The 72,089-nt window shown below is 47.4% G+C and overlaps 1 protein-coding gene across 1 annotated transcript; it reads left to right on the top strand.

Moving 5' to 3' along the window:
• Positions 1–17,955: 17,955 nt before the first annotated feature.
• BTC (betacellulin) lies at positions 17,956–65,584 on the top strand. The gene is made up of 6 exons (XM_038759622.1): positions 17,956–18,025; positions 36,752–36,850; positions 52,445–52,562; positions 56,244–56,390; positions 59,668–59,781; positions 65,028–65,584. Exons 1-5 carry the CDS (start codon positions 17,962–17,964, stop codon positions 59,777–59,779), a joined length of 540 nt encoding a protein of 179 aa, XP_038615550.1. The 5' UTR covers positions 17,956–17,961; the 3' UTR covers positions 59,780–59,781; positions 65,028–65,584.
• Positions 65,585–72,089: the final 6,505 nt, after the last annotated feature.

Below are 72,089 nucleotides of genomic sequence, written 5' to 3'. Positions count from 1 at the left end.
CAGGTTGTCCCACGTGGGGCTCACAGTCTTCATCCCCATTTTCCAGATGAGGGAACTGAGGCCCAGAGAAGTGAAGTGACTCGCCCAAAGTCACACAGCTGACAAGTGGAGGAGCCGGGATTTGAACGAATGACCTCTGACTCCAAAGCCCGGGCTCTTTCCACTGAGCCACGCTGCTTCCCTGTACCATTATTAATAATAATGGTAATTACTAGAATAATAACATTATTATTATTATTATTATTATTATTATTATTATATGCCCACTTGCCATTCTGTCAGTGCAGCCTGCTGGTGGTCAGATAAATCACAAGCCCAGACCGATTTGCTTCTCATCAAAAAGACCCTACTCTGCAGCTGATAGACAAAGCGTTCTGTATTTGAATATTTCTGAGGTTTAGCATGAGATAATCATAAGAATGATGGCATTTGTTAAGCGCTTACTATGTGCAAAGCACTGTTCTAAGCACTGGGGGGGGACAAGGGGATCAAATTTTCCCATGTGGGGCTCGCAGTCTTCATCTCCATTTTCCAGATGAGGTAACTGAGGCACAGAGAAGTTAAGCGACTTCCCCAAAGTCACAGAGCTGACAAATGATCAAGGCGGGTGTGGGGGGAAGAGAGGCAGGTGTCGGGAATGAAAAGGCTTAATGATAATTTTGCACAAGAATAGAGATCTGTCCTCTATCTTCTCGGGAAAAACAAAACAAAACAAAAAAGCTTACATCCTTTTCCTCTCTCGAGAGGAAAGTTGTCAGGTCTTGAAGGATGAGTGGAATCAATCAATCAGTTGTATTTATTGAACACTGTTCTAATGGATAGAACATGGGACAGGGAGTAAGAAGGGCCTGGGTTCTAATCACGCACACACACAGGCATACTAGCACACATAGAAGAGCTCAATAAATACGATTGATGACATAGAAACACACTCACAGAAACACATACACATACATAGAGGAACAGTGTGGTTTAGTGGAAAGAGCCCGGGCTTGGGAGTCCGAGGTCGTGGGTTCTAATGCCGGCTCTGCCACTTGTCAGTTGTGTGACCTTGGGCAAGCCACTTAACGTCTCTGTGCCTCAGTTACTTCATCTGTAAAATGGGGATTAAGACTGTGAGCCCCACGTGGGACCACCTGATTACCTTGTATCTACCCCAAGGTATCAAGGTATCAAGGTATCAAGGCCCTGCTGAGAGCTCACCTCCTCCAGGAGGCCTTCCCAGACTGAGCCCCTTCCTTCCTCTCCCCCTCGTCCCCCTCTCCATCCCCACCATTTTACCTCCTTCCCTTCCCCACAGCACCTGTATATATGTATATATGGTTGTACAGATTTATTACTCTATTTGTTTATTTTACTTGTACATATCTATCCTATTTATTTTATTTTGTTGGTATGTTTGGTTTTGTTCTCTGTCTCCCCCTTTTAGACTGTGAGCCCACTGTTGGGTAGGGACTGTCTCTATGTGTTGCCAATTTGTACTTCCCAAGCGCTTAGTCCAGTGCTCTGCACATAGTAAGCGCTCAATAAATACGATTGATTGATTGATTGATTACCCCAGCGCTTAGAACGGTCCTAGGTACGTAGTAAGCACTGAACAAATATCGCAATAATAATAACAGTAATAGTAAGTGCTTAACAAATACCACTATTCTTATACACTGATGGCTTGGTTTGGGAGTTACCTGGTGAAAGATCCCTGTCTAATTTGGGCTAAGAAAGTCCCGTAACTGACTCTTAGATGGGTGTTTGTGTAATCTTCACTGCTCTGAGCTTTAAGAAAAGAGACAGAATTTGCCCAAGAACCTCAAGGAACTCTATAGATTGAAGAGACCGTATGTGGGCAAGTGCTGAGGGCCAGAGGAGTTCGTGGCAGAACTAGAATCCAGGAATATTTTTTAAAAAATGGAATTCGTTAAGCACTTCCTCTGTGCCAGGCAATGTACTGAGCACTAGGGTAGATCCAAGCTAAGCAGGGTGAACGCAGTCCATGCCCCACATGGGGCTCACAGTCTTAATACCCATTTTACAGATGAGGGAACTGAGGCATAGAGGATAATTGTTGCATTTAGCGCTTACTAAGTGTCAAGCACTGAACAGGACAATCAGGGGCTCACAGTCTAGGAAGAAGAACAGGTATTGAATCCCCATTTTGTAGATGAGGGAACTGAGGCACAGAGAAGTTAGGTGACTTGCTCAAAATCGCACAACACACAATCCTAGGTGGAGCTGGGATTAGAACCCAGGTCCTCTGACTCTCAGGCCTGTGCTCTTTCCACTAGGCCATACTGCTTCTCTTAAGTGCCCCGGGTGACCCAAACCATCACTTTTGGGAACAAAATAATTTTCCATTAGTTCTGCTTAACTCTGACAGAGACCCAGTTTCAAATATGAAATGATTATGAGACTTGCAGCGAATTAGTTGTGGGCCAAACTGAGTTAAAATAAATCAAAATAAGGCTACATTATTTCTGCAGGAAAAGCAATTAAGTGGCTGAACGCAAGTTTCCTTGAAGCTGATGTAATCCTCTTTCCCATATAATGTTAGTGATGTAATTTAGGAGTCTTTTTGGAAGATGTTCAATTAATAAATTGCAGGTGTGACGTAGCTTCTTAGAAAATTACACTGACCTAATCTTCGCATGGTTTTGGAAGGTCAAAACCAGCAATGTTGGATTCAGTGGATACTGCGTCCTGGTTATTGGCACCTGTATCCTCATTATCTCCTGGGATCATTGGATAGGTTGCTGCCTAGATAGCAGAATTTGGAGACTGTATTCAGTTCTGGGGTGGGTAGGGTTTTGTTCAGATTGGTGGTATTGATGGTGGAATTTGTTGTCAGCACTGTTCTGAGCCCTGGGATAGATACAAGAAAATCAGGTTAGACACAGTCCACGTGGGACTCACTGTCTTAATTCCCATTTTAAGGCGAGGTAACTGAGGCACAGAGAAATTAAGTGACTTGCCCAATGTCACACAGCGGACAGGTGGCAGGGCTGGGATTAGCACCTAGGTCCTGCTAACTCCCAGGCCTGGGCTCTAGCCACTCTATATGTTGCCAACTTGTACTTCCCAAGCGCTTAGTACAGTGCTCTGCACACAGTAAGTGCTCAATAAATACGATTGAATGAATGAATGCTGGTGGTGGAATCTCTCATCATAAATGGATAACTTTCATCCAGGGACAACTGTAAACTCCTTGTGGGCAGGGAATGTGTCTTTTTATTATATTGTACTCTCCCAAGTGCTTAGTACAGTGCTCTGCACACAGTAAGCTCTCAATAAGTACAATTGACAGACTGACTTACTGAGAAACTGTGAGAAGGAATTGATTCTAGCAGCACACACACAATGAGCTTATGGTTTAGAGGGGGAGACAGACATTAATATAAATAAGTAAATTATAAATACGTACATAAAGTGTCATGGGGCTGAGGGAGGGATGAATAAAAGGAGCAAAGAGAGTAAAAAACAGCCAAGTTGGTAGATACATTCCCTGCCTTCTCGACTGTGAGCCCGCTGTTGGGTATTATTACTCTATTTATTTATTCATTTATTTTACTTGTACATATCTATTCTATTTATTTTATTTTGTTAGTATGTTTGGTTTTGTTCTCTGTCTCCCCCTTTCAGACTGTGAGCCCACTGTTGGGTAGGGACTGTCTCTATATGTTGCCAACTTGTACTTCCCAAGTGCTTAGTACAGTGCTCTGCACACAGTAAGTGCTCAATAAATATGATTGATTGATTGATTGATAGGGACCGTCTCTATATGTTGCCAACTTGTACTTCCCAAGCGTTTAGTCCAGTGCTCTGCACACAGTAAGCTCTCAATAAATACGATAAATGAATGAATGAATGCCCATAATGAGCTTATAGTCTAGAGAGGATCCTGGGAGGATATTGGGAAAAGTCTGGGAGGATTCTGTCTTTTTTTTTTTAATGCTTTTTGATAAGCACTTACTGTGTGCCAGACCCTGTCCTAAGCACGGGGGTAGATACAACTTAATCAGGTTGGATTCCACCTGGGGCTCACAATCTTCACCCCCATTTTATAGATCAATCAATCAATCAATCAATCAATCGTATTTATTGAGCGCTTACTGTGTGCAGAGCACTGGACTAAGCGCTTGGGAAGTACAAGTCGGCAACACATAGAGACAGTCCCTACCCAACAGCGGGCTCACAGTCGAACAAAACCAAACATACTAACAAAATAAAATAAATTGAATAGATACGTACAAGCAAGATAAATAAATAAATAGATGAAGTCACCGAGTTTCGGAGACGTTACAGTGACTTGTTCAACGACAAGTGGCAGAGCTGGGATTAGAACCAGGTCCTTCTAATTGCCAGGCCTGTGCTCTATTCACTAGGCAACACTGCTTTCTTCCTAGGGGTTTCCTAGAAAGCGAACCAGCCCGGCTCAGAGGGGATTCCTGATGGAGAAGTGGGGGTCTTGGAGAGCCCCAACTCAAATCCCAGTTTGGTGTTGGGGACTAATGGCTTACGCAGTCCTCTCTCACCCCACCCGATCCGTCTTTTCTGTCCGCTTCCCCTCAAGGAGGCCGAGGGTCCCGGGGGGAACCGGCCTGGTCATGCACGAAGCCGGTGGCTCAGGAAACGGCCTGGGTGTGACTGGTTTCCAAACCATAAACGGCGCTTAGCAACTTGAGGCCTGTCGGCTTGGGATCCAACCGATGTGTCCATGGTGATCCCTCCCCTAGCCTACGTGGATATGGAGAGACTTGGAAATGCACCCATGGAAAGGGGTGAATTTTTCTTTCTCTAGCTTGGCCTCTGCGACCCTGCCCACCCTCATGGGGCCAAGACCCCCAACCCGAATTCGGGCCACGTGGGACAAGAGCGACAAAACTTCAGGCTCCCAACCTCGGGGGGCCAAACCAGGGCGGGGTGTGTTTTTGGAGCGTAGAGCTGAGGGTTCATTTTGGCCCTGGCGTTGGGATGATCTGTGACCTAAACATGTTCTCTCCCTCTCAGTGGAGCCTCATGAATAGGGGGCCTCATGCTTCCCACCCAGAGAGAGGTGTGGGGTCAACACTCGGAGGAATTATAAAATCTCCCTTGATTGCCAGCCTAACCCAGACTTCAGTCCCAGGCTGGTTCCGCAAGAGATTCTTCAGGCCTGGGAGGGCCGTGGCGCTTAGCTAATAAATAATTGCGATATTTGTTAAGCGCTGACTATGTGCTGAGCACTGTATTAAGGTGGAGTAGATACAAGATAATCACGACTCTCGTGGAGCGCACAGTCTAAGTAGGAAGGAGAACGGGGATTGAATCCCTATTTTGCAGAGGAGGGAACTGTGGCAGAGAAATGAAATGACTTGCCCAAGGTCACACAGTTGGGAGTCCTTCGACTTCCGGGCCCTTGCCCTTTCCACCAGGCCACGCTGCTTAGCTGCTGGGATAGGCTGAGAGTACATTCACTCATTTCATTCGATTCATTCAATCGTATTTATTGAGCGCTTGTGGGTAGAACACCGCACTAAGTGCTTGGGAAAGTACAATACAACAATAAACAGTGACATTCCCTGCCCACAACGAGCTTACAGTCTAGAGGGCAGTAAAGGAGGGTAACAGAAGAGTATTTGGGATTCCACCACCACCACAACACTGTAGAAAGTCAGAGAATGCTTTAGATTGTCACCTTGTTGTGGGCAGAGAACTCTCTCAAGAGTTTATTGGGCACATAGTAAGCGCTCTATATATATCACCGATTGATTGATTGATTGATCGATTGCTCTCTCTGCAGAAATAGCAAGGGGCCGTGGAACCAGTTAAGATTTCTAAACCTTCCGAGGCAACAAATTAAACTGACCTCATGGCCAAACTCCCAGCGGGACAGCTGCTGTTTTGAAGCCCTTGGTTCCATGGTCTTGCCTATGAGAGAAAAATTCTTGAAAAAGAGTTCATGCAGTAATTAGGAAAATGATGTTTTTCTCTTCTTCTCCTCGCGGACCTCCCTGCCTCCTGTCTGTCCCTACTCCAGTCCATACTTCACTCCGCTGCCTCCATCATTTTTCTAAAAAAAAGGTTCAGTCCCTGACTCCCCACTCCTCAAGCACCTCCAGAAGCTGCCCAGCCACCTCTGCATCAAACAGAAACTCCTCACCATCAGCTTTAAAGCTTTCAATCAGTCCACCCCTGCCTTACCTTATCTTGCGGATCTCCTCCTCCAGCCCAGCTGACACGTTTCATTCCACTAATGCCAACCTGCTCACTGTACCTCGTTCTCAACTATTTCGCCACCAACCCCTGGGCCACATCCTTGCTTTGGCCTGGAATTCCCTTCCCTTTCATATTCGGGGGACCACAACTCTCCTCTCCTTCAAAGCCTTTTTAAAATTACTTCTCCTTCAAGAGTTTGAGTCCTCCTCTCCCCTTCTCCCTCTCCCTTCTGCATCACCTATGACCTTAGGCCTGTACCCTTTAAGCACTTGATAATAATAATGGCATTTATTAATCACTTACTATGTGCAAAGCACTGTTCTAAGCACTGGGGAGGTTACAAGGTGATCAGCTTGTCCCACGGGGGCTCACAGTCTTAATCCCCATTACACAGATGAGGTAACTGAGGCACAGAGAAGTGAAATGACTTGCCCAAAGTCACACAGCTGACAATTGGTGGAGCCAGGATTTGAACCCATGACCTCCGACTCCAAAGCCATGCTCTTTCCACTGAGCCACGCTCCTTCTCCGTGATCTATCTATACTTGATCTATGTCCCACCTCAGCCCAACACCACTTTATGTACATATCCATAATTTATTTGTTTATGTTAATGTCTACCTCCCTCTCTTGACTGTAAGCTCCTTGTGGGCCAGTAATGTGTCTATCAACTCTGTTGTACGCTCCCAAGTGCTTAGTGCAGTGTTCTGCACACAGTAAGCACTCAAAAAATACCATTGATTGATTGATTGATTGAATGATTCTTGCTGTCCTGACCCTTTCGAAGACTCAGCTGATTTGCTCAGAGCACCGGGAAGGTAACAGACTAAGAATTCAGAGCTGGATTAGGTGGATCTTGGGGAAAAAAATCGCAAATAAGAGTTTGTTTTCCAGATAGACTTCAAGAGGCTTGGAATGGAGAGGTGGAGAAAGTGGAACCCGGGAAATTCTGGCATCTATTAAGTAATCAATCAATCAATCGATCAGTGGTGTTTATTGAGCCCTTACTGTCTGCAGAACACTGTACTAAACCCTTTGGAGGTTACAATACAGTAGAGTTGGAAGACATAATGATAATACTGTTGGTATTTGTTCAGCGCTTACTATGTGCCAAGCACTGTTCTAAGCGCTGGGGGGGATACAAGGTGATCTGGTTGTCCCATGTGGGGCTCACAGTCTTCATCCCTATTTTCCAGATGAGGGAACTGAGATGTTACGTGACTTGCCCAAGGTCACACCTGACAAGTGGCAGAGGCGGGATGGTATAGTGGATAGAGCACAGGCCTGGCAGTAAGAAGGTCACAGGTTCTAATCCCAGCTCTGCTACTTGTCTGCTGTGTGACCTTGGGCAACTCACTTCACTTCTCCCTACCTCAGTAACCTCACCTGTAAAATGGGAATTGAGACTGTGAGCCCCATGTGGGACAGGGATTGTGTCCAAACCTATAAACTTATATCTTCCCCTGCGCTTACTAGAGTGCCAGGCACACAGTAAGCGCTTAACAAATACCACAATTATTATTTTATTACCAGGAGCTTGCGGTCAAATTTGATTTCCATTGAAGTTCCCTGTAGTAGCAGATCTACTTGGTTTTGGACCAAATTTGTCATGAAACCAAGAACAACAGGGTCTTGGTCCTGGATTGGGGGGAAAGAAGTTCAAAGACAGAGCTATTTCATCACCAAGTAGGTCCACTCTTTAAAGTTCTCCCTCTTCCTTAGCCATGGGACAAGGAGGTTTGGAAGCAGCAGCTGCGGGCCTGATAACTTGAAGGGACCCGATAAATGTCAACAGTAAACAACTCCGCGGTATTAGGAAGACCCAAGGATAAATCAAGAAACAAGGTAGTAAAACCAATTATCTTCCTGCCAATTAATTTCTTCCTGGTAAGGCAAAGAACACGGCGGTTACCTAGGGCTCTGGCATCTAGCTGTAGGCTTACACCTGATATAAAAGCTCCTGTGAGGCCGCTGTTGGGTAGGGACAGTCTTTATATGTTGCCAACTTGTACTTCCCAAGCGCTTAGTACAGTGCTGTGCACACAGTAAGCGCTCAATAAATACGATTGAATGAAAGAATGAATGGTATAAGATGATGATGATGATGGTATTTTTTATGCGCTTACTATGTGTCAGGCACTGTACTAAAAGCTGGGGTGGATACGAACAAATCGAATTGGACACAATCCCTCCTGTCCCGTGTGGGGATTACAGTCTCAATCCCCATTAACCAATGCCATTAAAAAAACCAAAATCACACAGAAAATCATGAGCACATCTTCATCCTCCTGCGGATGAAGGTTCCTGATGGTATATCCTGCACCCGGGGCGACGGGACCCGGGCTGTGGTATTCATTCATTCAACTGTGTTTATTGAGCACTTACTGTGTGCAGAGCACTGTACTAAGCGCTTGGGAAGTACAAGTTGGCAACATATAGAGATGGTCCCTACCCAACAGCGGGCTCACAGTCTAGAAGGGGGAGACAGACAACAAAACAAAACATATTAACAAAATAAAATAAATAGAATAAATATGTACAAATAAAATAAATAAATAGAGAAATAAAATAAATAAATAGAGTAATAAATACATACAAACATAGATACATATATACAGGTATATATGGCCACACGGACAGCTGTTCCTGACTCCCAAACTGTGTCCTAGGAGTCATTCCCGACGGGCAGTGGGAAGGCAACCCCGGAGCAGAGCTGACGGCCATCTCTGGGCTTTTTATGGCCTCGCTAAATCACCCTTGTTTAATAAAGGCATTTTATTTGGTTTTCTTTATTTCTATGGGAGCAAGTGAGCACATGGATGAGCTAGGCAGACCAGAGGCCAAAAGACACAGTTTTATCCGGTTTTCCGGAGGGGCAGGGCCTGGGGACTGGGACTAATTAGATGGGACGGCAGTTAGTAGTGGAGAAAGTTATAGAGTAGACACTTCCAGACCAAACTCGGGAGACGTTCCATAGCAATGAGAGCTCCGGGGTGGGTCCCGCCAGCTGTAATGTAGCACACTGAGCTGGGCACCTCTGATGGGAACATTTTGGGCGTGGGGACCAGGAGTCCCTGTGGACCACCCCAAGTGCTTAGTACAGGGCCCTGCGCAAAGTAAACCCTCACCGAATACCACCGATCAATTGATCGATGTTGCAATGATCCTCGTTACTTGTCCCCCCTCCGCCCCCGCCCGCGATTTCCCTTCCGACACAGCGCCATTTTCATTCCTTCCCAGGAAAGGGCGACGTGAGGGACAGAATTATCATCTTATTTATCGTCACCGTCTCTTCTTTGAGTCCAGCGGTTGCTGGGAGGGGGATGCCGTAAGAGAGGGGTGATGTAAGACTGGGGAAAACATCATGGAGTTTTGCTTGGCGGAGATAAAGCAAGGGATGAGACTCTCGTTGGGAAGGGGGAGAAGAGTCACTAGATTGTAAGGTTCCCCTATTTAGATTGTAAACTCCTTGAGGGCAGGGATTGTGGCTTCTTCCTTAATTGTCCGTAATAAATTATCCATACTTTAGTTATTTATTTATGTTACTTCATCATCAGTCGTATTTATTGAGCGCTTACTGTGTGCAGAGCACTGTACTAAGCACTGTTACTTCTTGTGGGCATGCTTCTGTTTATTGTTGTACTGTAATAATAATAATAATAATGGCATTTATTAAGCGCTTACTATGTACAAAGCACTGTTCTAAGCATTGGGGAGGTTACAAGGTGATCAGGTTGTCCCACGGGGGGCTCACAGTCTTCATCCCCATTTTAGAGATGAGGTCACTGAGGCCCAGAGAAGTGAAGTGACTTGCCCAAAGTCACACAGCTGATAAGTGGCGGAGCCGGGATTTGAACCCATGACTTCTGACTCCAAAGCCCGGGCTCTTTCCACTGAGCCACACTGCTTCTCTACTGTACTCTGCCGGGTGCTTAGTACAGTGTTCTGCGTACAGCGAGGGCTCGATAAATATGACTGAATGACTGTCTGTCTCCCCCTCCAGACTGTAAGCAGCTGGCCTAGTGGGAAGAGCACGGGCGTGGGGGTCAGAGGAGGTGGGTTCTAATTCCGCCTCTGCCACACGTCTGCTGGGTGACGTTGGGCAAGTCACCTCACTCTGTGCCACAGTTCCCTCATCTGGAAAATGGGGATTGAGACTGTGAGCCCCATGTGGGACAGAGACTGTGTCCAACCCGATTATCTTAGAGAACCAGCATGGCTCAGTGGAAAGAGCCCCGGCTTTGGAGTCAGAGGTCATGGGTTCAAATCCCGGCTCCGCCGATTGTCAACCGTGGGACTCTGGGCAAGTCACTTAACTTCTCTGGGCCTCAGTGACCTCATCTGTAAAATGGGGATTAAGACTGTGAGCCCCCCATGGGACAATCTGATCACCTTGTAACCTCCCCAGTGGTTAGAACAGTGCTTTGCACATAGTAAGCGCTTAATAAATGCCGTTATTATTATCATTATTATCTTGTATCTACTCCAGCACTTAGAACAGTGCTTGGCACATATAAACACTTAAATGCCACAATTATTATTATTATTATTATTATGCTTGTTCGTTTATTCATTCAATCATATTTATTGAGCACTTACTGTGTGCAGAGCACTGTACTAAGCACTTGGGAAGTCCAAGTTGGCAACATATAGAGACGGTCCCTACCCGACAGTGGGCTCACAGTCTTGTAGGGGCTTGTTGTGGGCAGGGAATTTGTCTTCTAACTCTATTTTATTGTACTCTCCTAAGTGCTTAGTACAGTGCTCTGCACACAGTAAGCACTCAATAAATGTGATTGATTGATTGGTTGGTCCTCTCCCAAGAACTTAGTACAGTGCTCTACATAGAGTAGGTGCTCAATAAACACCACTGATTGGAATGATCAATGGACTGGAGAGAAAAAGGCCAGAAGTTAGAGTTGAAATAGGGTTTTCTGGTTCACCCTTGAGCGAAGCCCTGTGCTGAGTCCTCTGGCTCTGAGATTGGAAGAGAAAGTGGTTGGGAGGGCCCAGGCCGACCTGGAAAGCTGGTCTGGGGACGACACAACGCCTTCCAGTGGAACTCAAACAATAACCGTAGCATTTGTTAAGCGCTTACTATCAATCAATCGTATTTATTGAGCGCTTACTGTGTGCAGAGCACTGTACTAAGCGCTTGGGAAGTACAAGTTGGCAACATACAGAGACAGTCCCTACCCAACAGTGGGCTCACAGTCTAAGTGCCAGGCACTGTACTAAGCACTGGGGTGGATACAAGCAGATCAGGCTGGACACAGTCCCCGTCCCACATGGGGCTCACGGTCTCAACCCCCATTTTGCTGATGAGGTAACTGAGGCCCAGAGACCTGCCCGAGGTCACAAAACAGACAAGTGGCGCAGTGGGGATTACAGCTCAGGACCTTCCGATTTCCAGGCCCATGCTCTATCCACTAGGCCATGCTGGGTCCCTTTCGAGGTGGAAATCGGGGAAGGGGATTGAAGTGGCCAGATGGTCCACCATAGGTCGGGCGGCTGGTTTGAGAAGGGCTTGAACTGGACAGGAGGATGCAAGGCTAATCTGGGGCCATTTCCAGAGCTGACAAGGTAACTGCCGTCCCGGCCAACCGCAAAGTCGATAATTTCATCTCCCAAGGAAATGGGAGGCACTGACGTCCCTCTAGCTCATGCCAGGACTGAAACCCACAGTGACTCTATCCCCCATTTTTTAAACTTCCTGACAGGCCCAACCGCATTGCTTATGTTGAAAAATGGGACATGGGGACGCTATCGCAGGCATACACGTCTTCCCCTTCCCCCTTGGCAACCACCAGAGGAGGGGAAGCTTGGCCGAAGAGGGGCTGGGTGAATGTTTCCCAGAATAATAATAATAATGGCATTTATTAAGCGCTTACTATGTGCAAAACACTGTTCTAAGCGCCAGGGAGGTTACAAGGTGATCAGGTTGTCCCACGGGGGGGCTCACAGTCTTCATCCCCATTTTACAGATGAGGGAACTGAGGCCCAGAGAAGTGAAGTGACTCGCTCAAAGTCACACAGCTGACAATTGGCAGAGCCGGTATTTGAACCCTTGACCTCTGACTCCAAAGCCCGGGCTCTTTCCACTGAGCCACGCTATTAAGCGCTTACTATGTGCAAAGCACTGTTCTAAGCACTGGGGAGGTTACAAGGTGATCGGTTGTCCCATGGGGGGCTCTCAGTCTTAATCCCCATTTTACAGATGAGGGAACTGAGGCACAGAGAAGTTAAGTGACTTGCCCAAAGTCACACAGCTGACAATTGGCAGAGGTGGGATTTGAACCCATGACCTCTGACTCTAAAGTTCGTGTTCTTTTTCACTGAGCCACGCTGCTTCTCTATTCTATTCTCTATTCTCTATTCTCTCTATTCTTCTCTATTCTCTCTTCTCTAGTCTATTCTAGACTTCTCCCAGAAGTTAGGACATCCTTGCTCCATGTCCCAGAATGCAGGGGGATCCTTATTGAGCACAGACTGGGCATGCTCTGTGTTAGGTAAATAGAATTATAGATATATACACATCATCAATAAAATAAATAGAATAACAATAATAATAATAATGGCATTTATTAAGCACTTACTATGTGCAAAGCACTGTTCTAAGCACTGGGGAGGTTACAAAGTGATCAGGTTGTCCCACGGGGGTGCTCACAGTCTTCATCCCCGTTTTCCAGATGAGGGAACTGAGGCTCAGAGAAGTGAAGTGACTTGCCCAAAGTCACACAGCTGACAATTGGAGGAGCTGGGACTTGAACCCATGACCTCTGACTCCAAAGCCCGGTTTAAATGGGTTTGAGTATACACAAGTGCTGTGGGGTGGGGAAGGGGGTAGAGCAGAGGGAGAGAGTCGGGGCGATGGGGAGGGGAGGAGGAGGAGGAGAGGAAAAGGGGGCCTCAGTCTGGGAAGGCCTCCTGGAGGAGGTGAGCTCTCAGTAAGGCTTTGAAGGGGGGAAGAGAGCTAGTTTGGCAGATCATCCTGATCTGACCTGATCATCCTGTATCCTCCTGAGCACTTGATACATAGTAAGTGCTTAACAAATATAATAATAATATTAATTTGATGATAATGGTGACATCTTCGGAGTCCCGTGGCATTTCTTCAGGGTCCCTCATGTTGAGGAATGGGGTTAAATACTCTTTGTTTATAGACCTCCGCTGGAAACCCAGATGGCTTACCGCTTTCCTGACTTTGGCTGAGGTAATGACATCCTCAAAATTTCAGCGTGGCTGAGAAGCAGCGTGGCTCAGTGGAAAGAGCCCGGGCTTTGGAGTCAGAGGTCATGGGTTCAAATCCCAGCTCCGCCAATTGTCAGCTGGGTGACTTTGGGCAAGTCACTTCACTTCTCTGTGCCTCAGTCCCCTCATCTGTCAAATGGGGATGAAGCCTGTGAGCCCCACGTGGGACAGCCTGATCACCTTGTAACCTCCCCAGTGTTTAGAACAGTGCTTGGCACATAGTAAGTGCTTAACAAATACCATCATTATTGTTATTATTATGAGGAAGGCCAGGTTTTTCCCTATCAGCGAGTTCTCCATCCTTCTCAGAGCCCCAGTCACTGTGGGGGAAGAAATGTTCGGAAAGTCATCGTTGTGGTGCCTTTGTCTTGTCTTCAGGAAGCCCTCCTTGTCTGCACTTTTCACTAGGGCTGGGGTTGGAGGTTGGGCATTTCACAGATTTCCCAGGGAGAAGACAGAGTCCTTTTTTATCATATTTTTTAAGCATCTGCTATGTGCCAGGCACTGTCCTAAGTACTGGGGGAGAAACAGCATGGCGTAGTGGCTAGAGCACGGGCCTGGGATTCAGAAGGACCTGGGTTCTAATCCTGCCTCTGCCACATATCTGCTGGGTGACCTTGGACAAGTCGTTTAACTTCAGTGGACCTCAGTTACCTTTTCTGTACAATGGGGATTAAGAGTGTGAGCCCCATGTGGGACAGGGACTGTGACCAACGTGCTTGACTTGCATCTACCCCAGTGCTTAGAACAGCGCTTTGCACATAGTAGTATAATTGAATAAATAGTAAGCACTTAACAAGTACCATAATTACTATTACTTAACTTCTCTTTGCCTCAGTTTCCTCAACTGTAAAATGGGGATTAAATTCTTGTACTCCCTCCTCCTTAGACTGTGAGTTCCGTGTGGGACAGGGACTTCGTCTTAGAGAAGCAGCACGGACTTGGGAGTCAGAGGACGTGGGCTCTAACCCCGACTCGGCCACTTCTCTGCCGTGTGACCTTGGGCAAGTCACTTCACTTTTCTGGGCCTCAGTTGCCTCATCTGTAAAATGGGGATAAGGAATGTGAGCCCCACATGGGACCACCTGATTACCTGGTATCTATCCCTGTGCTTAATATAGTGCTTGGCACATAGTAAGTGCTTAACAAATACCAACATTATTATTATTATCTAATTGAATTGTACCTTCCCCCAGTGTTTAGCACAGTGCTGGGCACATAGTAAACTTGTTTTGTTTTGTTGTCTGTCTCCCCCTTCTAGACCGTGAGCCCGTTGTTGGGTAGGGACTGTCTCTATATGTTGCCGATTTGTACTTACCAAGCGCGTCGTCCAGTGCTCTGCACATAGAAAGCGCTCAATAAATATGATTGAATGAATGAACATAGGAAGCGCTTAACAAATGCCATAATTATTATTATATAGTAAGTGCTTTGCAAATACCTCAAATTATTATTATTATTGTAAGCCAGAGTTAGGAGGTGGCCCAGGGATTTTAGAACATCTGTCCACTCCAGGGAGGGCCGCCCCTTTGGGCCCGAGGGAATGGGTGGGTTACTTGGACCAGCCCAGGGAGAGTGTTGGGGGGGTGCTGTGTTGGGAGGCTCAGTGTGGAAGGAGAACTGGCCCTTCTGAGAATGGCTGGCACTGGTCTTTCTGGGCCAGAGTTGACATCAGCGTGTCCCCTCCCAGCCCCTGCCCAGGAGTGGAAAGTAAACTCATAATAATAATAATAATAATACTTATGGTATTTGTTAAGCACTTACTATGTGCCATTCATTCATTCATTCATTCAATCATATTTATTGAGCACTTACCATGTGCAGAGCACTGTACTAAGTGCTTGAGAAGTCCAAGTTGGCAACATATAGAGATGGTCCCTACCCAACAATGGGCTCACAGTCCAGAAGGCACTGTACTATGAGCTGGGGGTAGATGCAAGCAAATCAGGTTGGACATAGTCCCTGTTGGTGTCACAGCCTCAATCCCCGTTTTACAGAAGAGGTAACTGGGGCCCAGAGAATCAAACAATTAATCAATCGTATTTATTGAGCGCTTACTGTGTGCAGAGCACTGTACTAAGCGCTTGGGAAGTCCAAGTTGGCGACATATAGAGACGGTCCCTACTCAACAGTGGGCTCACAGTCTAGAAGGCACTGTACTATGCGCTGGGGGGTAGATGCAAGCAAATCAGGTTGGACATAGTCCCTGTGGGTCTCACAGCCTCAATCCCCATTTTACAGAAGAGGTAACTGAGGCCCAGAGAATCAATCAATCAATTAATCATATTTATTGAGCGCTTACTGTGTGCAGAACACTGTACTAAGCACTTGGGAAGTCCAAGTTGGCAACATATAGAGACGGTCCCTACTCAACAGTGGGCTCACAGTCTAGAAGGCACTGTACTATGCACTGGGGGGTAGAAGCAAGCAAATCAGGTTGGACATAGTCCCTGTGGGTCTCACAGCCTCAATCCCCATTTTACAGAAGAGGTAACTGAGGCCCAGAGAGGTGAAATGACCGACCCAAGGTCACACAGCAGACAAGTGGCAGAGCCCGGAGTAGAGCCCAGGACTTTCTGACTCTCAGGCCTGGGCTCTGTCCGCATGGTGAAGGGAGGGAGTGGGGCAGGGAAGGAGTGGGAGAGAGAGAGTGAGGAAGGGAGGGAGGGAAGGAGGGAAGGGGAAAGGGGGGAAAAGGGGGAGTGGAGCAGGGAAGACTGGGAGGAAGGAGGGAAGGAAGGAGGGAGAGAAGGAGTGGGGCAAGGAGGGAGAGGGGAGGGAGGGAGGGAAGGAATGGGTCAGGGAGGATAGGGGAAAGAAGGGCGTGGGGCAGGGAAGGAAACAGGGAAGGAGTAGGGCAAGGAGGAGGAGGAGGGAGTGCGACAGGGCAAATCACTTCACTTCTCTGGGCCTCAGTTCCCTCATCTGTAAAATGGGGATGAAGACCGTGAGACAACCTGATCACCTTGTAACCTCCCCAGCGCTTAGAACAGTGCTTTGCACATAGTAAGCGCTTAATAAATGCCATCATTATTATTATATTATTATTATTAAAAGGGAAGGGGGAAGGGAGGAGGGAAGGAAGGAAGGGGAGAGGGGGCAGGAAGGAAATGGGGCAGGGAAGGCAGGGCCATTGTTGGGTAGGGACCGTCTCTATATGTTGCCAACTTGTACTTCCCAAGCGCTTAGTACAGTGCTCTGCACACAGTAAGCGCTCAATAAATCCGATTGAATGAATGAATGAATGAAAAGGGCGTGGGGCAGGGAAGGAAGGAGGGAAGGAGTAGGGCAAGGGGGGAGGAGGGAGGGAGGGAGGGGGACAGGGAATGAGGGAAGGATGGGGCAAGGAGGGAGAGGGGAGGGGGAGGGAAGAAACAAGGAAGAAGTAGGGCAAGGGGAGGAGGAGGGAGGAGGAGGGAGGAGGGAGGGAGGGAATGGGGCAGGGAGGGCAGGGGAAGGAAGGAGGGAAGCAGGGAGTGGGTCAGAGGGCGGCTCTTCGGTCCCTCTGCCTGAGTTGCCACCTCCGGCCGGAGGGCGGGGAGCAGGAGGAGGAGGAAGAGGAGGAGGAGGAGGGAGGAGGGAGGAGGGCTGTGGCTTCGTCCTCCCGGTGCCCGCCCCCGGCCCGGGCACTTCTGCCCAAGCCTCTCTGTCCTTTCATTTTGTGCCCGGACTTTTTGTTCCCTCCGCCCCCCGGGACAGCAGTAGGAGGGACACCGAGAGGGATCAGGGGCAGAAGAGCAGGGGAGGAGGAGAGGGAGGAGGGAGGGGGAGGAAGGACAGGGGAGGAGGAGAGGGAGGAGGGAGGGGGAGGAAGGACAGAGGAGGGAGAAAAAGGGAGGGAGGAGGGAAGGACAAGGGCAGAGAGAGAAGAAGGGAAGAGGGAGAAGAAGGGAGGGGGGAGAGAAGGAGAAGAGGGAGGAGGGGGAGGAGGAGGGAGGGCAGAGGGAGAAGAAGGGAGGAGGAAGAAGGGGAAGGGGAGGGGAGGAGAAGAAAGAGGAGGAGGAGGAGGAGTGTGTTAGGAGAAGGAGCAAAAGGAAGAGAAGAGGAGGAGGAGGAGAAGGAGGAGGAGGAGAGAGGAGGAGGAGGAGGAGGGGAAAGGAGGAGGAGAAAAGGCAGAGGAGGAGGAGAAGAGGCAGAGGAGGAGGAGGGGGGCTAGGAGAGGAAGAGCAAAAGGAAGAGAAAAGGTGGAGGAAGAGGAGGAAGAGGAGGAGAAAGGAGGAGGAGGAAGAGAAGAGGTAGAGGAGGAGGAGGAGGAGAAAGAGGAGGAGGAGAAGAAAGGAAGAGGAGAGGGCTAAGAGGAGAAAGAACACAAGAAAGAGCAGAAGAGGCAGAGGAGGAGGAGGAGAAAGGAGGAGAAAGAGGAGGAGGAGGAGGAGGAGGAGGAGGAGGAGGAGGAGGAGAGGGCCAGGAGGAGGAAGAGCAGAAGGAAGAGAAGAAGAGGCAGAGGAGGAGGAGAGGGAGGAGGAGGAGGAGGAGGGGGAGGGCTGTGCCCGGGCCCTCCAGCCCCGCAGGTTGGAGGGCATGGACCCAGCCGTCCCGGCCCCCAGCCCCGGCCCGCTGCCGATGCTCCTGGCCCTTGCCCTGGGTGAGTGATGCCCGCCGTGGGAGGGAGGGAGGAGGGGGAGGGAGGAGGGTGAGAGGGAGGGTGAGGAGGGAGGGTGAGGGTGAGGAGGGAGGGTGAGGAGGGAGGGTGCCCGGCCCGGCCCGAGGGCCCGCAGCCCGGGGCAGGGGGCCAGGCGGGTCGGGCCGGGGGCAGCAGGCCGGGGGAGCCGGGAGTCCGGCCGCCGGGCCGCCGGGGGGTACGTCCTGGGGGCCCCCGGGAGGCCAGGGGGACACTGCCTGTACCAGGGGGACACCGCTCACAGGGTGGGGGGGTTGGTTGGGGGGGGGAAGCAGTTTGGCCAGAGGTTACAGTCCGGACCCGGGAGTCAGAAGCTCATGGCTTCGAATCCCAGCTCTGCCACTTGTCTGCTGGGTAACTCACTTCCCATCCCAGGGCCTCAGCTACTTCACCTGTAAAATGGGAATTGAGACCGTGAGCCCCACGTGGGACAGGGATTGTGTCCAATCCGCTTTGCTTGTATCCACCGCAGCGCTTAGTAATCATAATAATGTTGGCATTTGTTAAGCGCTTACTATGTGCAAAGCACTGTTCTGAGCGCTGGGGGGGGGGTACAAAGTGATCAGGTTGTCCCACGTGGGGCTCACAGTCTTAATCCCCATTTTACAGATGAGGGAACTGAGGCTCAGAGAAGTTAAGTGACTTACCCAAGGTGACACAGCAGACATGTGGCGGAGCCGGGATTCGAACCCATGACCTCTAACTCCAAAGCCCGTGATCTTTCCACTGAGCCACGCCGCTTCTCTACAGTGCCTGGCACCTAGTGAGCGCTTAACAAATGCCATGATGATTAATTCGGAGGCATAAGGGTGGCACACTTTTAGACTGTGAGCCCACTGTTGGGTAGGGACTGTCTCTTTATGTTGCCAACTTGTACTTCCCAAGCGCTTAGTACAGTGCTCTGCACACAGTAAGCGCTCAATAAATACGATTGATGATGATGATGGAGGTATACTGGCAGCACACCAGAGGAACACCTGCTGGGGCAGGCTGCCGAAAAGGGGGGGTGGAGGGGGGGTAGGGGTCGGCTCTTTGTGGGGCTGCAGGGTCAGAGGTCAGGGACCACCCTGCCAGGGGGGAGCAAGGTCAGAGACCCCCAGGGCGGGGACCACAGCTTCAGGTGAGCAACGGCAGGGACCCTCCCCCTGGGAGAGCTGGCACAGCGAGCGCAGGGACCATCTCATTCATTCAATCATATTTCATTCAGTCGTATTTATTGAGCGCTTACTGTGTGCAGAGCACTGTACTAAGCGCTTGGGAAGTCCAAGTTGGCAACATAGACGGTCCCTACCCAACAGCGGGCTCACAGGCTAGAAGGGGGAGACAGACGACAAAACAAAACACGGAGACAGGGGTCAAAGTCGTCGGAACAAATAGAATTAAAGCTGTATGCACATCATTAACAAAATAAATAGAATGGTAAATATGTGCAAGTAAAATAAATAGAGTAATAGATCTGTACAAATATATATACAAGTGCTGTGGGGAGGGGAAGGAGGTAGGGCGGGGGGGATGGGGAGGAGGAGAGGAAAAAGGGGGCTCAGTGTGGGAAGGCCTCTTGGAGGAGGTGAGCTCTCAGTAGGGCTTTGAAGGGAGGAAGACAGCTAGCTTGGCAGATTCATTCATTCATTCAATCGTGTTTATTGAGCACTTACTGTGTGCAGAGCGCTGGACTAAGCGCTTGGGAAGTCCAAGTTGGCAACATAGAGAGACGGTCCCTACCCAACAACGGGCTCACAGTCTAGAAGGGGGAGACAGACGACAAAACCAAACACGTAGACAGGTGTCAAAGTCGTCAGAACAAATAGAATTAAAGCTATATGCACATCATTAACAAAATAAATAGAATGGTAAATATGTACAAGTAAAATACAGTAATAAATCCGTACAAATATATATACAAGTGCTTTGGGGAGGGGAAGGAGGTAGGGTGGGGGGGGACGGGGAGGAGGAGAGGAAAAAGGGAGCTAAGTGTGGGAAGGCCTCTTGGAGGAGGTGAGCTCTCAGTAAGGCTTTAAAGGGAGGAAGAGAGCTAGCTTGGTGGATAATAATAATAATAATAATAATAATAGCATTTATTAAGTGCTTACTATGTGCAAAGCACTGTTCTAAGCGCTAGGGAGGTTACAACGTGATGATGATGATGAGGAGGGTATTTGTTAAGCGCTTACTATGTGCAAAGTACTGTTCTAAGAGCTGGGGAGGTTACAAGTTGATCAGGTTGTCCCACGGGGGGCTCGCAGTCTTCATCCCCATTTTACAGATGAGTTCACTGGATCAATCAATTGATCGTATTTATTGAGCACTTATTGTGTGCAGAGCCCTGTACTAAGCGCTTGGGAAGTCCAAGTTGGCAACATATAGAGACGGTCCCTACCCAACAGTGGGCTCGCAGTCTAGAAGAGGGCATCTCGTCAGGTCAGCGAGGTCAGAGACCTCCCTGCTGGGTGAGCGGGCACAGAGACCACCCTGCTGGGGGAGGGAGGTCAGGGACCATTTCTTCGGATAAGTGGGGACAAGGAACTGCCCCTCTGGGTGAGCAGGCACAGGGACCACCCCTCCAGGTGAGGGAAGTCAGGGATCATCCCTTCCGATAAGCGGGGACAGGGCCCATCTCTCTGGATGGACAAGGGCAAGGACCACCCCACCGGAAAAGAAGGTGCAGGGTAGCCGGGTCTTCGGAAAGGGAGGCCATTCCCAGTAGGAGGATCACCTCTTGTTTCTGGGGCTGGGGGGCAGCGGCGATGGGATTGTGGGCTTGGTGAGGCCTTGAAGGTCTGGCTGCTTTGTGGATACTTTGGGGTGGGCGTGGGGTATGGGGGGGGGGGTGTCCAGTTTTTATGACAATGGGGGAGGATTCATAATAATAATAATGATGGCATTTGTTCAGCGCTTACTATGTGCAAAGCACTGTTCTAAGCGCTGGGGGGGGATACAAGGTGATCAGGTTGTCCCACGAGGGGCTCACAGTCTTCATCCCCATTTTCCAGATGAGGGAACGGAGGCCCAGAGAAGTGAAGTGACTTGCCCAAAGTCACACAGCAGACATGTGGCAGAGCCGGGATTAGAACCCGTGACCTCTGACTCCAAAGCCCGGGTTATTTCCACTGAGCCGCGCTGCTTCTTTTAAGTTGTGGCTGTCACTTGATGGGTGACAGGGGTTTTGCTGACCGAAAAATAATAATAATTACGGTATTTGTTAAGCGCTTACTATGTGCCAAGCGCAAAAGAGAAATAACTCTGGCAAGGGCATGCGAGTTAGTGTGGGAGAGCATTTGTGAGTGCGTGTGTGTGTGTGTATTCATTCATTCATTCATTCAATCGTATTTATTGAGTGCTTACTGTGTGCAGAGCACTGGACTAAGCGCTTGGGAAGTACAAGTTGGCAACATATAGAGATGGTCCCTACCCAACAGTGGGCTCACAGTCTAGAAGGGGGAGACAGACAACAAGACAAAACATATTAACAAAATAAAATAAATAGAATAAATATGTACAAATAAAACCTGCGGGAGATGGCCCCAATCCCTCCTCCATCCTCATCCTTTTGGGAATTTGGGAAAGGAGGCAATTTTGGGAAACTGACAGCTAGTGACCCTCTGGCCCTGCAGACTCGCCTGTGGTTCCTGGGAATGATCCGGCAGAGTTCAGAGTCTAGCGCTAAACACGGACAGAACGGCTCCTAACTCCCTTCTCGATACCCAGGACCCTCCCGGGATACGATGCCATCTGATGCCACCCCCAGCCGGGCAAGGGTTTGCACTAGAAATGCCCCCCAGATAGAGGTGCTCGGTGCCGGCATGTGAGTGGTTTAGCAGGTGCAGCAGTTTCCTTCTCACTTTCCTTACAGGGATCAATCAGTCAATCCATGGTATTTATTGAATTCTTCCTGCATTCTCTGTACTAAGCACTTGGAGTAAGTTCTTTGAGTGCGGGGATTGTATCTGCTACCTCTATTGTGCTCTCCCAAACATTTAGTACGGTGCTCCAGACCCAATAAGTGCTCAGTAAATGATGATGATGGAATTTGTTAAATAATAATAATAACAATCTTCACGGTCTTCATCCCCGTTTTGCAGATGAGTAACTGAGGCTCAGATACGTTAAGTGACTTGCCCCGAGTCACACAGGTGATAAGTGGCTGAGGTAGGATTAGAACCCATGACCTTTGACTCCCAAGTCCGGGCTCTTTTCGCTAAGCCATGCTGCTTCATTTAGAAACAAGAAAACTGAAGCGGGCAGAAGGGCCTTCCCAAAGGTCGTCAGGAATAATAATAATAATAATAATAATAATAACAATAATAATAATAATAATAATAATAATAATGATGGCATTTGTTAAGCGCTTACTATGTACAAAGCACTGTTCTAAGCACTGGGGAGGTTACAAGGTGATCAGGTTGTCCCACGGAGGGCTCACAGTCTTAATCCCCATTTTACAGATGAGGGAACTGAGGCACAGAGAAGTTAAGTGACTTGCCCAAAGTCACACAGCTGACAGTTGGTGGAGCTGGGATTTGAACCCATGACCTCTGACTCCAAAGCCCGGGCTCTTTCCACTGAGCCACACTGCTTCTCTAATATGTTTTGTCTTGTTGTCTGTCTCCCCCTTCTAGACTGTGAGCCCACTGTTGGGTAGGGACCGTCTCTATATGTTGCCAACTTGTACTTCCCAAGCGCTTAGCACAGTGCTCTGCACACAGTATTCAGTCAATAAATACGACTGAATGAATGAATGAATGAATGGCTCTTTCCACTGAGCCACACTGCTTCTCTAAATGCTTCTCTAAATGTTAAATGCTTTCTCTATGTCAAGTACTATACTAAGTTCTAGGACACGTGTCAATAATAATGATAATAATGATGATGGTATTTGTTAAGCGCTTACTATGTGCCAAGCACTGTTCTAAGCGCTGGGGTAGGAACAGGAGAATTAGACACATTCCCCTGCCCACAAGGAGTTTACAGTCTAGAAGGGGAGACAATCAATCAATCAATCAAGTTGGCAACATATAGAGACAGTCCCTACCCAACAGTGGGCTCACAGTCTAGAAGGGGGAGACAGACATTAATAGAAATGAGTACATTAGGGCCATAAGAGATAAATTACGGATTTGTAATCCAGGTAGTCCGCGCACGTTCCCCAACGGGGTGTCTCCCTGAGCGGGACTTTAGGCCCAGGGGATAAGTCCTGAATTTCTCTCCCGGCCTTCCCATGGGTCGCCTCCTCCCTCCCACCCCACCAGAGAGAGGCCCGGCCTCGGCAGCAGGCCAGTGGCTGTGGCTCTGGCATTTATCAGCTTCAGTGTTTCCATGAGTCCATGCGATTCTTTCCCCCTCCCCGCCCCGCCACGCTTCAATTCTATTTTCTGAGGCTTTGTTTAGGCCAGGGAATTTGGCTGGAGCGGTGGGCTCCCTGATGGCTGAGCTTCAGTTTGCAGTCCCGTGACTAATAATAATTAATAATAATAATATATATTTGTGGTATAGACACTCTACTATGCGCTGTGGTGGATAGAAGTAATTTGGGTTGGACACTGTCCCTGTCCCACGTGGGGCTCACAGTCTTGATCCCCATTTTACAGTTGAAGGAAGTGAGGCCCAGAGAAGCGAGGTGACTTGCCCGCGGTGGACAAGCGGTGGAACCGGGATTAGAACCCAGGTTCTTCCGATTCCTGGGCCCGTGCTCTAGCCAGTAAGCAACCCTGCTTTGCTAAATAATAATAATAATAATAATAATGGCATTTATTAAGCGCTTACTATGTGCAAAGCACTGTTCTAAGCGCCGGGGAAGTTACAAGGCGATCAGGTTGGCCCCCCGGGGGCTCACAGTCTTAATCCCCATTTTACAGATGAGGTAACTGAGGCACAGAGAAGTGAAGTGACTTGCCCAAAGTCACACAGCTGACAATTGGCAGAGCCTGGATTTGAACCCATGACCTCTGACTCCAAAGCCCGGGCTCTTTCCACTGAGCCACGCTGCTTCTCTAAATCTCACCCAGTCTTTGGCATAAACATGTAGTTAAGGCAATAATAATACATATTTATTACTCTATTTATTTTACTTGTACATATTTACAAGAGAAGCAGCGTGGCTCAATAGAAGGAGCCCGGGCTTTGGAGTCAGAGGTCATGGGTTCAAATCCCGGCTCCACCACTTGTCAGCTGTGTGACTTTGGGCAAGTCACTTAATTTCTCTGGGCCTCAGTTCCCTCATCTGTAAAATGGGGATGAAGATTTTGAGCCCCCCGTGGGACAATCTGATCACCTTGTATCTCCCCCAGCGCTTAGAACAGTGCTTGCACATAGTAAGCGCTTAATAAATGCCATTATTATTATTATTACTATTCTATTTATTTTATTTTGTTAATATGTTTTGTTTTGTTGTCTGTCTCCCCCTTCTAGACTGTGAGCCCCCTGTTGGGTAGGGACCGTCTCTCTATGTTGCCAACTTGGACTTCCCAAGTGCTTAGTCCAGTGCTCTGCACACAGTAAGCACTCAATAAATACAATTGAAGGAATGAATGAATAATAATAATCATTAATGTGAGGTGCCTATTGGTGAGAGTTGATCAGCGTGTGGGAGGGTGGTCTCTGTGAGGAGAGAAGATCTGAGGTAAAGATGGCCCCCGTGGAGCTGTTTCTTTCACATCACTTCTCTGGGCCTCAGTTACCTCATCTGTAAAATGGGGATTAAGACTGTGAGCCCCCGTTGGACAACCTGATCACCTTGTAGCCTCCCCAGCACTTAGTACAGTGCTTTGCACATAGTAAGCGCTTAATAAATGCCATCATTATTATTATTATTCTTATTTTACCTACCGTGGTACCCACTGCCCTTTCCGCTGTGCCCCCCAGTACTGCCCCCGTTCTTCCTGTTTCACCGGGAAGAGGGGTGGGGTCAAAGACAGAGCCCGCTGGACTTTGCCTTGAATTCTTGTTCCGTAAATTAATGAAGGAAGGAAATCCCCCATTTTTGTGCAGTCTGCTGCTCTGTGCCCCTTGCCCTCTTGACCCTCCAGGAACCAAAATCAGCCTCTCACTGGGTCCAGCCCCCAAACCCCCTCCACCCCAAAACCCAAAATGGTCTCTCACCCTCCTGGCCCACTGAGGAAGCTCATTTTTGCCCTTGGTCCTCTGCAGAAAAAGCCACCTCTGATGCCTGGGCCCACTGGGCTAGGGTATCTGGGCCTTCGTTGAACTTGACCTTGGGCAAGCCACTTTACTTCTCTGTGCCTCAGTTCCCTCCTCTGTAAAATGTGGATTGAGACTGTAAGACCCATATGGGACAGGGACTGTGTCCAACCTGATTTGCTTGTATCCACCTCAGGGCCCAGAGCCCGGCATCTAGTAAGTGCTTAGTAGATACCATTATATATATATATTATTATTATTACTATTCTATTTATTTTATTTTGTTAATATGTTTTGTTTTGTTGTCTGCCTCCCCCTTCTAGACTGTGAGCCCCCTGTTGGGTAGGGACCGTCTCTATATGTTGCCAACTTGGACTTCCCAAGTGCTTAGTCCAGTGCTCTGCACACAGTAAGCGCTCAATAAATACAATTGAATGAATGAATGAATAATAATAATCATTAATGTGAGGTGCCTATTGCCTATATGTATATATGATGGCATTTATTAAGCGCTTACTATGTGCAAAGCACTATTCTAAGTGCTGAGGAAGTTACAGGGTGGTCAGGTTGTCCCACGAGGGGCTCACAGTCTTAATCCCCATTTTACAGATGAGGCAACTGAGACACAGAGAAGTGAAGTGACTTGCCCAAAGTCACACAGCTGACATTTCTTCTTCTTCTTATTATTATTATTATTATTATTATTATTATTATTATTATTATTATTATGAGGCATGGAGAAGCAGAGCGGTTTAGAGCACTGGCTTGAGAGTCAGAAGGACCTTGGTTCTGATCCTGGCTCTGCCATTTGTCTGCTGTATGACCTTGGGCAAGTCACTTCATTTCTCTGGGCCTCAGTTACCTCATTTATAAAATGAGGATTAAGAGGGGGAGCCCCAGGTGGGACAGGGACTGTGTCCAACCTGATTGACTTGAATCTAGCCCAGCGCTTAGAACAGTGCATGGCACATAGTAAGCACTTAACAGATACCCAGATTGTTATCATTATTAGTAAGCCTTGGGGCCTTGACGAGACCTAGAAACTGTTCTGGAGCATCGAAGCAATGATTATGGCTTCCCAAACAGCCGCTCTGCAGGAGCTGAAAAGGGGGCCACGTGGTGGAAAGGTATTCGAGATGAAGCATTTTAGAGACCCAGTGAAGCCCACCTCAATGATGCCAATGTGAAGAGCAGAAGAAAGGTCAGCCAGGTGGGCAGCGGTTGGAACTGGAGAGACGAATCTGTTGGAGCAGAACGTCCTGGGAGAGTGTGATGTCAAGGAGAAGAAATGAGAACGGCGCTGGGTTCTGTGGGTAACAGAACAGTGCAGCAGAGGCTGTTATTCTATTTATTTTATTTTGTTTTGTCGTCTGTTTCCCCCTTCTAGACTGTGAGCCCGCTGTTGGGTAGGGACCGTCTCTGTTGGTTGCCAATTTGGACTTCCCAAGCGCTTAGTGCAGTGCTCTGCACACAGTAAGCGTTCAATTTATTCTATTTATTTGGTTTTTTTGTCTGTCTCCCCCTTCTAGACTGTGAGCCCGCTGTTGGGTAGGGACCGTCTCTGTTGGTTGCCAATTTGGACTTCCCAAGCGCTTAGTGCAGTGCTCTGCACACAGTAAGCGTTCAATTTATTCTATTTATTTGGTTTTTTTGTCTGTCTCCCCCTTCTAGACTGTGAGCCCGCTGTTGGGTAGGGACCGATTCTGTATGTTGCCAACTTGGACTTCCCAAGTGCTTAGTACAGTGCTCTGCACACAGTAAGCGCTCAATAAATACGATTGAATGAATGAATGAAAGAATAATCTTTCCACACATGGTATTGGGAAGGGATGGTCAAAATTGTGAGCCCCATGAGGGACAACCTGATTACCCCGTATCTACCCCAGCGCTTAGAACAGTGATTGGCACATGGTAAGTGCGTAGCAAATACCATCATTATTATTATTGTTATTTTTATTATGGTCGGCCACCTGCTGGTTTTTCCAGCCCCATCTTGTCTCGTTAGCAACACCATCTTTGAATTCCAACTACAGTCCTCTGCACACTGTAAGCACTCAGTCAATACAACTGATCGATCGATAGACTGAAGGGCAGCCAGGTCACTCTTTTCAGGCCTAGTTTTTGGTGGAGTTCACTTCAGGAGGCTGCCACGAAACAGGGATGTAGCAAGACGGAGTCCTGCACACAGTAAGCGCTCAATAAATACGATGGAGCGAATGAGTGACCGTCCCCTTAGGCCTTGTGGCCGAGCTTGGAGGCTGAAGGATAGCGGTTCAGTCTCTGGGAGCGGAATGAGTCCGGTCCCTGGGTCAATTCTGGCCTCTGGGAACCCAAAGGAAACAGGTTGATAAAACTAGTTTCCCGAAATGTTGCGGAAGAAATAAAAGGTGGTCAAACCCCAGCCCTCTTCCCAAGGTTTGGCGAGCCTGTTGTTCCTGGAGGCCAAGAGGCTTGGGAAATTGAGAGTTTTTAAGATTGTGCCGAGTGTCCTGTGCAAATTCGTATGCAGGTCCTTTGGGGTAAAGCTAAAACAATTCTGTAGGGTCCTTCTTGTGTTGCAACAGAGAAGCAGGGAGGCTAATGTCAGAAAATACATCAGCTATCTTGAGCTAGCTACCACCCTTCTCAATGCTTTTATGTTCATCAGGCTTTTATTTGGGTTTTGGGGGAGGTGTGGAGACAGGTTTCAGATCAAGCTGCAGGCCTTCTCTCCCACCGCCAGACCCAAGCTCACCATCATCATCATCATCAATCGCATTTATTGAGCGCTTACTATGTGCAGAGCACTGTACTAAGCGCTTGGGAAGTACAAATTGGCAACATATAGAGACAGTGCCTACCCAACAGTGGGCTCACAGTCGGCTCCTTGAGCGATTCCGTCAGCGTCGCTTACGGGACCTCAGACGGCGGGACGGAATCCCGAACAGTGAAAATGAAGTCTGTCTCCCCACCTTGAAACTATGCTCACCTCAACTTAGCCGCCCTGGGTGGGTTAATTAGACCCCATTCGTTCTTTGAAATTAGGCAACCGAAATCAAGGGCTCCAGAAGGAACGTTTTAAGGACTCGCTTAAACAAAGCCACAGAGGATACGGTATCGCAGCTGAAAACTGGGGGACAACTGTGACAAATGGACCAGTGTGATGCATTGCAATTGAGGAGGCAAAGGTTTCCTGCTCCCCTATGATCCTTTTCAGCTACACATCCACCCATTGGTGAACTTCTCCATCATGGGCATCTTCCTTGAATAAGAAGCACAAGTAGATTCATTCAGTTCTCCTATAATGGTGGTAGTGGAAGGGGTTACTAGATAGAGTACTATATGATGATGATGATGATGGCTATTAAGCGCTTACTATGTGCCAAGCACTGTTCTAAGCTCTGAGGAGGCTACAAGGTGATCAGGTTGTCCCACGTGGGGCTCTCAGTCTTAATCCCCATTTTTACAGATGAGGTAACTGAGGCCCGGAGAAGTGAAGTGACTTGCCCAAAGTCACACAGCTGACAATTGGCAGAGCCGGGATTTGAACCCATGACCCCTGACCCCAAAGCCCAGGCTCTTTCCACTGAATCACGCTGCTTCTCTAAACATATTTGCATAATGCAGTGAAGAGCTACGACTGATGATTAAAGCGACTTTAAAAGATAAAATCCCAATCTGTTAAGGAAGATACTTTTTGTTTTACTCTCCTTTTTTTGGAGGGAAACTCGGTATCATGTTGCGCTTGAACTGACCCCTTCCTGCTGACGAGGGTGGGGGAGGGAGTTAAGAGGAAACATCATATACTTTAGTTATTTATAGGTGCCATCAAAATAAGCCCGCTGACCAGAAGCAGGGACTGGGGATGTGATTTACTAGTGTAGCACTCACTATGAAGTCATATGAACTCCCTTTTCAGAAGGACACATGTGGAAGGGAAGGAGAGATCAAATTTTTCTGTCTCCCTTACTTGCCTCCTGGATCTTTCATTCCTGTGACTAGCTCAGTTCCCTGGTCCTTTTCTAAGTTGTCAACTTTTCATCTTCGAGTCTGGGTAATAATCGTTCTTCTGCTTCTTTTTCTTCTTCTATTAATCGTTCTTCTCCTGCTTCTTTTTCTTCTTCTATTAATCGTTCTTCTCCTGCTTCTTTTTCTTCTTCTATTAATCGTTCTTCTCCTGCTTCTTTTTCTTCTTCTGTTAATCATTCTTCTCCTGCTTCTTTTTCTTCTTCTATTAATCGTTCTTCTCCTGCTTCTTTTTCTTGTTCTATTAATCGTTCTTCTCCTGCTTCTTTTTCTTCTTCTATTTATCGTTCTTCTCCTGCTTCTTTTTCTTCTTCTATTCTGAGTGCTTACTATGTAATTATTGTTATTAGGATGATGATGTGCTTTGTGTCAAGCACTGTTCTAAGCACTGCTAATCAGATTGGACTCAATGTTCTCCCTCCTACTCCAACTGTAAGTCCCACATGGGAGACTGAGTCCTACTCCCATGTGGGACTCACAGTTGGAGTAGGAGGGAGAACATTAAGTGCCTAACAAATACCACAATTATTATACATTGTGCGATCTTTCATACAGAGAACTGTGCTGGGTATCTACTGTGTGCAGAGGACTATACTAAGCACTTGGGAACATACAAATAAAAGATGTGGTTTCCTGTCCTCGACTACCTTACAATTCAGTGTCCTTTGTCTATAACATAATCAATCAATCCGTGGTATTTATTTAGTGCTTACTGTGTACAGCCCACTGTATTAAGCACTTGGGAGACTACGATAGGACAGTCAGGAGACACATTCCCTTCCCACAAGGAGCTTACAGTCTAATAATAATAACTGTGTTTTTGTGAAGTGCTTACTATGTGCCAGGCACTGTACTAAGCTCTGGGGAAGATGCGAGATAATCGGGTTGGACACAGTCCCTGTCCCAGATGGGGCTCACAGTCTTCTTTTACAGAGGAGGAAACTGAGGCAGAGAGTTGCCCAAGGTCACACAGCGGACAAGTGGCAGAGCTGGGATTCGAATCCAGGTACTCTGACTCCTGCGTCCTTGCTCTTTCCAGTTTAGAGGGAAAGTCACTCTCAAATGTGTCCTAGTTTGGGCCCAAATCAACCCCTTTAGGAGCCACTGTTTTCTTTCACTGTCGCCTCATCAAGCAGCATGGCTCAGTGGAAAGAGCCCGGGCTTGGGAGTCAGAGGTCATGGGTTCTAATACCGGCTCTGCCACATGTCTGCTGTGTGACCTTGGGCAAGTCACTTAACTTCTCTGAGCCTCAGTTACCTCATCTGTAAAATGGGGATTGACTGTGAGCCCCACGTGGGACAATCTGATCACCTTGTATCCCCCCCAGTGCTTAGAACAGTGCTTTGCACATAGTAAGTGCTTAACAAATGCCATTATTATTATTATTGTTATTATTATCTTCCCAGAGTTACTATTCCTGTACTGTCACTTTAGACTGTAACCTCGTTCATTCATTCATTCATTCATTCAATCGTATTTATTGAGCGCTTACTTTGTGCAGAGCACTGGACTAAGCGCTTGGGAAGTACAAGTCGGCAACATAAAGAGACGGTCCCTACCCCACAGCGGGCTCACAGTCTAGGAGGGGGAGACAGACAGCAAAACAAAACGTGGAGACAGGTGTCAAAATCGTCAGAACAAATAGAATTATAGCTATATGTACATCATTAACACAATAAATAGAATAGTGAATATGTACAAATAAAATAAGTTGTGGGCAGAGAACATGTCTACCAATTCTGGTGTATTGTACTCCCCCAAGCGCTCAGTACAGAGCTCTGTACACAGTAAGCACTCAATCAGCGATAGATTGATTGCATCACTTTTTCAGCAGTCCATCATCACTACCTGCTTTATTCTCCCCTCTCTAATCCCCTTTGTGTTTAACTTTCCGGCTTTCCTGTCCCCTACATCTCCCGCGCTCCCCGTCCCCTCCTGGAAAACACACAGCCTGCCTTTTATTATCAGAGTCATGAAGTTCCCGAGGGGCTCTTGTGATCTTGTCATGGCTGAAGGTATAGAAGGAAGAAATGACAGAAAAGCCAGGTTTTGACCCATGACATTTCAGCATCTTCAAAGAGTCGTCTTTGAGGCCAGAGTGGCCCAATTCAATTTAGCCTTTGTCGTTGCAACTTTAAGGACAAAAGCGGTAAAAAGTGATTGATTTTCTGGCAGAGGTACTGTTATGGTCCTGGCACCTCTCCAGATGCCTGCCGGCTGCAGGATGACAGGTTGTTAAATTGCTCTTTTCTTCAGACTCTTAAAGGTGGGACAGCATTTTCGCCTGGTATACTGGGTTTCTAAACTCGGAATCGGGGTCGGCCGAAACCTGGGATTGGAAAATGTTTGACAGTGGGCTGCAATGTGAGAATGAATTAATCAACCAATCAGTAATATTTCTTGACTCCCTATTTTGTGCAGAACACTGTGCTAAGCACGTGAGAGAAAATAATAGAGTTATTAGACATGACCCCTGCCCTGACAATCTTGTGGGGGAGTTAGGAGGAAGTAACAGAATATAGAACTACAACAATAATCAATCAATCAATCGTATTTATTGAGCGCTTACTGTGTGCAGAGCACTGTACTAAGCGCTTGGGAAGTACAAGTCGGCAACACATAGAGACAGTCCCTACCCAACAGCGGGCTCACAGTCTAGATGGGGGAGACAGAGAACAAAACCAAACATACTAACAAAATCAAATAGAATAGATATGTACAAGTAAGATAAATAAATAAATAGAGTAATAAATATGTACAAACGTCTATGCATATATACAGGTGCTGTGGGGAAGGGAAGGAGGTAAGAGGTAAGATAATAATAATAATAATAATAACAAATAATGATAGTAATATTTATTAAGGGCTCACTATATGCAGAGCACTGGAACAGATAGAAAATATAATCAGTTCCCGCATGGGGCTCAAAGTCTAAGTAGATGAGAGAGCAGGTGGTGAATCCCCGTCTTGCAGATGAGGGAACTAAGGCACAGAGAAGTGAAGTGACTGGCCCAAGGTCACACAGAAGACAAGTGGTAGAGCCGGGCCTGAGCTCCCCAAGCGATTAGGTGGAAGTGCACACAGTAAGCGCTCAATAAATACGATTGATTGATTGATTGATTGATGAAGAGGCTTTGGATCTAGGGAAATTCAGGCAGCGGTCTTTACGGAAATGGAATGTTCTCCCCTTCTTTCTAACGACTCTGTTGTTTGGTTTCCATGGGAATCTGTGTCCGTGGGGGAAGACCAAGTGTACGTGCCGCTGAATGATGCTTTGGCTCTCATGTCCGGCCAAGTGGGGACCAGAAGGAGGGTGGAGATGGGCAGGATGGGGGAAGGAAGAGAGCTGGCTGTGCCAACACACATTTTACGGAATGGATGGAATCTGCGGCTAGGTTGCTTTCCAAACAATTTATTCGAGTGAGCCAGCCCACCCATTCCCACAGGTCTCAGTGGAGCAAGTGCGTATGTTTTCCGTGTTCTGCATTTTTACCATAAACACGAGGAGTCAGTCCTCAGTCCCCTCCCGATGGAGACTTGGCAGCCCTGGGTGGGCGGAAAATTCCCTGAAGCTTTAATACATTTGCACGGTCCAATTGGAAAGCCACCCAGAGGCAAACCTTGCTTTCCAGGGACGGGCAAATTTAAACCTGACCCAGTTAATAATAATGATAATAATAATAATAATGGCATTTAAATGCTTACTTTGTGCCAGGCACTGTACTAAGCACTGGGATGGATTCAAGCAAATCAAGTTGGACTCAGTCCGGGTCCCACATGGGGATCGCAGTCTTAATTCCTGTTTTACGGATAACTGGAGCAAGGAGAAGTGAAGTGACTCACCCAAGGTCACACAGCAGTTGGGAGAGGAAAGGCCCCCCTGGCAGTTCTGAGAGCCTTCAAAGATCAGCACCTGGAGAGAATCAACAGTCCTGATCGAGAATCAGTCAGAGATTCTATAGAGGCACATCTTTCATTCCCTAGAATCAATCAACCAATCACATTTATTAAGGACTTACTATGTACAGAGCACTGTAGTGAGCTCTTGGGAGAATATAACACAACAGATTTGAAAGACATGTTCCCTGTCCACAAGGAGCTTATTGTCAAGAGGGAAGAATCATCATCAATTAATCCTAAGTGCCATATTAATCGCTTAGGAGAGGACAACAATAAAGTAGAGATGATTCCCTGCCTTCAAGGAATTTATAATCTGATAGTCGCGTGGCTTTTTAGAGGCAATCGCTGTATCCTGTAATCCTTATAGACAAGCACTAGGCCTAAAGAGAATCCCCAAGCCTTAATAATAATAATCATCATCATCAATCATATTTATTGAGTGCTTACTGTGTGCAGAGCACTGTACTAAGCACTTGGGAAGTACAAGTTGGCAACATATAGAGACAGTCCCTACCCAACAGTGAGTTTGTACATATTTATTACTCTATTTATTTTACTTGTACGTATTTATTCTATTTATTATATTTTGTTAATATGTTTTGCTTTGTTGTCTGTCTCCCCCTTCTAGACTGTAAGCCCGCTGTTGGGTAGGGACCGTCTCTGTATGTTGCCAACTTGGACTTCCTAGGCACTTAGTACAGTGCCCTGCACACAGTAAGCGCTCAATAAATATGATTGAATAAATGAATGAATGGCATTTGTTAAGCGCTTACTATGTGCAAAGCACTGTTATAAGTACTGGGGAAGATTCAAGGTGATCAGGTTGTCCCACGTGGGGCTCACAGTCTTAATCTCCATTTTACAGATGAGGTAACTGAGGCCCAGAGAAGTGAAGTGACTTGCCCAAAGTCACCCAGCTGACAATTGGCAGAGCTGGGATTTGAACCCATAACCTCTGACTCCCAATCAATCAATCAATCAATCATATTTATTGAGCACTTACTATGTGCAGAGCACTGTACTAAGCACTTGGGAAGTACAAATTGGCAACATATAGAGACAGTCCCTACCCAACAGTGGGCTCACAGTCTAAAAGGGGGAGACAGAGAACAAAACCAAACCTACTAACAAAATAAAATAAATAGAATAGGCATGTACAAGTAAAATAAATAAATAAATAAATAGAGTAATAAATATGTACAACCATATATACATATATACAGGTGCTGTGGGGAAGGGAAGGAGGTAAGATGGGGGGGATGGAGAGGGGGACGAGGGGGAGAGGGAGGAAGGGGCTCAGTCTGGGAAGGCCTCCTGGAGGAGGTGAGCTCTCAGCAGGGCCTTGAAGGGAGGAAGAGAGCTAGCTTGGCGGATGGGCAGAGGGAGGACATTCCAGGCCCGGGGGATGACGTGGGCCGGGGGTCGATGGCGGGACAGGCGAGAACGAGGTACGGTGAGGAGATTAGCTGCGCAGGCGGAGGAGCGGAGGGTGCGGGCTGGGCTGGAGAAGGAGAGAAGGGAGGTATAGGGCCACATCTCCCCAGGCCCCAGGCCCTATAGAGAAGCAGCGTGGCTCAGTGGAAAAAGCCCGGGCTTGGGAGTCAGAGGTCATGGGCTCTAATCCCGGCTCCACCACTTGTCTGTTGTGTGACTTTGGGCAAGTCAATTCACTTCTCTGGGCCTCAGTTACCTCATCTGTAAAATGGGGATTAAGATTGTGAGCCCCACATGGGACAACCTGATCACCCCAGCACTTAGAACAGTGCGTGGCACATTTGGCACACAGTAAGCACTTAATAAATACTATTATTATTCATTCATTCATTCAATTGTATTTATGGAGCGCTTACTGTGTGCAGAGCACTGTACTAAGCGCTTGGGAAGTACAAGTTGGCAACAATATTATTATTATTATTATTATTATTTTTATAAATCACCACCAGGTCCGTGGGGAAGAACTGTATTGGTCAAGTTTATTTATTTGTTTTACTTGTACATATCTATTCTATTTTATTTTGTTAGTATGTTTGGTTTTGTTCTCTGTCTCCCCCTTTTAGACTGTGAGCCCACTGTTGGGTAGGGACTGTCTCTATATGTTGCCAATTTGCACTTCCCAAGCGCTTAGTACAGTGCTCTGCACATAGTAAGCGCTCAATACGATTGATGATGATGGTCCTGGGATTCGTCAGACTGTTGAATCCTTCAGGAGGGCAAATAAAAAGAGCATGACTCTGAGAGTCAGAACACCTGGGTTCTAGTCTCAGCTCTGTCACTGGCCTGCGGAGTGACTTGGTCCACATGTTTTGTTTTGTTGTCTGTCTCCCCCTTCTAGACTGTGAGCCCGTTGTTGGGTAGGGACTGTCTCTATCTGTTGCCAACTTGTACTCTCCCAAGCGCTTAGTCCAGTGCTCTGCACACAGTAAGTGCTCAGTAAATATGATTGAATGAATGAATGAATAAATGTCACAACCTTTCTGCTTCTTAGTTTCAGTCAATCATATTTGTTGAGCACTGTACTAAGTGCTTAAGAGAGTACAATAATAATAATAATGACGGCATTTGTTAAGCACTTACTATGTGCGAAGCACTGTTCTAAGCACTGAAGGGGATACAAGGTGATCAGGTTGTCCCACGTGGGGCTCACAGTCTTAAATCCCCATTTTACAGATAAGGTAACTGAGGTACAGAGAAGTGAAGTGACTTGCCCAAGGTCACACAGCAGACATGTTGTGGAGTCAGGATTAGAACCCATGATCTCTGACTCCCAAGCCCGGGCTCTTTCCACTGAGCCACGCTGCTTCATTCATTCAATCGTATTTATTGAGTGCTTACTGTGTGCAGAGCACTGTACTAAGCGCTTGGGAAGTACAAGTTGGCAACATACAGAGACGGTCCCTACCCAACAGCGGACTCACAGTCTAGAAGACTGTGCTTCTCTAATGACAGTATTTGTTAAGGACTTACTATGTGCCAGGGACTGTACTAAGCGCTGGGGGAGTTACAAGGTAATCAGGTTATCCCACGGGAGGCTCACAGTCTTCATCCACATTGGTATTTGTTAAGCGCTTACTATGTGCTAAGCACTGTTCTAAGCGTTGGGTGGGATGCAAGGTAATCAGGTTGTCCCACGTGGGGCTCACGGTCTTCATCCCCACTTTGCAGATTAGATAACTGAGGTACAGAGAAGTGAAGTGACTTGCCCAATGTCTCCCAGCTGACAAGTGGCAGAGCCGGGGTTAGAACCCATGACCTCTGACTCCCAAGCCCGGGCTCCTTCCACTGAGCCACGCTGCTACTCTATAATAATGATGGCATTTGTTAAGCGCTTACTATGTGCCGAGCACTGTTCTAAGCTCTGGGGTAGATACAAGGTAATCAGGTTGTCCCACGGTGGGGCTCACAGTCTTAATCCCCATTTTCCAGATGAGGGAACTGAGGCCCAGAGAAGTGAAGTGACTTGCCCAAAGTCACCCAGCTGACAAGTGACGGAACCGGGGTTAGAACCCACGACCTCTGACTCCCAAGCCTGGGCTCTTTCCACTAAGCCACGCGTTTAATAAATTCCATTAAAACAAAAAAGAGGAGAGCTGTAATCTTCTAGACAAGACATTTCTCTCATCACTCGTTTGTCTCTCTGCTTGTGACCCAAGGTTTCGTCGTTTTCAACTGTATCCGAGCAGATGAGCAATCCACCACTGGCCAAGGACTAGAGAACCTTGGGTACAGCCGACCGGGAGGAAACTGCTCAGGTAACCGATGTGTGGTCTTTATAGCCAAAATAAAAATAAAAATCAATCAATCAATTGTATTTATTGAGCGCTTACTGTGTGCAGAGCACTGGACTAAGCGCTTGGGAAGTACAAGTTGGCAACATATAAAGACAGTCCCTACCCAACAGTGGGCTCACAGTCTAAAATGGGGAGACAGAGAACAAATCCAAACATACTAACCAAATAAAATAAATAGAATAGATATGTACAGGTAAAATAAATAAATAGAGTAATAAATATGTCAAACATATACATATATACAGGTGCTGTGGGGAAGGGAAGGAGGTAAGATGGGAGGATGGAGAGGGGGACGAGGGGGAGAGGAAGGAAGGGGCTCAGTCTGGGAAGGCCTCCTGGAGGAGGTGAGCTCTCAGTAGGGAACGTATGTCACCAACACCATCATCGTTATGATTATTATGAAGCGTCAAGTCAAAAATTTATGATCCACAGGAACTCCTCAGGATCCTTTTTTATGCAGAGCACAGTACAGAAAGATTTCTGGGGTCAGGGCACTGTACTGAGTGCCTGATTGGTGCAGGACATCTTACAAAGGAAGGGAAAGACAAGGGAATAATAATAATAATAATAATTCATTCAATTCAGTCGATCATATTTATTGAACACTTACTGTGTGCAGAGCACTGTACTACTAATAATAATGATGGTATTTGTTAAGCGCTTACTATGTGCGATGCACTGTTCTAAGTGCTGGGGGGATACAAGGTGATCGGGTTGTCCCACGTGGGGCTCACAGTCTTAATCCCCATTTTACAAATGAGGTAACTGAGGCACAGAGAAGTTAAGTGGCCTGCCCAAGGTCACCCAGCTGACAAGTGGCGGAGCCGGGATTCGAGCCCATGACCTCTGACTCCCGAGCCTGGGCTCTTTCCACTGAGCCACGCTGCTTCTCCACAGTCCTTGCTCTGGAGAAGCTCCCCATGCCGTTTAGAAATTGTCTTTCTGCCCATTTCTAAACTTCATTCAATTGTATTTATTGAGGGCCGACTGTGTGCAGGACTAAGCGCTTGGAAAGTACAATTTGGCAACATGTAGAGACGGTCCCTACCCAACAGCAGGCTCACAGTCTAGAAGCGGGGAGACAGACAACAAAACAAAACAAGTAGACAGCCATCTATAGCATCAAAATAGATAAATGGAATTATAGATATATACACGTCATTAATAAAATAAATCGAATAATAAATAGGTGTTTTTTCCCTGTTTATAATAATGGCATTTATGAAGCGCTGACTGTGCAAAGCACTGTTCTCAGTGCTGGGGAGGTTACAAGGTGATCAGGTTGTCCCCCGGGGGGCTCCCAGTCTTCACCCCCATTTTCCAAATGAGGTAACTGAGGCCCAGAGAAGTTAAGTGGCTTGCCCAAGGTCACCCAGCTGACAAGTGGTGGAGCCAGGATTCGAACCCATGACCTCTGACTCCCGAGCCTGGGCTCTTTCCACTGAGCCATGCTGCTTCTCCATGGTCCTTGCTCTGGAGAAGCTTCCTTTGTCGTTTAGTCATTGTCTTTCTGCCCATTTCTAAATTTCATTCAATCATATGTATTGAGCCCCAACTGTGTGCAGGGCACTGGACTAAGCGCTTGTACAATTTGGCAACATATAGAGATGGTCCCTACCCAACAACGGGCTCACAGTCTAGAAGGGTTGAGACAGACAACAAAACACAACAAGCAGACAGCCATCAGTAGCATCAAAATAGATCAATGGAATTATAGATATATACACATCATTAATAAAATAAATCGAGTAATAAATAGGTGTTTTTTCCCCTTTTATAGTGATGGCATTTATGAAGCGCTTACTATGTGCAAAGCATTGTTCTAAGCGCTGGGGAGGTTACAAGGTGATCAGGTTGTCCCCCGGGGGGCTCACAGTCTTCACCCCCATTTTCCAGATGAGGTAACTGAGGCCCAGAGAAGTGAAGCGACTTGCCCAAAGCCACACAGCTGACGATTGGCGGAGCCGGGATTTGAACCCATGACCTCTGACTCCAAAGCCCGGGCTCTTTCCACTGATCCACGCTGCTTCTCTTTTCTGCAGGTGTGAACTGCTCGGCACAGGCCAGGTTGATATCACGTGTTCATGAAATGCCCTTTCGTGGACTCCTTCCCCGGAACCAATTCTTACGTTTCCGTAGGAAATCGATGGTGCCGTGGGGCTTCCCTTTCCTGGCCGAGTTTCCAAGTTTTACAGTTCATTCATTCATTCATTCATTCAATCGTATTTATTGAGCGCTTACTGTGTGCAGGGCACTGGACTAAGCGCTTGGGAAGTACAATTTGGCAACAAATAGAGACAATCCCTACCCAACAATGGACTCACCATCTAGACAGACACACAGTTAAGCCCCGGGGCATTTCCGACCTTCCCTCTCCTGGCACGGGTGTCCGGCTGGATGGTTGGGGCGAAGAGGGCATCAGCTGGACAGGCAAGGCGTTCTCCTTGGCCGAACTGAGTCACCCCCTTAGGAAATTCCGGGTGGGATCCGTGTGTGACAGCGGCCCGGAGCGGGAAATCGAGGAAAGACCCACCCTGCCCATTCTGCTTGGTGCCAGACATCTGCGGGATCGGGCAGTCTTGTTTCCTCTTGGTTTTCCACCTTATTCAGAAGTTTCGTTAGCCCCGAGATGATTCCGTCCAATTGCTGATATAATAATAATAGGGACTGTCTCTATATGTTGCCAACTTGTACTTCCCAAGCGCTTAGTACAGTGCTCTGCACACAGTAAGCACTCAATAAATACGATTGATGATGATGATGATGATAATAATAGCGGTATTTGTTAAGCACTTACTATGTGCACAGCACTGTCGTAAGCACTGGGGGATTACAAGGTGATCAGGTCGTCCCACGCAGGGCTCACAGTCTTAATCCCCATTTTACAGATGAGGTAAATGAAGTACAGAGAAGTGAACTGACTTGCCCAAGGTCACACAGCAAACATGTTGTGGAGCCAGGATTAGAACCCATGATCTCTGACTCCCAAGCCCGGGCTCTTTCCTCTGAACCACGCTGCTTCATTCATTCAATCGTATTTATTGAGCGCTCATTTACCTCATCTGAGAAGTGACGTGGAGGCCTTCCCTGACTGAGCCCCTGCCATCCCCTCCCCACAGCACCTGTATATATGTATATATGTTTGTACGTATTTATTACTCTATTATTTATTTTATTTGTACATATTTATTCTATTTATTTTATTATGTTAATACATTTTGTTTTGTTGCCTGTCTCCCCCTTCTAGACTGTGAGCCCGCTGTTGGGTAGGGACTGTCTCTAGATGTTGCCAGCTTGGACTTCCCAAGTGCTTAGTCCAGTGCTGTGCACACAGTAAGCGCTCAATAAATACGATTGATTGATTGTACTTCCCAAGCACTTAGTCCAGTGCTCTGCACACAGTAAGCGCTCAATAAATACAATTGGATGAATGAAAGAATGAAGTGTCTTGCCCAAAGTCACATAGCTGACAATTGGCGGAGCCGGGATTTGAACCCATGACCTCTGACTCCCAAGCTCGGGCTCTTTCCACTGAGCCACGCGCTATTTGACTCTCCTCTGGATCTCTCGTGGCTCCTGTTGATTCACTATGGGATGAGCCCACTGTTGGGTAGGGTCTGTCTCTATATGTTGCCAACTTGTACTTCCCAAGCGCTTAGTACAGTGCTCTGCACACAGTGAGCGCTCAATAAATACGATTGATTGATTGATTGATTGATCTCTGAGCGTGGGCAGGAAGACCAAAATCCACCACTTGCCACCGGCCACGGCTTATGGTCGGACCATGGGGTGGCCACGTCCCTTGATGCCTGTTGGCGTGGCCTCAGTGGGGGCAGAGACACAGTTTAATGGAAAGGGCCACGTCGAATCTCGGGACCGTCTCTATATGTTGCCAACTTGTACTTCCCAAGCGCTTAGTACAGTGCTCTGCACACAGTAAGCGCTCAATAAATACGATTGAATGAATGAGAGAATAATAATAATAATGATGGCATTAATTAAGCGCTTACTATGTGCAAAGCACCATTCTAAGCGCTGGGGAGGTTACAAGGTGATCAGGTTGTCCCACAGGGGCTCACAGTCTTAATCCCCATTTTCCAGATGAGGTCACTGAGGCCCAGAGAAGTGAAGTGACTTGCCCAAAGTCACACAGCTGACAACTGGCGGAGCTGGGATTTGAACCCATGACCTCGGACTCCAAAGCCCCGGCTCTTTCCACTGAGCCACGCGGGTGGGAGGGAGGATCTGGGAGAGGGGGAAACTCTATTCCATGGCCTTTGGCTTCTTCCTCAGTTCCCAGCTTGGAAAAATCTTATCCCTGAGGTGAATTACTCTTTTGTGAGGGGATTAACTCCCTGTTTTTCCGATAAACAGCTTGGGAAAGGAGGGGGCCGAGTGGGTCCTGAGTGGGTCGCTGGCCTGGAGAAAACTTCACAGAGGGTTTCTTTTTCTCCCAAATTCAGGCTTGATGAGTAGGAGATGACAGGAGATGGCATTTTGGGGACTTTTCTCCAGGTTATGCTGCCAAACTCTCACCCCGGGAGGAAGGAGGACAAAAGCCCGTAGATTTCCCACAGTTTTCCAGGTTCTTTACTGTATTTCAAAGACAAGAGGATTTGTCCGTTGTTTTCTGGCGGCCTAATGAACTGGGGACCTGGGTTCTAATCCTGAATTCCCCATTTGCCCGCCGTGTGACTAAGCTGGTCAATCAATCAATCAATCAATCGTATTTATTGAGCGCTTACTGTGTGCAGAGCACTGTACTAAGCGCTTGGGAAGTAAAAGTTGGCAACATAATTGAGACAGTGGGCTCACAGTCTAGTCACTGAACTGTAAGGTCATTGTGGGCAGGGGATGTGTCTGTTTATTGTTTATGTTGTTGGCCGTTGTGTTGCTATCATAATATTCATAATATTCATAATCATCAATCGTATTTATTGAGCGCTTACTATGTGCAGAGCACTGTACTAAGCGCTTAATATTCATTCAATCAGACGGCACAGCTGAGATTATAACCCAGCTCCTCTGACTCCCGTTGCCCGTGCTCTTTCCAATGGGCCACATTGCTCTGTTCTCCGAATTTATAATAATAATTAGGGTATTTGTTAAGCATTTACTATGCGGCAGGCACTGTACTAGGCGCTGGGGTGGATGCAGGCGGGTCGGGTTGGACACAGTCCACGTGGGGCTCGCGTTCTTGGTTCCCATTTTACAGATGAGGTAGCTGAGACCCAGAGAAGTGAAGTGACTTGCCCAAGGCCACATAGAAGACAAGTGGCAGAGGCGGAATTAGAACCCATGACCTATTTATTACTCTATTTATTTATTTATTTTACTTGTACATATCTATTCTATTTTATTAGTATGTTTGGTTTTGTTCTCTTTCTCCCCCTTTTAGACTGCGAGCCCACCGCTGGGTAGGGACTGTCTCTATAATGTTGCCAATTTGTACTTCTCAAGCGCTTAGTCCAGTGCTCTGCACACAGTAAGCGCTCAATAAATACGATTGATGATGATGATGACGACCTTCTTTTTTTAAAAAAATTGTATTTTGTATCTGCCTATCTCTCGCCACCCACCACAATATTGTAAAGCTTCTTAAGGGTAGAAATTAGATCTGTTACTTAAATTGTATTTACTCCAGTGCCGCAACATTCACTAAATACTACTGAGTGGATATGATTTCCACTCTTTACTAGTTGTTCTAGACTGTGAGCCCACTTTTGGGTAGGGACTGTCTCTATATGTTGCCAACTTGGACTTCCCAAGCGCTTAGTACAGTGCTCTGCACACAGTAAGTGCTCAATCAATACGATTGATTGATTGTACTCTCCCAAGTGCTTAGTACAGCGCTCTGCACACAGTAAGCAGGAGGCCTTCCCAGACTGAGCCCCTTCCTTCCTCTCGCCCTCGTCCCCCTCTCCATCCCCCCCATCTTACCTCCTTCCCTTCCCCACAGCACCTGTATATATGGATATATGTTTGTACAGATTTATTACTCTATTTATTTATTTATTTGACTTGTACATATCTATTCTATTTATTTTATTTTGTTAGTATGTTTGGTTTTTTTCTCTGTCTCCCCCTTTTAGACTGTGAGCCCACTGTTGGGTAGGGACTGTCTCTAGATGCTGCCAATTTGTACTTCCCAAGCGCTTAGTACAGTGCCCTGCACATAGTAAGCGCTCAATAAATACGATTGATGATGATGATGATGATGAGTAAGCGCTCAATAAATACAACGGAACAAATGAATGACCTTGGGCGAGTCATCTCTGCCTGTATCCTCATCTGTAAAATGGGGATTCAATACCAATTCTCCCTCCCACTCAGACTGGGAGCCCCATGAGGGACAGAGCCGGCGTCCGATCTGACTAGGTCGTTGCACTCAGTAAGTAAGCAGCGTGGCTCAGTGGAAAGAGCAGGCAAGTCTCTGGGAGTCAGAGGTCACGGGTTCTAATCCCGCCTCTGCCACTTATCAGCTACGTGACTTTGGGCAAGTCACTTCACTTCTCTGGGCCTCAGTTCCCTCATCTGTAAAATGGGGATGTGAGCCCCACATGGGACAACCTGATTTCCTTGTATCTACCCCTGTGCTTAGAACAGTGCTTGGCACATAGTAAGCGCTTAATAATAATAATAATGTTGGTATTTGTTAAACGCTTATTAGGTGCCAAGCACAGTTTTAAGCGCTGGGGGGGATACAAGGTAATCAAGGTTGTCCCACGTGGGGCTCACAGTCTTCATCCCCATTTTACAGATGAGGGAACTGAGGCCCAGAGAAGTAAAGTTACTTTCCCAAAGTCACACAGCTGACAAGCGGTGGAGCCGGGATTAGAACCCACAACCTCTGACTCCCAAGCCCGGGCTCTTTCCACTGAGCCACACTGCCTAACAAATACCATTATTATTATTATTATTGTTAAGCACTTAACAAACACCACTATTATTATTATTGTTCTGCTTTGAGGAGTGGGGGAATTACCCATCCAATAATGGCCAGGACACTTGAATGGCTTGGGCCAGAATGACCTGGGTTCGAATCCCCACTCTGCCACTTGTCTGCTATGCAACCTAGGGCAAGGCTCTTAACTTTTCTGTGCCTCAGTTCCCTCATCTGTAAAATGGGGATGAAGACTGTGAGCCCTGAATGGGCAGGGACTGTGTCCAATCTTGTATCGACTCCAGCGCTTAGTACAGTGTCCGCCACATAATAAGGGTTTACCAAATACCATAATTATCATTATTATTGAGCACATGGGCGCTGCGTGGTTCCGGGGGTCGCTGAGATCCCGGGCTCGTCTTTGGGGGTGGAGGGTGGGGAGGGGCATGAGCAGCATGTCTTAGTGGAAAGAGCCCGGGCTTGGGAGTCAGAGGTCGTGGGTTCTAATCTCGGCTCCGCCGCTTGTCAGCAGTGTGACTTTGGGTAAATCACTTCACTTCTCTGTGCCTCAGTGACCTCATCTGTTAAATAAGGATTAAGACTGTGAGCTCCATGGGGGACAACCTGCTTACCTTGTATCTACCCTGGCATAGCTTAGTGGAAAGAGCCCAGGCTCGGGAGTCAGAGGTTGTGGGTTCTAATCCCGGCTCCACCGCTTGTCAGCTGTGTGACTTTGGGCAAGTCACTTCACTTCTCTGGGCCTCAGTGACCTCATCTGAAAAATAGGGATTAAGACTGTGAGCCCCATGGGGGACAGCCTGATTACCTTGTATCTATCCCAGTGTAGTTTAGTGGAAAGAGCCCGGGTTTGGGAGTCAGAGGTCGTGGGTTCTAATCCCGGATCTGCCACTTGTCAGCTGGGTGACTTTGGGCAAGTCACTTCACTTCTCTGGACCTCAGTTCCCTCATCTGGAAAAGGGGGATTAAGACTGTGAGCCCCACGTGGGACAATCTGATCACCTTTCATTCATTCATTCATTCATTCAATCGTATTTATTGAGCGCTTACTGTGTGCAGAGCATTGTACTAAGCACTTGGGAAGTACAGGTTGGCAACATATAGAGACATTCCCTACCCAACAACGGGCTTGCTTAGAACAGTGCTTTGCACATGGTAAGTGCTTAATAAATACCATTATTATTATTAACAAATTCCATTATTATTATTATTATTATTGTTATTATTATTGTTATCCCAGTGCTTAGAACAGTGCTTGGCACATAACAAGCGCTTAACCAATATGGGAAAAGCCCGGGCTTTAGAGTCAGAGGTTACGGGTTTAAGTCCCAGCATTGCCACTGATCAGCTGTGTGATTTTGGGCAAGTCACTTCACTTCTCTGAGCCTCAGTGACCTCATCTGGAAAATGGGGATGAAGACTGTGAGCCCCATGTGGGACAACCTGATCACCTTGTATTCCCCCAGTGCTTAGAACGGTTCTTGGCACATAGTAAGCGCTTAATAAATGCTATTATTATTATTATTATTATTATTATTATTATTATTATTAGCCATGCCCAGGGAGGGAGGTGAAGTCCCCGGCACCACGTCGTCCGGGGGGCAGGGCTGGGGTGGGGAGTGGGCCGCCACCACCTCCTTTGAATGAAAATAATGGTATTTGTTAAGCGCTTACTATGTGCAAAGCGCTGTTCTAAGCGCTGGGGAGGGTACAGGGTGATCAGGATGTCCCACGGGGGGCTCACCGTCTCCATCCCCATTTTACAGATGAGGGAACTGAGTCTCAGAAAAGTGAAGTGACTTGGCCAAGGTCACACAGCAGACATGTGGGGGAGCTGGGATTAGAACCCATGACCTCTGACTCCCAAGCCCGGGCTCTTTCCACTGAGCCACACTACTTCTCTTAATAATGATTAATTATTAAATAATAATAACAGTAATGGAATTTGTTAAGCGCTTAGAACAGTGCTTTGCACATAGTAAACATTTAACAAATGCCATCATTATTATTATTGTTATTAAGCGCTCACTATGTGCCAAACACTGTTATAAGCGCTGGATAATATAATATAGCATTAATGTAATTGATACATAATATAATAAAATTCTCTTGTAACTTTAAAATTATTAATATTCAATAATAATATTTGTGAAGCAATTACTATGTGCCAAGCCCTGTACTAAGCGCTGGGTACAAGCAAATCAGATTGGACACAATTCCTGTCCAACGTGGGGCTCACAGTCTCCATCCATATTTTACACATGAGGGAGCTGAGAAGAAGAATAATTGTGGTATTTGTGAAGCGCTTACTATGTTCTAGGCACTGTACTAAGCGCTGGATACAAGCAATTCAGTTTGGACACAGTTCCTGTCCCACGTGGGGCTCACAGTCTCCATCCCCATTTTACAGATGAGGGAACTGCGAAGAAGAATTGTGGTATTTGTGAAGCGCTTACTATGTGCCAGGCACTGTACTAAGCGCTGGGGTGGATACAAGCAAATCGGATTGGACACAGTCCCCGTCCCACCTGGGGCCCAAAGTTTCTGTCCCCATTTTACAGATGAGGGAGCTGAGAAGAAGAAGAACTGTGGTTTTGTGAAGCGCTTAGTATGTGCCAGGCACTGTACTAAGCACTGGATACAAGCAAATCAGGTTGGACACAGTTCCTGTCCCACGGGGTGCTCACAGTCTCCATCCCCATTTTACAGATGAGGGAACTGCGAAGAAGAATTGTGGTATTTGTGAAGCGCTTACTATGTGCCAGGCACTGTACTAAGCGCTGGGGTGGATACAAGCAAATCGGATTGGACACAGTCCCCGTCCCACCTGGGGCCCAAAGTTTCTGTCCCCATTTTACAGATGAGGGAGCTGAGAAGAAGAAGAACTGTGGTTTTGTGAAGCGCTTAGTATGTGCCAGGCACTGTACTAAGCACTGGATACAAGCAAATCAGGTTGGACACAGTTCCTGTCCCACGGGGTGCTCACAGTCTCCATCCCCATTTTACAGATGAGGGAACTGCGAAGAAGAATTGTGGTATTTGTGAAGCGCTTACTATGTGCCAGGCACTGTACTAAGCGCTGGGGTGGATACAAGCAAATCGGATTGGACACAGTCCCTGTCCCACCTGGGGCTCACAGTCTCCAATCCCCATTTTACAGATGAGGGAGCTGAGAAGAAGAAGAATTGTGGTATTTGTGAAGTGCTTACTATGTGCCAGGCACTGTACTAAGCGCTGGATCCAAGCAAATCAGGTTGGACACAGTTCCTGTCCCATGGGGGTTCACAGTCTCCATCCCCATTTTACAGATGAGGGAACTGCGAAGAAGAATTGTGGTATTTGTGAAGCGCTTACTAGGTGCCAGGCACTGTACTAAGCGCTGGATACAAGCAAATCAGGTTGGACACAGTTCCTGTCCCACGTGGGGCTCACAGTCTCCATCCCCATTTTACAGATGAGGGAACTGAGGCCCAGAGAAGGGAAGTGAGTTGCCCAAGGTCACCCAGCAGACCAGCGGAGGAGCCGGGATTCGAACCCATGACCTAATGACTGCCAGGCTGCTTATTGACTGACCGAGAGCTGTTCCTCCTCTGCGGGAGAGGGAAGTTGGGCCCTCACCGACTGGATAGGGGGGAGTCGCGGCTCAGGGCCAGAGATGGAAGTCATTTGAGAAGCACAATTATTCACTCATTCTCCTGGGTGTGGATCGGCAAAAAGAAAAACCCACACCCACTTGGGATTTCTTCCGCATCCTTCTCAAAGGAACGCCAAATTCCTTATAAACATTGATTTGTTAATCCCTGGGACATCCGCCTGGAGAGGTGGGGTGGGACCAGGGTAAGGAGGAGGAATGGGGGGGAGTTCTCTCCCCAATTTAATAATAATAACAATAATAATAATGGTATTTGTTAAGCGCTTACTAGGTGCCAAGCACTGTTCTAAGCGCTGGGGGAGATACAAGGTAAGCAGGTTGTCCTAGGTGGGGCTCAGGCTAAGGAGGAGGAAGGGGAGGAGTTCTCTCCCCAATTTAATAATAATAATAATAATAATAATGGTATTTGTTAAGCGCTTACTAGGTGCCAAGCACTGTTCTAAGCGCTGGGGGAGATACAAGGTAAGCAGGTTGTCCTAGGTGGGGCTCAGGGTAAGGAGGAGGAAGGGGGGGAGTTCTCTCCCCAATTTAATAATAATAATAATAATGGTATTTGTTAAGCGCTTACTAGGTGCCAAGCACTGTTCTAAGCGCTGGGGGAGATACAGGGTAAGCAAGTTGTCCCAGGTGGGGCTCACAGTCTTCATCCCCATTTTCCAGATGAGGGAACTGAGGCTCGGATACGTTAAGTGACTTGCCCAAAGTCACACAGGTGATAAGTGGCTGAGCCAGGATTAGGACCCATGAAGGGTATGGATCCGAGTGCAAGGTGATGCAGAATGGAGAGGCGACAGTTGGAGAGACAGTTGGGGAAAGAGGGTTTAATTGGGGAAGGTCTTGTGGAAGACCTGAGACCTTAATAAGGCTTTGAATGTTTGTTTTGTTTTGTTGTCTGTCTCCCCCTTGCATTCATTCATTCATTCAATCGTATTTATTGAGCGCTTACTGTGTGCAGAGCACTGGACTAAGCGCTTGGGAAGTACAAGTTGGCAACACATAGAGTAGGCTCACATCTAGAAGGGGGAGACAGACAACAAAACCAAACATATTAACAAAATAAAATAAATAGAATAAATATGTACAAATAAAATAAATAGAATACAAACATATATCCATATATACAGGTGGTGTGGGGAGGAGAAGGAGGTAAGGCGGGGGGATGGGGAGCGGGAGGAGGGGGAGGGAAAGGAGGGGGCTCAGTCTGGGAAGGCCTCCTGGAGGAGGTGAGCTCTCAGTAAGGCCTTGTAGACTGTGAGCCCGTTGATGGGTAGGGACTGTCTCTATATGTTGCCGACTTGCACTTCCCAAGCGCTTAGTACAGTGCTCTGCACACAGTAAGCTCTCAATGAACACGATTAAATGAAATGAAAAATGAAAATGACCTTTGACTCCCAAGCCCGGGCTCTTGTCACTAAGCCACGCTGCTTCATTTAGAAACAGGAAAACTGAAGCAGGCAGAAGGGCCTTCCCAAAGGTCAAGTCAGGAATAATAATAATAATAATAATAATGATGGCATTTGTTAAGCGCTTACTATGTGCAAAGCACTGTTCTAAGCGCTGGGGAGGATACAAGGTGATCAGGTTCTCCCACGTGGGGCTTACAGTCTTCATCCCCATTTGACAGATGAGGGAACTGAGGCCCAGAGAAGTGAAGTGATTTGCCCAAAGTCACACAGCTGACAATTGGCAGAGTCGGGATTTGAACCCATGACCTCTGACTCCCAAGCCCATTTGCTCTCCTACAGCAGCCTCCTTATCCCTCGGGAAAATCTCTCTCCCTTGCCTCGTCGGAATATGGTCCTGGTTTCAGGGATACAGTGGGTAACCACCTTTAGAATTCCTTGCATTCGTAATGTGCTTATTATTTTCCAAAGAGCAATCACGTGATCGATCCCATTTGACTTCACGACATCCTGGTGGGAGAGGAGAGGCCAGAATCACCATCCATATTGGGCAGATGAGGAAACTGAGGCACAGGGCTCATCCAAAATAATAACCCTCAAGGCAGAAGGGGAGATGGTCTAGAGTAGTGGTTGGTCTCTTGGTTTTTTTTTTTTAATGACATTTATTAAGCGCTTACTATGTGCAGTTTGGTTGTGGGTTCTAATCCCGGCTCCGCCACTTATCAGCTGTGTGACTTTGGGCAAGTCACTTAACTTCTGTGAGCCTCAGTTCCCTCATCTGTAAAATGGGGATGAAGACTGTGAACCCCATGTGGGACAACCTAGAGAAGCAGTGTGGCTCAGTGGAAAGAGCACGGGCTTTGGAGCCAGAGGGCATGGGTTCGAATCCCAGCTCCACCACGTTTGCTGTGTGACTTTGGGCAAGTCACTTAACTTCTCTGAGCCTCAGTTCCCTCATCTGTAAAACGGGGATTAAGACTGTGAGCCCCACGTGGGACAACCTGATCACCTTGTATCCCCCAGTGCTTAGAACAGTGCTTTGCACATAGTAAGTGCTTAACAAATGCCATTATTATTATTATATCTACCCCAGCGCTTAGAACAGTGCTTGGCACATAGTAAGTGCTTAGCAAATACCATTATTATTATTATTATTATTATTGTTATTATTATTGGGAACTGACAGCCAAGCTAGCAGTTGGAATCAGGGAGAGGTAGGGTGGGGGCTGTGTATTGGACTGAAACCAAATGATGTTAATGTTTTCCAACCAAAGAACCACCTTGGGCTTCTTGTGTGGTGGGAAACTCCGGAGGAATCCTGAAAATGACTGGCTAATGTGAGCCACGGTGGCTACCGAAGCAGATACTGTTAATAACAATGATGATAATAATAGAAACAATTAACAATTAGACTGTGAGCCCGTTGTTGGTTAGGGACCATCTCTATATGTTGCCGACTTGTACTTCCCAAGCGCTTAGTACAGTGCTCTGCACACAGTAAGCGCTCAATAAATACGATTGATTGATTTCCAACCAAAGAACCACCTTGGGCTTCTTGTGTGGTGGGAAACTCAGGAGGAATCCTGAAAATGACTGGCTAATGTGAGCCACGGTGGCTACCGAGGCAGATTCTGTTAATAACAATAATGATAATAATAGAAACAATTAACAATTAGACTGTGAGCCCGTTGTTGGTTAGGGACCATCTCTATATGCTGCCGACTTGTACTTCCCAAGCGCTTAGTACAGTGCTCTGCACACAGTAAGCGCTCAATAAATACGATTGATGATTTCCAACCAAAGAACCACCCTGGGCTTCTTGTGTGGTGGGAAACTCAGGAGGAATCCTGAAAATGACTGGCTAATGTGAGCCACGGTGGCTACCGAGGCAGATACTGTTAATAACAATAATGATAATAATAGAAACAATTAACAATTAGACTGTGAGCCCGTTGTTGGTTAGGGACCATCCCTGTATGTTGCCGATTTGTATTTCCCAAGCGCTTAGTACAGTGCTCTGCACACAGTAAGCGCTCAATAAAGACAGTTGAATGAATTAATGCTATTTGTTAAGCACTTACCACGTGCCAGGCACTGAATTAAGCACTGGGGTAGATCCAAGTTACCTGGGGCTCTCAGTCTTAATCCCCATTTCACGGGTGAGGTAACCGAGGCACAGAGAAGTTAGGTGGCTTGCCCGTGGACACACAGCAGGCAAGTGGCGGAACGGGGATTAGAACCAAGGTCCTCTGCTTCCCAGTTCCGTGCTTTTTCCGCTGGGCCACACTTCTGTACCTCTGCCCCCGACTATTTTCTCAGTGAACCGGGTGTTCCGGGAAGAGCGCTGTTCATTAATTTGTTCAATCGTATTTATTGAGCGCTTACTGTGTGCAGAGCACTGTACTAAGCGCTTGGGAAGTACAATTTGGCAACGTATGGAGACCGTCCCTACCCAACAGCGGGCTCACAGGAGAGCATTAATGACCACGTGCAGGCCACTGGTGTGAAATCAAGTCCTTCGCTCGGGAGCTCGGCCCCAGAGTCTTCCGGCCCCGAAATCTTCCGGGCCTGAAGCCTTCCAGCCCAAGCTTTGTCCGTTGAGGGCGACGGGAATCTCCGTGATCATCCAGTGTGGCTCAATGGAAAGAGCCCGGGCTTGGGCTCCTGTATATATGTATATATGTTTGTACATATTTATTACTCTGTTTATTTATTTTATTTGTACATATCTATTCTATTTATTTTATTTTGTTAGTATGTTTGGTTTTGTTCTCTGTCTCCCCCTTTTAGACTGTGAGCCCACTGTTGGGTAGGGACTGTCTCTATATGTTGCCAATTTGTGCTTCCCAAGCGCTTAGTACAGTGCTCTGCACATAGTAAGCGCTCAATAAATACGATTGATTGATTGATTGATTGATTGGGAGTCAGAGGTCATGGGTTCAAATTCTGGCTCCGCTAATTGTCAGCTGTGTGACTTTGGGCAAGTCACTTCACTTCTCTGGGCCTCAGTGACCTATCTGTAAAATGGGAATAAAGACTGTGAGCCTTCTGTGGGACAACCTGATCCCCTTGTAACCTCCACAGCGCTTAGAACGGTGCTTTGCACATAGCAAGTGCTTAATAAATGCCATTATTATTATTATTATTATTCTTTGGGCCTCAGTTACCTCATCTGTAAAATGGGGATGAAGACTGTGAGCCCCCCCCGTGGGACAACCTGATCACTTGGTAACCTCCCCAGCGCTTAGAACAGTGCTTTGCACTCAGTAAGTGCTTAATAAATGCTATCCTTATTATTATTAAGTCACTTAACTTCTCTGTGCCACAGTTACCTCATCTGTAAAATGAGGATTAAGATTGTGAGCCCCCACCATGGGACAACCTGATCATTTTGTCACTTAACTTCTCTGTGCCACAGTTACCTCATCTGTAAAATGGGGATTAAGATCCATGGGACAACCTGATCATTTTGTAACCTCCCCAGCGCTTAGGACAGTGCTTTGCACATAGTAAGCGCTTAATAAATGCCATCATTAATTAACTAATTAATTCATCATCATCACCCCCCATCTCACCCTTCCATCTCTGATCCTTCTCAGAGAACATCACCCAGTCCCAACGGAGAGGACATTTCTCCAGATGCCCCAAACAGTACAAACATTACTGCGTCAAAGGGAAATGTCGCTACGTGGTGGCCGAGGAGACGCCCGCCTGTGTGTAAGTATCGCTGGCTAACCTGGGCCTGGGCTCACGAGCCGTTAATAATAACGATAATAATAATAATAATGAAAAATAACAATCATTGTGGTAGTTGTTCAGTGCTTACTATGTGCCAAGCACTGTACTAAGTGCTGGAGTAGATACAAGTTAATCAGATCCCAGGCAGGGCTCACGGACTAAGTAGGAAGAAGAAACAGGCATTGAATCCCCATTTTGCAGATGGGGAAACCGAGGCCCAGAAAAGTGACTTGCCCGAGGTCACACACAGCAGGTAAGTGGTGGAACTGGAATTAGAACCCAGGACCTCTCTCAGTCCCATGCTCTTTCCACTAGGCCACACTGCTTCAGCGTCCAGAGCAGGGCATTGGGCACTGTGGGGCAAATAATAATAATAATGATAATGGTGGTATTTGTTTAGCGCTGACTATGTGCCAAGCACTGTTCTAAGCGCTGTGTGGGGGTACAAGGTATTCAAGGTTGTCCCACGTGGGGCTCACAGTCTTAATCCCCATTTTACAGATGAGGGAACTGAGGCCCAGAGAAGTGAAGTGACTTGCCCAAAGTCACCCAGCTGACAAGTGGCGGAGGCGGGATTAGAACCCATGACCTCTGACTCCCAAGCCCGGGCTCTTTCTACTGAGCCACACTGCTTCTCTAAACTGGGAAAGTTGAGAAGTAGCGTGGCCTACAGCCTGGGAGTCGGAAGGACCTGGGTTCTAGTCTCGGCTCTGCCACTTGTCTGCTGTGTGACCTTGGGTAAGTCACTTTTCTGGGCCTCAGTTCCCTCATCTGTGAAATGGGGATTAAGACTGCGAGCCCCGTGTGGGAGAGGAATGGTCCAACCTGGTTATCTTAATAAAATAATGATAATAATTGTGGTATTTGTTAAGTGCTTACTATGTGCCAGGTACTGTACTAAGAGCTACCTTGTATCTACCCCAGTGCTTAGAACAGTGCCTAAGCAGTGTGGGGAAGCAGTGTGGCATAGTGGAAAGAGCATAGGCATGGGAGTCGGAGGTCATGGGTTCTAATCCTGACTCCGGCACTGATCAGCTGTGGGACTGTGGGCAAGTCACTTAACATCTCTGGGCCTCAGTTCCCTCATCTGTAAAATGGGGATGAAGACTGTGAACCCCACGTGGGACAACCTGATGACCTTGTATCTACCCCAGTGCTTACAACAGTGCTTGGCACATAGTAAGCGATTAACAAATGCCATCATCATCATCATCATCTGGCACATAGTAAGTGCTTAACAAATACCATAAAAAAAGGGTCGCCAATCTGTTTCTGGGATGGAATTGGTCCTCCCGCTGAGCGAACGGAAGCGAAGCCTCTCGGATCTTTTTGAGGGCGGAGGTTTGTCCCTGGAAGCGAAGCCTCTCGGATCTTTCCGAGGGCGGGGGTTTGTCCCTTTCGGCCTGTGCGGTCACTCAGGTGGCTCGAACGGCCTGTGGTTTTTCCTGCCCACGCCTGAATACTCGGAGAGAACGGGGGAAATTGGGGTCAGTTGGGCAGCTGCCCTCCCTGGGGGCGGGTTGAGACCAGACTGGCCGTTGAGTTTATAAATAGAGATCGGCGGCATCCCTTGGGCTGGCCGAGGTGGGGAGAGGGATTCAGTTTCAGTACCCACGAGGTTGAGTCCTTGAACCAATCTCCAGTTTTCAGCTTTCTCGGTGGACTGTAAACTCGTTGTGAGGAGAGAAGCAGCGTGGCTCAGTGGAAAGAGCCCGGGCTTTGGAGTCAGAGGGCATGGGTTTGAATTCCGGCTCCGCTAACTGTCAGCTGTGTGACTTCGGGCCAGTCACTTCACTTCTCTGGGCCTCAGTTCCCTCATCTGTAAAATGCGGATTAAGATTGTAAGCCCCCTGTGGGACAACCTGATCACCAAGTGCTTAAAATGGTGCTTTGCACATAGTAAGTGCTTAATAAATGCCATTATTATTATTACTATGTCTGTTTATTGCTGTATGTTCTGCACACAGTAAGCACTCAATCAATACGATTGAATGAATGAATGAATAAATACAACTGAATGAAAGAATGACTCAGGGTTTGTGAGGCAAGACAGCAGCGATCCACTTGACACTTCATTCATTCAGTCATATTTATTGAGTGCTTACTGTGTGCAGAGCACTGTACTAAGCACTTGGGAAGTACAAGTCGGCAAAATATAGAGACGGTCCCTACCCACAATGGGCTCATGGTCTAGAAGGTGGGGAGACAGACAACAAAACAAAACATGTAGACAGGTGTCAAAATCGTCAGAACAAATAGAATTATAGCTGGATGCACATCATTAACAAACTAGAATAGTAAATATGTACAAGTAAAATAAATAGAGTAATAAATCTGTATGAATATATACAGGTGCTGTGGGGAGGGGAAGGAGGTAGGGCAGAGGTGGGGGGATGGGGAGGAGGAAAGGAAAAAGGGGGCTCAGTGTGGGAAGGCCTCCTGGAGGAGGTGAGCTCTCCGTAGGGCTTTGAAGGGAGGAAGAGAGCGAGCTTGGCGGATGTGCGGAGGGAGGGCATTCCCTTGATCATGATCAGGACTCCCTTTAACTGCTAGAGAGAAAAAAAATCTGTGAGAAAAGCAGTTTGGAGATGCAATTCAGAGCTTCTCCCGACTCCTCCAGGGGTCCCACGGCTGAATGGTCCTGGCCAGGACTTTGGGCAAGTCGGTTGACTTCTCTGTGCCTCAGTTACCTCATCTGTGAAGAGGGGATGAAGCCCGTGGGCCCCACGGGGGACAACCTGATCACCTTGTATCTCCCCCAGTGCCACGGTCCTGGCCTAAATACGGCACTGCCCTTTTCCCCTGGGGCCTGGGCCACTGAGACATCATGGGTCATTCCCATTTCCAGGGAAACCTGAAACGTACCTTGCAGATGCTGGACATTCCTCGGGAATTTGGGCGATGGTCTCCTGAAATATCGCAGAAGTGGTGTTCCGTCCTCTGTCCTCTGAGGAGATTTGGGGTCTGACACCACACACCCGCTCGCCTGGGAAAACACGGCTATTTTGGCCGGGATGTTTGTCGGATACTGTCTTTGGGAAGGGGCTCTCAGCCCCTTTCAGACTTAGGAAGGTCTCCCTGACATCCGGGATACCCTGCCGCTTGTATCCCACCTGGCTCCAGGGGAGACAGGGTGACTCCCTCGTTCATTCATTATTATCATTACCATCACTATCATTAGCCATTATTATTGAGAAGCAGCGTGGCTCAGTGGAAAGAGCCCGGGCTTTGGAGTCAGAGGTCATGGGTTCAAATCCCAGCTCCACCAATTGTCAGCTGTGTGACTTTGGGACAGTCACTTCACTTATCTGGGCCTCAGTTCCCTCATCTGTAAAATGGGGATTAAGATTGTGAGCCCCACGTGGGACAACCTGATCACCTTGTATCCCCCCAGCGCTTAGAACAGTGCTATGCACATAGTAAGCACTTAACAAATACTAGTATTATTATTATTCATTCATTTAATCATATTTATTGAGCGCTTACTGTGTGCAGAGCACTGTACTAAGTACAAGTTGGCAACATATAGAGACGGTCCCTACCCAACAATGGGCTCACAGTCTAGAAGAGGGAGACAGACAGGTTTGGAGAACGGACATCAGAGATTCTTGATGAATGCATTACAGATTTTTCTTCTTCCTTACTGCTCTTTCCCTGCAGCTGTGAGAAGGGCTACATTGGAGCCAGATGCGAACGGGCTGATTTATTCTACTTGCGGGGAGACCGAGGACAGATTGTGGTGATTTGTCTGATAGCAGCTATGACGACAATGATCATCCTAGTGATCTGCATATGTTCATTTAGCCAGTAAGTATCATCATAATAATCACTGTGGTATTTAATTCATTCATTCAATCATATTTATTGAGCACTTACTGTGTGCAGAGCACTGGACTAAGCGCTTGGGAAGTACAAGTTTGCAACATAAATAGAGACAGTCCCTACCCAATACTGCTACTACTAATAATAATGATGGTATTTGTTAAGCACTTACTATGTGCCAAGCACTGTTCTAAGCGCTGGGGTAGATACAGTGTGATCAGGTTGTCCCAAGTGGGGCTCGCAGTCTTAATCCCCATTTGACAGATGAGGTAACTGACACACAGAGAAATTACGTGACTTGCCCAAAGTCACACATCTGACCAGTGATGGAGCCGGGATTAGAACCCACAACCTCTGACTCCCAAGCCCGGGCTCTTTCCTCTAAGCTCCAAAGTGCTTACTATGTGCCAGGCGCTGTTCTAAGCGCTGGGGTAGATAACAAGATAATCGGGTCAGACATGGTCCCTGTCCCACATAGGGCTCATGGTCTTCATCCCCATTTTACAGATGAGGGAACTGAGACCCAGAGAAGTGGAGTGACTTTCCCAAGGTCACACCGCAGGCAAGTAGCAGAGCCGGGATTAGAACCCACATCCTTCTGACTCTTAGGCCTGTGCTCTTTCCACTAGGCCACACTGCTTCTCACATACATATAAATATGTGTATATATATGGGTATAGCTGTCCTCACTGTGAAGATAATAATAATAATAATAATGATGACTTTTGTTAAGCGCTTACTATGTGCAAAGCACTATTCTAAGCGCTGGGGAGGATACAAGGTGATCAGGTTGTCCCATGTGGGACTCACAGTCTTAATCCCCATTTTACAGATAAGGGAACTGAGGCCCAGAGAAGTGAAGTGACTTGCCCAAAATCACACAGGTGACAATTGGCGGAGCTGGTATTTGAACCCATGACCTCTGACTCCAAAGCCGGGGCTCTTTCCACTGAGCCACGCTGCTTCCCACTGTCAGGATGACACTGTGGACATTCATGACATTCATTGATTCATTCAATCGTATTTATTGAGCGCTTACTGTGTGCAGAACACTGTACTAAGTGCTTGGGAATTACAAGTTGGTAACATATAGAGACGGTCCCTACCCAACAACAACGGGCTCACACATCCTATCCATACGTGTGTGGGGTTGTTGATACCCTCCTCTGCATTGTCCTGCCTTCCTCCCATCCATCCATCCATCCATCCATGGTTATTTTTTGAGCTCTCTGACCTCAAGAACCGTACAGTCTACAGGGAGGAGAGACACTAAAATTCATTCATTCATTCAATCGTATTTATTGAGCGCTTACTGTGTGCACTGGACTAAGTGCTTGGAAAGTACAATTCGGCAACAGATAGAGACGGTCCCTACCCAACAATGGGCTCACGGTCTAGATGGGGGAGACGGACAGTGAAACAAACCATGGAGACAGGTGTCAATGCCATCAAAATAGATAAATAGAATTATAGCTATCTCCGCATCATTAATAAAATAAATAGAGTAATAAATAGGTACAGATAGACACAAGTGCTGTGGGGAGGGGAAGGGGGAAGGGCGGAGGAGGAGAGGAAAAAGAGGGGGCTGAGTGTGAGAAGGCCTCCTGGAGGAGGTGAGCTCTCAGTAGGGCTTTGAAGAGAGGAAGACAGCTGAAGAGGGAGGGCATTCCAGGCCAGATTGGAATAAATTAGAGATTGGTGAGGCAGCAATCAATCAATCAATCAATCATATTTATAGAGCGCTTACTGTGTGCAGAGCACTGTACTAAGCGCTTGGGAAGTCCAAGTCAGCAACATATAGAGATGGTCCCTACCCAACAGTGGGCTCACAGTCTGGAAATATAAGGAGATGTAGAGAAACGGTGCAGGGGTGGTTGGAGGTGAGTCCCAAAGAGCTCTGGGAGTACATTCATTCATTCAGTCATACTTGTTGAGTACTTGCTGTGTGCAGAGCACTGTACTGAGTGCTTGGGAGAGTGCAATACACAAACAGGCAGCGTCGTGTAGTGGCTAGAGCCCAGGCCTGGGCTCCGCCACTCGTCTGCTGTGTGCCTTTGGGCAAATCACTTCACTTCCCTGTGCCTCAGTTCCCTCATCTGCGAAATGGGGATGAAGACTGTAAGCCCCACGTGGGACAGGGACTGTGTCCAACCCGATTACGTTTGTATCCACCCTGGTGCTTAATACAGTACAGTGCTAAGTGCTTAGTACAGTGCTCTGCACACAGTAAGTGCTCAATAAATATGATTGAATGAATGCCTGGTACACAGTAAGCATAATTATCCCCGCCTCTAGACTGTGAGCCCGTTGTGGGCAGGGATTGGCTCTCTTTATTGCTGTATTGTACTTTCCAAGCGCTTAGTAAAGTGCTCTGCACGCAGTTAAGCATTCAATAAATACGATTGAATGACTGAATGAATGAATACAGACCCAAGTTCTCAGCACTTAGGAAACTAGAACACTAGAATACTGGTGGGGGATGAGAAGCAGTGTGGCTCAGTGGAACGAGCCCGGGCATTGGAGTCAGAGGTCATGGGTTCAAATCCCGGCTCCACCAATTGTCAGCTGCGTGACTTTGGGCAAGTCACTTAACTTCTCTGGGCCTCAGTTCCCTCATCTGTCAAATGGAGATGAAGACCGTGAGCCCCTTGTGGGACAACCTCATCACCTTGTATCCCCCCCAGTGCTTAGAACAGTGCTTTGCACATAGTAAGTGCTTAATAAATGCCATCATCATTATTATTATTATCCAGATGTACTGTGCGTGCCAACACACAAATACACACACTTTTCCAGCTCTCCGAGTCCACCACCCCTCCGGCCCTGAAGAAATCCAGGCCAGTTCCCAGAAAGGGGAGAAGGGAATAATAACAATAATGATGGTATTTGTTAAGTGCTTACTATGTGCAAAGCACCGTTTTAAGCGCTGGTGGGTTACAAGGTGATCAGGTTGTCCCACGTGGGGCTCACAGTCTCCATCCCCATTTTACAGATAAGGGAACTGAGGCCCAGAGAAGTTAAGCGACTTGCCCCAAGTCACCCAGCTGACAATTGGCGGAGCTGGGATTAGAACCCATGACCTGTGACTCCAAAGCCCGGGCTCTTTCCACTGAGCCACGCCGCTTCTCAAGGGAAGCCCTTGATGTGGAGTGAGAGGGGGACAAACCAAACTCGTGGCGGGAAAATCCCGGCCCTCCTCTCCTGTGGGTGAACTTTGCCTCATTCCGGGGCTCTGATTAACCGCTGGACTTTCCTCTCCAAGCCCCTTTCGGAAGCGCCGCAAGAGGAGGAAGCCGGAAGAAATGGACACATTGGATAAGGAGTCTGCTCCGAAGCCCGAGGGCACCGAAGAGGTCGATACTGACATTGCCTAAGGGTGAGTGAGCCGGTCAGACAGTCCATCACCTCCTCCAGGAGGCCTTCCCAGACTGAGCCCCTTCCTTCCTCTCCCCCTCATCCCCTTCTCCATCCCCCCATCTTACCTCCTTCCCTTCCCCACAGCACCTGTATATATGTATATATGTTTGTACAGATTTATTCATCTATTTATTTATTTTACTTGTACATATCTATTCTATTTATTTTATTTTGTTCGTATGTTTGGTTTTGTTCTCTGTCTCCCCCTTTTAGACTGTGAGCCCACTGTTGGGTAGGGACTGTCTCTATATGTTGCCAACTTGGACTTCCCAAGCGCTTAGTACAGTGCTCCGCACACAGTAAGCGCTCAATAAATACGATTGATGATGATGATGATTTACCGACGCCTACTGTGTGCCGAGCACTGTGTTTTCACTTGCCCAACTTCCTGAACCGGGAAGCATTGCGGCCTGCTAGAAAGAGCAAGGGCCGGGAGTCAGGGCAACTGGGTTCTAATCCTGACTCTAACACTTAATAATAATAAATAATAATGGCATTTGTTGAGCACTTACTATGTGCCAGGCACTGTACTAAGCGCTGGGGTGGATACAAGCAAATTTGGTTGGGCACAGTCCCTGTCCCACGCGGGGCTCACGCTCTCCATCCCCATTTTACAAATGAGGGAACTGAGGCTCGGAGAAGTGAAGTGACTTGCCCAAGGTCACCCAGCAGACAAGAGAAGCAGCGTGGCTCAGTGGAAAGGGCCCGGGCTTTGGAGTCAGAGGTCATGGGTTCAAATCCCAGCTCCACCAGTTGTCAGCTGTGTGACTTTGGGCAAGTCACTTCACTTCTCTGGGCCTCAGTTACCTCATCTGTAAAATGGGGATGAAGACTGTGAGCTCCCTGTGGGACAACATGATCACCTCGTAACATCCCCAGCGCTTAGAACAGTGCTTTGCACATAGTAAGCGCTTAATAAATGCCATCATTATTATTATTAAGTGGCAGGACAGGGATTAGAACTCACGACCTTCTGACTTCCCAGGCCAGTGCTCTATCTACCATGCCATGCTGGGTGACTTGGGGGAAATTACTTAACTTCTCTGCGCCTCCGTTTCCTCAACTGCAAAATGGGGATTCAATATTTAGGCTTCGAACCCCATGTGGGACAGGGACTGTGTCTGGCCTGATTAGCTTGTATCTACCCCAGTGCTTAAAACTGGGCTTGGCCCGTCGTAAGCACCTAACAAATATGATAAAAATAATAATAGTAATGGTCGATTGTATTTATTGAGCCCTTACTGTGAGCTGAGTACTGTACTAAGCGCTTGGGAGAGGAGAAGCAGCTTGGCTCAGTGGAAATAATAACAATAATGGCATTTATTAAGCACTTACTATCTATCAATCAATCAATCAATCAATCGTATTTACTGAGCGCTTACTGTGTGCAGAGCACTGTACTAAGCGCTTGGGAAGTACAAGTTGGCAACATATAGAGACAGTCCCTACCCAACAGTGGGCTCACAGTCTAAAAGGGGGAGACAGAGAACAAAACTAAGCATACTAACAAAATAAAATAAATAGAATAGATATGTACAAGTAAAATAAATAAATAAATAAATAGAGTAATAAATCTGTACAAACATATATACATATGTACAGGTGCTGTGGGGAAGGGAAGGAGGTAAGATGGGTGGGATGGAGAGGGGGACAAGGGGCAGAGGAAGTGCAAAGCACTGTTCTAAGCGCTGGAAAGAGCCCAGACTTTGGAGTCAGAGGTCATGGGTTCAAATTCTGGCTCCTCCAATTCTCAACTATGTGACTTTGGGCAGGTCACTTAACTTCTCTGTGTCTCAGTTACTTCATCTGTAAAATGGGGATGAAGACTGTGAGCCCCCCTCTGTGGGACAACTTGATCACCTTGTAACCTCCCCAGTGCTTAGAACAGTGCTTTGCACATAGTAAGCACTTAATAAATGCCATCATTATTATTAAGCCGTCGAGTCGTTTCTGACCTGTAGTGATGCCGTGGACACATCTCTCCCAGGACGGCCTATCTCCATCTGCAGTCGTTCTGGCAGTGTCTCCGTAGAGTTTTCTCGGTAAAAATCCGGCACAGTATAGCAATATAACAGGCACATTCCCTGCCCACAACGAGCATACGTTACATGTTACAATGACATTAAGAGAAATAATTGAATGACAGATACAGACATAATAATATGGAGCTTTCAATCCGCCCTGAATATCAATCAATCAATCAATCGTATTTATTGAGCGCTTACTATGTGCAGAGCACTGTACTAAGTGCTTGGGAAGTACAAATTGGCATCACATAGAGACAGTCCCTACCCAACAGTGGGCTCACAGTCTAAAAGGGGGAGACAGAGAACAGAACCAAACATACCAACAAAATAAAATAAGTAGGATAGAAATGTACAAGTAAAATAAATAAATGAATAAATAAATAGAGTAATAAATATGTACAACCATATATACATATATACAGGTGCCGTGGGGAAGGGAAGGAGGTAAGATGGGGGGATGGAGAGGGGGACGAGGGGGAGAGGAAAGAAGGGGCTCAGTCTGGGAAGGCCTCCTGGAGGAGGTGAGCTCTCAGCAGGGCCTTGAAGGGAGGAAGAGAGCTAGCTTGGCGGATGGGCAGAGGGAGGGCATTCCAGGCCCGGGGGATGACGTGGGCCGGGGGTCGATGGCGGGACAGGCGAGAGCGAGGTACGGTGAGGAGATTAGTGGTGGAGGAGCGGAGGGTGCAGGCTGGGCAGTAGAAGGAGAGAAGGGAGGTGAGGTAGGAGGGGGCGACGTGACGGACAGCCTTGAAGCCCAGGGTGAGGAGTTTCTGCCTGATGCGCAGATTGATCGGTAGCCATTGGAGGTTTTTGAGGAGGGGAGTAATATGTCCAGAGCGTTTCTGGACAAAGATAATCCGGGCAGCAGCATGGAGTATGGATTGAAGTGGAGAGAGACACGAGGATGGGAGATCAGAGAGAAGGCTAGTGCAGTAGTCCAGACGGGATAGGATGAGAGCTTGCATGAGAAGGGGAGCGGTTTGGATGGAGAGGAAAGGGCGGATCTTGGCAATGTTGCGGAGCTGAGACCGGCAGGTTTTGGTGACGGCTTGGATGTGAGGGGTGAATGAGAGAGCGGAGTCGAGGATGACACCAAGGTTGCGGGCTTGTGAGACGGGAAGGATGGTAGTGCCGTCAACAGAGATGGGAAAGTCAGGGAGAGGGCAGGGTTTGGGAGGGAAGACAAGGAGCTCAGTCTTCGACATGTTGAGCTTTAGGTGGCGGGCGGACATCCAGATGGAGATGTCCTAAAGGCAGGAGGAGATGCGAGCCTGGAGGGAGGGGGAGAGAGCAGGGGCAGAGATGTAGATCTGGGTGTCATCAGCGTAGAGATGATAGTTGAAGCCGTGGGAGCGAATGAGGTCACCAAGGGAGTGCGTGTAGATTGAGAACAGAAGGGGACCAAGCACTGAACCTTGGGGAACCCCCACAGTAAGAGGATGGGAGGGGGAGGAGGAGCCTGCAAAAGAGACTGAGAAAGAACGACCGGAGAGATAAGAGGAGAACCAGGAGAGGACGGAGTCTGTGAAGCCAAGGTCAGATAACGTGTGGAGGAGAAGGGGGTGGTCCACAGTGTCAAAGGCAGCTGAGAGGTCGAGGAGGATTAGGACAGAGTATGAGCCGTTGGATTTGGCAAGCAGGAGGTCATTGGTGACCTTTGAGAGCGCAGTTTCCGTGGAATGAAGGGGACGGAAGCCAGACTGGAGGGGGTCGAGGAGAGAGTTGTTGTTGAGGAATTCTAGGCAGCGCGTGTAGACAACTCGTTCAAGGAGTTTGGAAAGGAATGGTAGGAGGGATATGGGACGATAACTAGAAGGTGAGGTGGGGTCAAGAGAGGGTTTTTTTAGGATGGGAGAGACATGGGCATGTTTGAAGGCAGAGGGGAAGGAACCAGTGGAGAGTGAGCGGTTGAAGATGGAAGTTAAGGAGGGGAGAAGGGATGGAGTGAGAGATTTCATAAGATGAGAGGGAATGGGGTCAGAAGCACAGGTGGCCGGAGTAGCACTTGAGAGGAGGGAGGAGAGTTCCTCTGAGGATACCGCTGGGAAGGATGGGAGAGTAGCAGAGAGTGTTGAGAGCCGGGGGGTTGGAGAAAGGGGGGAAGAGACTTTGGGGAGGTCGGACCTGATGGATTTAATTTTGTGAATACCTGGTTTGGTGGATTGAGTCCCTGCCCCCACAGTTTTTACCATCCCCCCATTCCCCACCAAGAGTTTCCTGGCCTGTACTTAATAATAATAATAATAATGGCATTTGTAAAGCGCTTACTATGTGCAAAGCACCGTTCTAAGCACTGGGGAGGTTACAAGGTGATCAGGTTGTCCCACATGGGGCTCATAGTCTTAATCCCCATTTTACAGAGGAGGGAACTGAGGCCCAGAGAAGTGAAGTGACTTGCCCAAAGTCACCCAGCTGACAAGTGGTGGAGCCGGGATTTGAACCCATGATCTCTAACTCCCAAGCCTGGGCTCTTTCCACTGAGCCACGCTGCTACGTGGTTTTCAGTCTTCAGCATTCAACTGCATTTTGGGGCTATTTATTTATTTATTCATTCAATCTTATTTATTGAGAGCTTACTGTGTGCAGAGCACTGTAGTAAGTGCTTGGGAAGTGCAAATCGGCAACATTTAGAGACGGTCCCTACCCAACAACGGGTTGGAAGCACTATGTGGGGCAGGGAACGCTGTCTGACCTGATTATCTTGTATCCACCCCAGCACTTTGTAGAGTGTTTAGCACGTAATAAGCGCTTAACAAATATCATAGTCATCATGATTATCCTTTGGGGTCACAAATGTGGGCTTCGCATCGCCTATTTCTTTCAAGAAATCTCAGGTGACGGCAGCAGATGGGTGTATTCTTAGCTATCATGGGGCCTTTTGGGGAGCTCAGGACTCTGGAAATTTTGTTAGTTAGAGAAAAGTTGAGTATTTTGAGGCTTTTGAGTAGCTCGACCAAGTTCGACCCTCTAGGCTGTAAGCTCGTGGGCAGGGAACGTGTCGGTTTATTGTTATATCGTACTCTCCCAAGTGCTTAGCATGGAGCTCTGTACACAGTAAGCGCTCAATAAATACAACTGAATGAATGAATGACCCCATCTGTCCCCATCAATTGGGGGTAATCCAAGGGGCGGGGAGGCTTCAGGATGAATCCCATTTGGTGTCTTGTGTTTCATGCAGCTTTGCGAAGCGACGCGGCCCAGCCTCCCAGGGCCCGGCTACATTCCCGACCCCCACTGGGAAGCTTCTCCCGTCTCCGGAGCCCTCGGGCCGGCACAGAGCAAGCCTGGTGGGCTTCCTGCATGCCACCCGGAATGGGAGGAAGCCCGGTTGTGGGCAGCGGACCCGGCCAGATCCGTGCGGGGTGGACTCCCCCGGAAGGCCCTCCAGGATACTGCCCAGAACCCCCAGCCCTTCCCCTCCGTCCAGCAGCTCCGAGCCCAGCAGCTCTCCGGGAATTCGGCTGGACCAGCACCCCGAGGGCCGGAGATGCCCCATGGCGGGGGAGGGACCGCTGACCCGACGACTGGCTTGGCCCCAAAGGAAGGCTCGCCGTCCACTTTGTTTCTCTTCTCCCGCCTCTTGGGCCGCCGAAAGTGCCTTCAACCCATGCCTATTTCTCCAGGCCCTTAGTTTTCCACGTGTATTGGAAAAAGCGGCATTCCCTGTTGCTAGTGCCTTGAAACGTTCGTCCTAGGGAAAGGAAAAGCAATAAAAGTGTTTGGTTTCCTTTGTAACGTGGAAGGTCTTTTTGTCGACATCAGAGACGAGGCGGCGGCCCGTCCTCAGAGACTCGGGACGCAGGGAGATGACAAGTTGCTTTTTCTGATGTGGTTTGGGGAAAAATGGTACTGATGATTTCTCAGGAAAGCAGGGCCCCAGAGGGTAAAAACATGGTCATTTTTGCACCTGGAAAGAGAAAGCTGGATTGGTGAGAAGTGGAGAAGGGAGAAAAGGCTGGTTCCTCAGTGGCCACCTTCACCTCCATGAAGGAATAATAATAATAATTGCGGTATCTGTTAAGCGCTTACTACGTGCCAGGCCCCGAACTAAGCACTGGGGTGGATAAAAGCAAATCAGGTTGGACACAGTCTCTGACACATGTAGGGCTCACAGTTTCAATCCCCGTTTGACAGATGAGGTAACTGAGGCCCAGAGAAGTGAAGCGACTTGCCCAAGGTCACACAGCGGACAAGTGGCAGTGACGATGCGTCATGGGTGGCAAGGAGCTGTTTTCTGAAGGAGCTGTGTGGCCTGATGGAAAGAGCATGTGTCTGGAAGACAGAGGATCTGCTTTCTAATCCCAGCTCTGCCACTTCCCTGCTGTTCCATCTTGGGCAATAACTTCTCTGGGGCTCAGTTTTGTTATCTGTAAAATGGGGATTTAATACCTGATCTCCTTCCTACTTAGACTGTGGGCCTCATGTGGGACAGGGATTGGGTCTGACCTGATTATCTTCTATCTACCCCCAGCAATTAGTACAGTGCCTGACACCTAGTAAACCCTTAACAAATACCCAAAAAAGAAAAGAAAGAAAAGGGATAGTCTATCAACTAGTTGGGTGGGAATCTGGGCCCTGCTTATGCAGTCAGTCAATCATATTTATTGAATGCACATTAATAATAATGTTATTTGTTAATGATGATGATGATGATGGCATTTGTTAAGCGCTTACTATGTGCAGAGCATTAAGTGCTTACTATGTGCAAAGCACTGTTCTAAGCGCTGGGGGGGTACAAGGTGATCAGGTTGTCCCACTTGGGGCTCACAGTCTTCATCCCCATTTTACAGATAAGGCAGCTGAGGCACAGAGAAGTTAAGTGACTGGCCCAAAGTCACACAGCTGACAAGTGGCAGAGCCGGGATTAGAATAGCCGGGATTATTGTGTGCAGAGTCCTGTACTAAGTGCTTGGGAGAGTACAATGTAACAATAAGCAGGCATATTCCCTGCCCACAATGAGTTTACAGTCTAGAGGGGAGATGGACACTAATAGAAATGAATAAAATTACAGATATGAACCTGGGGCAGCCATGAGCAGAGCAGAAATCTCATCAGGACAAAGTTCCCAGGATTCGCCCTGATGGGAGGTTAGCACAGAGGGACTCAAGCTCCGAGTCACAAAAATGAAACCATTTGATGGCATTCTCCCCCTTCTAGACTGTGAGCCCGTTGTCGGGTCAGGACCGTCTCTATATGTTGCCGACTTGTACTTCCCAAGCGCTTAGTGCTCTGCACACGGTAAGCGCTCAATAAATACGATTGAATGAATGAATGAATGAATCAGAGTCCCAAGTCAGAGCAGGTCATTCGCCCGTTAGGTGAATCTTCACACTAATTGGAATAACTGTGGCATCTGCTGAATGCTTATCACGAGTCAAGCACTGTTAGATGCAAAGTAATCAAGTTGGACACAGTCCTTGCCCCGCATAGCGCTCACAGCTTTAATCCCCATTTTGCGTCTGAGGGAATTGAGGCCCAGAGAAGTGAAGTGACTGGCCCAAGGTCACACAGCAGACAAGCGGGGGAGCTCTGGATAGCAGCGCACTCTTTCCAATAGGCCAGGCTGCTTCTCGAGACCCAAATAGGGTCTCAAAAACATTAACGTCAGTTTGGTGGTGGAACAAATCCTTCTTTTCCAAGTCTGTCAAGATTTATTGACCCCTTTGCCTCTGTTTAAAGATCCCACCTAGGGTAAAGGGGTCGGCTGATTCTCCCCTTCAATCAGGCACTAGTCTGGGTAGAGGCAAACATTTGGGGATACCCTGAATCCCAAAAAAGTGGCTACGGAGGGAAGCAGCGTGGCTCAGTGGAAAAGAGCCCGGGCTTTGGAGTCAAAGGTCATGGGTTCAAATCCCGGCTCTGTCAGCTGTGTGACTTTGGTCACACAGCTCTGCACACAGCACTCAATAAATACGATTGAATGAATGAATCTGGGCAAGTCCCTTAACTTCTCTGGGCCTCAGTGACCTCAGCTGTAAAATGGGGATTAAAGCTGTGAGCCCCCCGTGGGACCACCTGATCACCTTGTGATCTCCCCAGCGCTTAGAACAGTGCTTTGCACATAGTAAACACTTAATAAATACCATCATTATTGCTATTATTATGTAAAGAGCTATGTAAACTGGACCGTAGACTGGAAATTCCTCTAGACAGGAAATTCCTTGTGAGCAGGGAACATGTCTACCAACTCTTTCATTCATTCATTCATTCATTCATTCATTCAATTGCATTTATTGAGTGCTTACTGTGTGCAGAGCACTGTACTAAGCGCTTGGGAAGTACTAGTTGTGGAAGTACAAGTTGGAACTGGCTTCTGGCTTCTAAGTTCTTGTGAGAAGCAGTGTTCTCTAGTGGATAGAGCTCGGGCCTGGAAATCAAAAGGACCTGGGTTCCAATCCTGGCTCAGCCACGTGTCTGCTGTATGATAAGGATAAGGATGTGTTCCGCCACTTGTCTTTTGTGTGGCCTTGGGCAAGTCACTTCACTTTTCCGGGCCTCAGTTCTCTCATCTGAAAAATGGGGATTCATTCAGTCGTATTTATTGAGCGCTCACTGTATGCAGAGCACTTGGGATTAAGACGAAGACCCACATGGGGCAGGGACTGTGTCCAGTCAGATTTGCTTGGATCTATCCCAGCGTTTAGTGCAGTGTCTGGCACGTAGTAAGTGCATAACCCCTTCTAGATTGTGAGCCCGCTGTTGGGTAGGGACCGTCTCTATGTGTTGCCGACTTGTACTTCCCAAGCGCTTAGTTGAATGAGTAACAAACAGCACAAACAGCACAAACAATTGAATGAATAACAAACAGCACAAGTATTATTATTATTATTAACTTCTGTAGTGGACTCTCCCAAGCATTTAGTACAATACTCTGCCTAGAGCAGTCACTAAACACCATTCATTCATTCATTCAATCATATTTATTGAGCACCTACTGTGTGCAGAGCACTTGGGATTAAGACGAAGACCCACGTGGGTCAGGGACTGTGTCCAACCAGATTTGCTTGGCTCTATCCCAGCATTCAGTGTATTCATTCATTCATTCATTCATTCAATCGTATTTATTCATTTCATTCATCCATTCAATCGTATTTATTGAGCACTTACTGTGTGCAGAGCACTGTACTAAACGCTTGGGAAGTACAAGTTGGCAACATCTAGAGACGGTCCCTACCCAACAGCAGGCTCACAGTCTAGAAGGGGGAGTGTGGTGCCTGGCACATAGTAAGTGCATAACAAACAGCACAATTATTATTATTATAACTTTTGCAGTGTACTCTCCCAAGCATTTAGTACAATGCTCTGCATACAGCATTCACTAAACGCCATTCATTCATTCATTCATTCAATCAATCGTATTTATTGAGCGCTTACTGTGTGCAGAGCACTGGGCTAAGCACTTGGGAAGTACAAGTTGGCAACAAATAGACCAATGATCGACTGATGGATTGATTGATTGATTGAGCTACAGTTGGACTTGCCATCTCAGTGCTCTAAAGCACCTCTTGGGGTGACGACATTTTCACTCTCCTAGGTTTGGATTGCGATTCTTTTCTCCCTCATTTAGAGGTCTTTCAGGGGGTTTGCCGAGCCTTTTCTGGGAGGAATTTTTCCAGTGGGAATCGCTCCATTTTAACGCTGAACCTTCCCCTTGTTTTGCAGATCCGAATGTGTCTGGCCAATGTTAGAAAAGCAGTTTGGCCCCTGGGGAAAGACCACGGCTCGGGAGTTGGAAGACCTGGACTCTAATCCCAGCTCTGCCACTCGTCTGCTGTGGGTGTGACCTTGGGCTAGTCCCTTAATTTCACTGTGCCTCAGTTACCTCATCTGTAAAATGGGGATTAAGCCTGTGAGCCTTAGGTGGGACAGGGACTGCATCTACCCCTGTTTGTTTGTACCAGAACTGGCACAGAGTAAGCGCTTAACAAAATACCATAATTATTATTATTATTAGCGTGGCTCAGTAGAAAGAGCCCGGGCTTTGGAGTCAGAGGTCATGGGTTCCAATCCTGGCTCCACCAATTGTCACATGTGTGACTTTGGGCAAGTCACTTCACTTCTCTGTGCCTCCTTTACCTCATCTGTAAAACGGGGATTAAGACTGTGAGCCCCACATGGGACAACCTGATCACCTTGTAACCTCTCCAGCGCTTCGAACAGTGCTTTGCACATAGTAAGCGCTTAATAAATGACATTATTATTATTATTATTATTATTACAAGATGGTGAGCCCCATGTGGGACAGGAACTGTGTCCAATCTGATTAGTTTGTATCTATCCCAGTGCTGAGAACAGTGTCTGGCTCATAGTAAGCGCTTAAGAGATACCTTAAGGCGGAAAAAAAAGGCATCTATGGTCCATGAAGAGCCAAGGAGTTAAAGTTCACGGGAGTTTCAGTTGTTTCGGAAAATTCTATATTAGGCATTAAGTAGGACTGACCATTTATCTTCCCAGGTAAACTATGTTGATGTTCGTCAGCTAGCCCAGACTGTTTATACGGCTGTCTACTTAGATAGAGCGGTCTTAGGCCGTCCTGGTGTCCTAAGTGAAATGTTAGTCAAACACGTCGGATTTAATCTGATTCTCTGGGCTGGATCCTCCTCCAGATTTGGCCAACTCCCCCGGGGTCTCTCAACCTTTTTTATTTTGTGGAATTTGTTTACTGCTTCCTCTGCTCCTAGTACTGCATGTGTGTTAAGCGCTGGGGTAGCTAATCAGATAATCAGATAATTATCTGTAGATAATTATCAGTAGATAATCAGATCAAACACAGTCCCTGTTCTACACAGGGCTTACTACAGTCCCTGTCCCCCCGGGGGCAAACAGTCTTTCTTCATTTTACAGATGAGGAAATTGAGGCTGTCTAAAGGGGAGGAAGAATGGATATGGAATCCCTCATTTTACAGATGAGGAAACTGAGGCATGGAGTAATAATAATGTTGGTATTTGTTAAGCGCTTACTATGTGCAAAGCACTGTTCTAAGCACTGGGGGGAACACAAGGAGATGAGGTTGTCCCACGTGGGGCTCACAGTCTTAATCCCCATTTTACAGATGAGGGAACTGAGGCACAGAGAAGTGAAGTGACTTGCCCAAGGTCACACAGCAGACATGTGGGGGAGTAGTCGAATGACTTACCCCAAATCACACCGCAGGCAAGTGGCGGAGCCAGGATTAGAACCCAGATCCCCTGACAGCCAATCCTGCGCTCTCTCCACTAGGTCACACTGCTTCTAGGCTCTTTGTCCCTACCAGCTAGTGGGAGTCTTAGGGGCAGTCACCAAATAGACAGAGGTATTTGTATTCATTCATTCATTCAATCGTATTTATTGAGCGCTTACTGTGTGCAGAGCACTGGACTAAACGCTTGGGAAGTCCAAGTTGGCAACATATAGAGAAAGTCCCTACCCAACAACGGGCTCACAGTCTAAAAGGGGGAGACAGACAACAAAACAAAACATGTGGACGGGCATCAAGTATGGGAAGCAGCGTGGCTCAGTGGAAAGAGCTCGGGCTTTGGAGTCAAAGGTCATGGGTTCAAATCCCAACTCCACCAATTGTCAGCTGTGTGACTTTGGGCAAGTCACTTCACTTCTCTGTGCCTCAGTTCCCTCATCTGTAAAATGGGGATTAAGACTGTGAGCCCCCCGTGGGACAACCTGATCACCTTGTAGCCTCCCCAGCGCTTAGAACAGTGCTTTGCACATAGTAAGTGCCTAATAAATGCCATTATTATTATTATTATTATCAAGTCGTCAGAATAAATAGAAATAAAGCTAGATTCATATCATTAACAAAATAAATAGAATAGTAAATATGTACAAGTAAAATAAATAGAGTAATAAATCTGTACAAACATATATACAGGTGGTGTGGAAGGAGGAAGGGCCGGGGGGATGGGGAGAAGGAGAGGAAAAGGGGGCTTAGATGTCTGTCTGCTTCCATCTAGACTGTAAGCTTGTTGTGGGAAGTGAATGTGTCTGTTTATTGTTTTGTTGTACTCTCTCAAGCGCTTAGTACAGTGTTCTGTAAACAATAAGCGCTCAATAAATGCGATTGAATGAATGAAGGAATGAATGAAGTGAAGGATAAGGATTCTGAGTAAAATGGGGGACTAGGGCAAGGTTTATTAGAGCCAGTTTTCAGGTTAGGGCTAGAGTTAGGTGTTTGTATGTGTGTGGTATTTGTTACGCACTTGTCGTGTCAGGCACTGTACTAAATCCTGGGGTAGATACAAGCT

Source organism: Tachyglossus aculeatus, chromosome 17 (genome assembly GCF_015852505.1).
Source record: "Tachyglossus aculeatus isolate mTacAcu1 chromosome 17, mTacAcu1.pri, whole genome shotgun sequence".
In the NCBI taxonomy this organism is placed as follows: domain Eukaryota; kingdom Metazoa; phylum Chordata; class Mammalia; order Monotremata; family Tachyglossidae; genus Tachyglossus; species Tachyglossus aculeatus.
This window is presented reverse-complemented; position numbering and strand designations above follow the sequence as displayed.

Coding starts and splice junctions, on each gene's coding strand:
- BTC (XM_038759622.1), top strand. CDS start 17,962: ATGGACCCAGCCGTCCCGGCCCCCAGCCCCGGCCCGCTGCCGATGCTC. Junction 18,026..36,751: donor GCTCCTGGCCCTTGCCCTGG/GTGAGTGATGCC, acceptor TTGTGACCCAAG/GTTTCGTCGTTTTCAACTGT. Junction 52,563..56,243: donor GAGGAGACGCCCGCCTGTGT/GTAAGTATCGCT, acceptor CTTTCCCTGCAG/CTGTGAGAAGGGCTACATTG.